Raw genomic sequence first — 70,508 nt, 5'->3', positions numbered from 1 at the left:
GCAAACAGCAACAGCATCTCCTGTTTTACTCATTCCTGGGGGAACTTTGTAAAAGGCGGTAACGGTCAGGGCATGGAGGCAGGGAGTGGCACTCACACGCCTGCTGGTAGAGCATGAATTGCTCCAAACTTTTGGGTATACAACCTGGCAGAATTTGTTATAATGTTCAATGTACACATTCTTTGGCCCTATTCCTCAGAAATGAAGGCTCCAGAATATAAGGCTATACGTACACAGACGTGCATTGCACCATTGTTTGAGGCAGAAAACCAGAAACTCTGAATATTCATCAAAGAGGAAATGTCAGGTAGATCGTAGTGCATTCAGAGGAGGGAACATTATGCAGCAATTACATAAGATGAATTAGATCTATGTATTGATTTGTGATATCCACAAAATATTTTTAAGTGAAAAAAGCAACTTACTAATAGTTTGTATAGTAGTTACATATTTTTGTATTTTATCTTCATTTATAGATCTGTACATTTTTAAGAAACATCCCAAATATGTGCATTTGTTTGAATATGTTTATATGAGCATGGAGCACTGATTCTCAATCAGGGCAATTTTGCCCTCTAGGGGACACATGGCAAGGGCGAAAGACAATTTTGGTTGTCGCCACTGGGGAGTGCTACTGGCATAGTTGCTGAACATCCTTCAAGGCACACAGGACAGCGACCCCCATTTACTGCAAAGACTCATCCAGTCCAAAACATCAACAGAGCTAAAGTTGCGAAACCTTGGCACAGAGAAAGGAAACAAGGGATAAGCACAAAATCGTTAAGTTAAATTTTCTTACACATATATGTTGTTTGACTTATTACAATGTGCATTTATTTTGACTACTACAAATTATCCTATAAAAGTAAAAAATAATGCTCAATAAAAGTTTATTGTTTTGGCAAAGACAATGATGGAGCAGGAGTGGGAGACTGTTCCCCAAGCCAAACTATTTCCCAAGGAGGCATTGGGGGCAGGGGTGTGAGCGGAGGGTGGTGGGAGGCAGAGACAGCAGGCGATGGGGCTGATACCCTGGAGCCTGGTCCTCACATTGGAGCTCTCCCATATAGTCTAAATAATCCCAGGGGTTTTTTTTTGTTTTTTTTTTAAAGATTTTATTTTCTTTTCCTTTTTCTCCCCAAAGCTCCCCAGTACATAGTTGTATATTCTTCGTTGTGCGTCCTTCTAGTTGTGGCATGTGGAACGCTGCCTCAGCATGGTTTGATGAGCAGTGCCACGTCTGCGCCTAGGATTCGAACCAACGAAACACTGGGCCGCCTGCAGCAGAGCACACGAACTTAACCACTCGGCCACGGGGCCAGCCCCAATCCCAGGGTTTTTGTGAGCTGAATGAGGACCTGCAAAAATGTCCTATGATTAGGCAAGCCTACTGTGAGAGTGAGAAACAAGCCTAAACTCTATTACCATTTTGTAGCCTGGAATAAACCATATATGGTCAGGTGGCAGGGAATTGTAACATCAGAACTGAATTTCTCACTGGTCTGCTGAGAGCTGGGTTAGTAGGTATTTCTTGGGAAAGAGTGGCCAATTAAGATGGGAAAACTCTGGCTTAAACCATAGGTAAATTAAACGGGATTCTCTGCTTCAGCCCTAATCAGAAACTTTAATATGCTAGAATGTACATTCCCAAGAGGGTGGTCATCAAATGCAGGATTTCCGTGTTGACAAATAGAAATGGCAAGCAACAGGATATATTGGAGCATGTGAGGAAGCCATTTGGTGTAAACCTAATTCGGCCTTTGCTTTTCCAAAAGGGCCTGATGTGGCCATTAAGCATGCATTGTATATCTGCTTTAATCATTTACTATGGCAAGAACAAATGCCCTTAAGATAAAAGTGCAACTTCCCCCACATTGGCATTTCCTTAAGGATAAGCACCTCTTCCTAGGCTAGGAACTGATTGCTGCACTCATCTTTGACCACCCAGTTCACCTGTGACCACCCAGCTTGAGACAGCAGACCTGCCACCTTGCGGTGTCCACCGAGACAGCAGACCTACCTACCGTGTCCATCATCACTGTGCTGACAGAGCAGTCTCACGACTATTGTAAAAGGGACATTTCAGTCCTATGTGAGACATCCTCTTTGGGGGTATATAACCACTCTGTACACCCTACTTTGGTGCCCTTTCTTCCTTTGGGAAGGAAGGCCCCGGGCCACAGTCCTCACATTTTAGCTCAGAAGAAACTCACCCAAATTTTCATTTATAGATTGGTTATGGATTATTTTCGTTGACAGTGTCTTGACCGAGTCCTTTTTACTGAGAGCATCCCCTCTCTGGATTCCATGGAATACACTTTGGGAAATACTCATCTAGACTAATCAGAGTTTTACTGATGAGGTGATGGTGGCCAAAAGAAAAGGTGACCGGCTAAGTTAGCTGGTGGGGTTCCATCCCAGAACACCTGTCTTCTGGACCAATGCTTCTTTTCCCAGCATTCAACATCTAACCACAGGTACAAATCAACTATAGATTCTTGGGGAACATTCATAGGACTTAAGGAAAATTTTTTTTTCCAATTTAATTTTGAGGGATTGCAGTGGAGGTAAGAGAGAAGGGAGTAACAGTGGAAGCCATTCAATGCCAAACCCACTTTTAAAGAGGATCAAGACAATTTTGGCCTCAAAATAAACACCATTTTTTTTCTCAGTGGACGTGGCACCCATGAAGACTAGACGTGCTCCTGTGTAGGAATGTTCCACCTGGTCCTTTTGAAAATATAACCTGCACAGGACAGGTGGGAACACCTGGGACTTCAACCCTCCCCGATTTACCTCAAATTGACCCTACAGAGCCAGGAGAAGCCCTACAAAACTGATTCTGTATATTCTGTCCAAGAAGTGAATTTACTAAAATTTACTTGATCTCTGGGCCTCTGCAAGGAACTGAGGAGTCAAAGATGAAAGAGCATAATACCCGCTCTGAAGGGATTTCCTGTCTGGTAGGGAAACAGATATTGCACACAGCCAGAGTGTGACAGGGCTATATGACAAGGTGAATACAGTCCCAGGAACCGATGGAGGGCAGTGTTTACAAAGCCTTTCGAATTTCACCTTGCTAAGAAGCTTGCATATTTTAGCTTGGGGGCAATGGGGAGCTATGGAAGATGTTTTCAGTTTTAAACAGAGAACTCTGGCCCCAGAACGCTCTGTGACTCCGTTTTCCCATTATCAATTCCCCTTCCCGCTGCCCCCTCCCTTGACCTCTTCCTTGGTTAATAACTTCCCGGTGTGTCCACCCCTTCCCCCACATCACGAAGGGCCTTCGTCCTGGGAGGGGTCCTAAATCTGGCCCTACCTGCCTCCCCATCGCGGGCTCCGCCTCAGGGCTGGACCTCACTTGTAATGACCTCATCACCTCAACACAACTGTAACAGGAAATTGATGCTAAGGCTGCGGGTAGGTCCTGCCCAAGTTCTTAAGGACTGGGGCAATGGAACAAGTTCGCGGTGGCTCACCCACTGCCAGATGAACCAGCGTAAAAATTAACACAGTGGCCTTTAGGAGCCTACTCCAAAATTTAGATCATTTGGGGTCTAGCAAGTTTCTCGACAGACGCAGGCTTACAGACTTCCATCAGCAGGCTCCACGTTTACTGAGCACAACTATCAGGCAAGGCGCACAGGAACTCCAGTGAGGTTACCCCATTCTACGGACGAGGTCACTGAGTCCTAGGGACGCAAAACGACTTACTCCACATCTCCGCACTAGTAAAGCGCTAAGCCCCAAGAACCTACAGGGGAGACCGTGACAGCTACTCTGACCTCGGAGCTGCGCGGCGGAAGTACCGAGGCAGAACTGAGCATGCGCAGCCTTTGCCGCCGCAGGCGGAGTCACGTGAGCGGGGCGGGCTCCCAGGCGGGCGGAAGCGGAAGGGTGACGCCGAAGGCAAAGAGCCCTGCCCCGGAAGTCCCGCCCGTCTTTGGAGCCCGTCCTCGGAAGTGGTGCTGTTTGTAGCGGGCGTGATGGCTTCAAGGTTACTTCGCGGAGCTGTAGCGCTGTCCGCGCAGGCCCTGAGGGCCCGCGGTCCCCGTGGAGTCGCCGCCGTGCGCTCTATGGCATCTGGAGGTACTCGGCCGGCCGGGCGCGCCAGCACCGGCGCCGTTGCCCTCACGGGGTGGGGCTAGAGGCGGCAAAGCGGGGCTGGCCGTTCAGCTCCTCGGAGCCCTGGTGACCGCTCCACGGCCCCGAGTGCCTCGGGCCCGCGGGCGTCTCTCTGTTATTCCCGGCCGCCTCTGCTCGCCCTCGGAACTGACCCTGCTGCGAAAGAATCCTAAACGGAGGTGCCGGGTCACCTTGGGGACCGGAGACTGCAACCGGGATGTGGGAGGCTAAGCCGCCCTTCAGATCTGCGCCCACCTCATGTTGGAGGATCCCCACTAGCAATCTGATTGATCTGCTTTTAGAAAAAAACGTTGTGAAAAATTGGCCTCCGTGGTTGAAGGAAGAAAGATGCCCTGTGCTGCCACTTTTGGGGATCATGACTCTGGTCCTTAGGGGACAATGTGTATGGGTAGCCTTTAGGAGTTTATGAACTGTGTGCAAAGGTTTATGTATGTGCGTGTTCCGTCGTGAGCAGTTCAGACGACATCCTAATTCAGTATCTTCCTTTAGGTGGTGTTCCTACTGATGACGAGCAGGCGACTGGGCTGGAACGGGAGGTCTTGATGGCTGCACGGAAGGGATTGGTGAGGAGAGACCTCTTTCTTTGTCTTCTTGGGAGCTCACGGATGGGATCAGAGCAGTCTCCTCTCTGGGAGCATTTGATCCAGGAAACCTGGCTTGTGGGAACAGTACCGCTAGCCTCCAGAGGGTAGAGGTCATTTGACATAACGGTTCAATTCTTGTCTTTTCAGGACCCATACAATATACTGGCCCCAAAGGCAGCTTCAGGCACCAAGGAAGACCCTAATTTAGTCCCCTCCATCACCAACAAGCGGATAGTGGGCTGCATCTGTAAGTACCTCACCACTGTTTCCCTATTCATTTATTTAATATATCCTACTATACAGGATGTCTACAAGCTGCTTCAAATCTTTTGTTTATGTGTATAAAGAGGATATGTGTGTAAATGAGTTATTCTAAGGGTCCTGGCAGTCAAGCCTCATTAGCCTGAGTAGGTCATCCTTACTGTAAAGAGACATAGACTGTCTTTAATACTGGCTCATTGGAGATGCAGCATGAAGGAGTGCTCATCCAGAAAATATTTACTGTACTTCCTCTTTGCCAGAGACCGTTTTAGGCATTAGGAATATATACCAGAATGGACTCTGCTTTGGGATTCTACATATGCAGGGGAACTGTTAGAACTATAGTGACTCTGATATGAGGTCAGTTTACTCACAGGTAAACTTAGGGCCTCAGTTTCTTTATCTGAAAAGTGGTGAGGAGAGCTTGAACTGATTCCTTAAGATGTCAGCCATAACTTTGTGTCTCAGAGGTGGCTGAGGATGAGATTAATATTGAAAGTCTCCCCTTCTAGGCTGGATGACCTTCAACCACCTTTTTCCTTTCAGGTGAAGAAGACAACAGTGCTGTCATCTGGTTCTGGCTGCACAAAGGCGAGACCCAGCGGTGCCCTAGCTGTGGAGCCCATTACAAGCTGGTGCCCCACCAGCTGGCCCACTGAATCTTTGCACTAACTTACTCAAAATGTGCTATAAAGTTTCTTCTTTCCAGTAAAGACTAGCCATTGCATTGGCTCCTTCTCCCACAGTTGGCTGATCTTCTTTCTTTCCTGTATTTTTGGGGAGGCAAGGATGATTCTTATATTGGGAATAGCTATCCGTGAATATTGGCTTGTCATCCAGTTGCGTACACTGAGATTGACAATCTTATAATACAATGATTGGGACCACCTGGAATGGGGAAGGTGTGGGTGTGGTGTCAGGTTGACTGGACTTGTAATAGTGGCTCCCTCATTTAACTTTGCCACTGGGGGCATGCTCTCTGAGGGTAGGTTACATCTACCAAAAAAAGATAAATACGTTCTGAGGTGTTAGAAGTAATAATAACACATAAAGAGCCTGGCAGATGGTAGGTCCTCACGGTATTATTATAAACACAGTGCCCTTGTGAGGAGAGTTTCAGAGACTTTAAAGTGGTTCATGGTTCATGGGGATACCATCAGCAAAATCTAGAATATGGGACAATTCCAGAAACCAATGACGAGTTTCTTCAAATAAATTGCATGGAGAAAAAAAAGGTAGAACCTATCAAGTGAAATGGACATGAGGGAGATACCAACCAAGAACAATGCAGGGACTTTGGATCTTGATGCGAAAAACCAACGGTAAAAAAAAAGAAGAAATTGAACTCTGGACGTGCAATATTTAGGGATTTATTAAATTTTAGATGTGTTAATGAAATTAGGTTTTTTTAATGCTTTAGAGATACATACTGAGGTTCTTAGAGGTGACCTATGACTGGGATTAGCTTTAAAACAGTGGGAAGAAGGGGGAGAGAGAAGTTGGTCCATTGTAGCCAGGTACAAGAGGGGTCATTGTTTCTACTTTTGTGTGTTTGAACTTGACTATAATAAAAAACAAACAAACAGAGTTGAGGGGGAAAGAGAAAAAAAATCCAATTCAGCCACTTTGTACGTGTTAACACCTTGGACAATTAACTTCTCAAAAATATTTGTAAAATGGAACTAGTACCTTTGCATTTTGTGTTGGGATTAGCCACAGAGGTGGCTTTAGTTACTGTCTCCACAAAATTGGTTCGAACTAGCTCTTTCACTTGAACTGATGATGAGAGGTGAAGAGAAAAGCCCTTTCCCCTAGTCTTGCCTTACCTGCTCTTAGAGTCAAAGCTGCTGCCTCCATTCCTTGCTGTCTGTCATTCTCTCATTTCCAGGAAATGCCCAGGCATTTATCTGCCATTCAAGGCCCTTCCCTTTGGGAGAGGAACACCCTAGATAGCCATCTATTTAATCTGCCCATACCACTCCCACCTTCAGTGCTGTTCCAGGTGAGTTTCCCAATAACTTTATCATGAAGGCTGCTCTGGTGCTCTGCTCTGAATGCCTCCTGCATTCCTTCTTTTTCACTGCTTCCCTTTCCAATCAAAACTCTGCTTAGGGTAAGCTTTTGACCCCCTACATCACTAATCTGGTCTGTCTTCTCCTCCTCCATCTCTAAGCCCCCCTTCTTTGTCTTTTTTAAAATTGTAACCAATTCTCTAAAGAAAGAAAAATCTCCAGTACATTTCCAGACTGGTAGGCAGAATAACAGCCCCCTAAAGATGTTCATGTCCTAATCCTAGAACCTAATGGTCACGGAGTAAAAGGGAATTAAGGTTGCTAATCAGCTGACCTTAAAATAGGGAGATTATCCTGAGTCATCCAGTGGGCCCAGTAATCACAAGGGCGGCTGAAGAAGTCAGAGGGAGATGTGACTGGAAGAATGGTCAGAGAGATGCCATGTTGGTTTGAAGATGGAAGAAGGGGGCCACAGGCCAAGGAATGCAGCTAGCCTCTAGAAGCTGAGAAAGGCAAGGAAATGATTCCACCCTAGTCTCCAGAAAGAACTGCAGCCCCGCTGACACCTTGATTTCAGCTCAGTGAGACCAGTGTTGGACTTGTATAGAACTATAATTGTGTTGCTTTAAGCCACTAAGTGTGCAATAATTTATTACTGCAGCAATAGATCGGCTAACTCCTGCCTCCTAAGTTAGTGGGTCTCAAATTCAGCTGCACATTAGAATCACTTGGGGATGGATTACAACTCCCAACGCCCAGATCACACCCAGACCATTAAGCAGTCTCTGGGGGTGGGACCCAGGCATCAGAACAGTAAAGCTCTCCAGGTGATTTCCACTGCAGCCAAGGCTGAGAACCTCTGTCTTGGGCTAACCACTTACTATGAGTAGCTCTTTTCCTTGCCTCTTGGTAACTGGGAGCCCCAGGGGCACAGAGGAAATGTAATGTCCCCCACTAGGAGCACCAAGCCTTTGCTTTTTGCGTAGAAGTGGGCTTCATCTGAACCTTTGGCCACTTAGCAGTTTAGAAATTGGATCCCATCTCCCCTGACTAGGGAAGAATACAGGCCTCACTCTAATGGTATTAAACAATCTGCATGTACAGAATAAGAACTTTTTTTTCTGGAACTACTTGAGTGTAAGTTGCTGATCTGATGCCCCCTCACACTTGAGTGTGTATTTCTTGCAAAGACATTGTCTTAAGTACCTACAATATGACCATCAAAATCAGGAAATTACAATTGATACATGTCTACCATTTAATCCTCATACCTTACTCAAGTTTTGCCAAATGTTCCTATAACATCCTTTATAGCAAAAGGATCCAGTTCAGAACCACGTGTTGCCTTTAGTTGTCATGTCCCTTTCATCTCCAGTCTGGAACAGTTCCTCAGTCTTTCCTTGACTCTTGAAAATTCACCAACACCTTGAGTTTGTCTGATGTTTCCCTCTTGATGGGATTCAGGTTATGCACCTTGGGTAGGAGTACCACGAGGTGGTGCTGCACCTTCTCAGAAGGCACGTCGTCAGTTTGTGCCACTGCTGATGGGGTTCACTTTGATCATTTGATTAAGCTAATGTCTGCCAGGCTCCTCCACTGTGAAGTTACTCCTTAATTATGAATAAGTGTCTTAGGGGGCAGTACTTTGAGATGCCAATACCCTATTCCTCTTTGAACTTTCAGTTTATTAATTTATATCAGTATGGACTCATGCTTTCTTATTGTATGCAGTGGATTATATTTCATAACTGCCATTATTTAGTTTTTGATGTTTAACCAAACTTGTCCAGTGGGAGCTTCTTCATGCTGGTTCCTGTGGCCTTTTGATGTGTCTCTATCATTCTTTGAGCACTTCTTTTCTGGCACAAAATGTCCCAGGCTCATCTTCCAGGCTGTCTGTAAACCCATGAGGTAGGTGCTATTATTATCACCCCATGTTAGAGATGGGCCAACCCTGGAAGAGCTCAGGATTATGCAGCTAGTTAGCTGTGGTGGCAGGATTGTAAATCCAGACCAGGTAGCTTCAGCCTGAGCTCTTTTTTCTCCCTTTTTATTGGGAAATAGTTTTAGATTTACAGAAAGTTTGCAAAAATAGCAGAGTTCCTATTTACTCTTCACCCAGTTTCCCCTGTTAATGACATGAGATGACTGAAACCAGGAGATTCATATTGATAGTGCTATTCACTAATTTTGCTGGGTTTCCCAGTGAGGTCCTTTTCCAATCCAGGATCTCGCATTGCATTGTGCTGTCATATCTCAGTCTGCAATCTGTGACAGTTGCTCAGTCTGTCTTCAAGAACTGTCCCTTTTGAACAAGAGCATCGGTCCATTAAGTTGTAGAATGCCCACAGTCTGAGTTTGCCTGTCTGTTCCTGGCTACAGTGAGGCTACGCAGGAAAAAAACAGGTGACATTGGGCCCTCTCAGTGCATTGTATCAAGAGATAGTGACTTACTACTGGGGATGTAAACTTGGATCATGGGGTTAAAGTAGTATCCACTAGGTTTATCCACCAGAAAGTTATTGTTTTTCCTTTTGTAGTTAGTAAGTATTGTGGGGAGATAGTTTGAGGCAATGCAAATGTCCTTATTTTTGCTTGCTAATTTTTGCCTGCAACAATCACTACTATGGTGTTTGCCTAATGGTGATTTTCTTTTTCCATTATTCCTTCTACATTTATTAATTGGAATTCGATTCTAAGGAAGAACTGTCCCTTCTACCCCATGTACATATTTATTCAATTATTTATATCAGAAGGGACTATGGATATTTTATTCTATGGCTTATAATCCATTACAGATTTGGCCACTGGGCCCTCCTTCAAGTTGGTTCCTGGGTCCTTTAGAGAAGCCCCCCTCTTTTTTGAGCACTTACTTACTTTGTGGTACCATAAGATATTCCAGGCTCATCTTGTTCTTTCTCTGCCCTAGATCTGGAATTTCTCCAAGGAGCTCTGGTTCCTTTTATTGAAGAACGGTATTTAGAAACCAAGATCTGGACACTATATGTGCTCATTGCTACCGAGGTGTCACTGCCTCTGGGCCCTCCCAGCAGACAGGGCTAGCAAATATACACATATATTTCTAACCCTAGCACTCATACACAGATGCATATTTATTTCACTATCTATCTGTATTTATATGAAAAACCATGAGTCCATACCTCCCATCCCAGTCCAATACCACAAGGTTCATTCTAACCTTACCACCTTCTCATCTGTGGCTTTTCTCCAACAGTGAGAAACCTGGCAGGGCCAGAGTTCTGTAACCATACCATCCCTGCTGGAAGAGAGAGGAGTAGGGAGTATGTTGCATCATGCTTGGCGTTAAAGGATGGGATTTTGACACTCATTTCCAGCAGAGAGAACAGCATGCATAGAGGCCGGCAGGCAAAGCAGGCCATGACGATACATAAGCCTAAAACAGAAGGAACAGACCCCAAAGGGCCAGAATTAAATGCACCAACATGTAGTTCATGAAGGTGATTTCACCAGCATCACATCATTCAGTTTTATTTCACCAGGCAGTGGAGAACCGCTTGATGGTTTGGATTAGGAAGTGGCAGAACCAAAGCTACCTGGGCTTTAGATCCAAGAGCAAATGGAGTGGGTGGGGAGAATGGAGCTGTGGTCATGAGCTGGGATATAGTGGCCACCGTGAAAAGAAATGACAGGCAGGAAAAGTACAGGCAGAGGAACCAACAGGACTGGGTAACCGACAGAATGTGGAGAAGGTAAGCAAGAGGGAGGAGTCACAGCAACAAGGCTCCAAACCTGTGTGGTTGGGAGAAGGTGGTACCATGAACAGAACCCCTAACAAAGGGTTCTCTATAAATTGTTTCCCCTGTTGAGGGCAGGTACATGCCTAACTGCTCTATGACCACAAAGCCTCACAAAATGCCCTCAAAGTCAGGCCTGACTCAGTCATCTCTCCCTTCCTACCTGGTCTCCTCAGTTCTGGGCTGTTCCTCAGCCCCACCAACTCCAACTGCCTTTGACACACAGCTATAACCATCCTCCCATGGCTGGCTGGCCATCACCCAGGACACAGTTAAAAACCCTTTCAAGGCCCTCCACATGCTGGTCCCAATCTACCTTTCTGGTTTATCTTGCCTCATAGCCAGGGGAGACCACTTACCTTTCCATGCTAACTTGGCATCACACAGGTCCATGCCCTTCTCTCCAGTCCCAAGGGACCCCCTGCCTGGAAGACCCTCCTCTACCTGGCTAACCTCTCCGGGCCCCGGGCAAATTAGCCTGCCTCCCTGGCTGGGTTAAATACCCCTTCTCTTGGCCCCCCAACCTTTGTACCAAAATGACCCGTTTATCTTCCTCCCTTGACCTGTACATTTTTGGAGACAGATATGTCTTGTTTACCATTGGCCCCAAACACATAGCACCCTCCTGGACATACTGCAGGTGTTCAAATGATTGACAAAGAAGGAAAGGGCAGACACTCTCCCAACTCCCATTTCTCCCTGCTCCCTCTGCATCCACTGCCCTTCCTCTCCTTGCTGCTCCACCCCTTCCTTCAGCCCAGCTCATCAACAGCCTTGTCCATCTCCCCATCACTCTCCTTCCTGACCTGTCTGAACTCTGAGCCTACATCACTGTTGGTCTGTCGGCCTTAGGCACGTCTGAGCCGGGCAGAAGTACTCAAAAGCACAGGTGAGGATGTGGATGCCCGCCTGCCACAAGGCTCTGTCCAGGGATAAGGGAGAGGAAAGCAGCTTTGTTCTTTGTTTCCAAGTTCTCTGCTCCCAGTGGATTTCAGGAAGCAGATAATGAGGCTGGGGAATTCTGCCACCAGGTTGAGAGCCCAGCCTCCTGGGGCCTCCTGTGCCACTTTACCCTGCCAAGCACTGAAACCTTCAGGCTTCTGAGCTGGAGCCAGTGCCAGGTGCGTCCTTGCTGGTCCTTTCTCTCAAAGTCTCCAAGGATGGATGAGCAAACAACAGCAGGAGAAACCATGAAAAAATAGCCACACACCAGGCCTTGTCCATAATTATTACTATAATGATTTACAAAAAGTTTTTTTCAGGCAACTGTGTTAAATTATTGTACATATCTGGGTGAGGGAGGTGAGGGTCCTGGCCACAGGCTAAGTGAAGACCTCTTTTGTGGGAGAGCTGGGAGAAGGAATGTGTCCCCCTCCCAGCCTCTAGGTCTGACTCCTGATGAAGTGGCTTCTCCTTCACAAATGAAGCCATTGACCCTTTCCCATCCAGGGTACTGTGGTAAAGGAGAGGGAGCGGCAAGTCCATGAAGTGCTTTGAAGGGGAGAGCACAACAAACTGAGGCTGCCTGAACCCCGTGCATCCTCTGCCCTGGCTCCAAGGGGTCTGACCCTGGGTTAGACCCCCTCACTGGGGATGGAAGACTGCCCAGCCCTCAGTTTACACCAAGGCATCCACCCAGGAAGACAGAAGGACAGTGTGAAAGGTCAGGGATGCCTAGGTGTCACCCTCTGGGCTACCCCGTCGGGTCAGGCAGAGGAGGTGGCATAAGAGGCAATGGTGTACCAGGGGAGCTGTTGGCTGCCCCTCCTCCACCCCACGCCGCAAGGCTAGTTACACAGGCATCCAGGCACTCTGGCCCTGAGAGGGATCCTGTGGGAGGAAATGGGGGCCTTTGGGCGTCTGGCCTTCACCCTTGGAGAAGCAGCCCTGAGAGCCAGAGCAAGGAACCATAGGCCTAATGGCACTGCCAAGGGGGACCCCAGAACAACCCAAAGCTGGGCTCTTCAATTCCTATATTCTAGCTCAAGACTCCCATCCATGCAGCTAAATGTTTTCGTGTGTGTGTGAGTGTGGAGGGGAGGGCTGCAGGGAAGCACCACTGCACCACCTGCCCAGGGTTCAGGGCATGCAGGGGACCCTAAGGCCTAGCAGGTGAGCCCAAACCAGAATGGTTAAGGACTCTGGCTCCCCTCTTCTCCCATTCTCCCAAGATGCTACATGCTCCTCCTTGGGCACTAGAAGGTTTTACGATGAATAGCTCGGGAGCCATCCTCTTCATACTCCTTTTTGGATACCCACATCTTCTTAAAAGTGTCCAGGGAGGCCAGGATGGAGCCACTGTGAGGAGGGAGGGATAGCATTCTTGTGGACCTGAGGCCTGAGCCAACCGCCCTCTCTGGGCAGTCAGAGCTCCATTTCCCTTACCTGGGAGGGAAATCCACCCACCTCCACCTGTCCTGGGCCAACCCTGGGAGAAGTGTCCAGGGCAAAATGGTCTCCTCCCAGAGCCCTCCCCGTGAACCCTGCCTCACCCGATCCACGTGGAGTACAGCCGTTCCTGAGGGGCGGAGATCTAGAGGAGCAAGTGGCAATGTAACTGTCCCGTCCCCACACAGCAGCCCCTGTCCCAGCCTTGGGGGCCTTTCTGCCAGGGCCTGAGGCCAGACAGCAAGTGCATCAGCTGGGAGCAGTGGGAACAGCTGAATGGGGAGAAGCAGGCTGCGCTGTGAGTGAGAGGGCGTCTAGAGGCAGCACTTGCCCTTTCCTCCCAGGGTCAAGGTTGCCCAGCACCCCCAGGACACACAGGGACTCCTCGTAACCTCACCTTGATTTTGACATCTTTTGGGGCAAGCTTCTTCACTTCACTTAGTAATCGGTCGCCGAAACCTGTGAACACAAGCTAGCTGAACCCAGGGTCCACATCTGATCCTCTTCCCACTATTCTCCCGTATCCGACCTCAGGTGCCCCAGCTGCTACGGCCCTTCTTCAGCAATTCTCCCCGGGATTATAGGCGGGCACAAGCCACTCCAAGGGCAGAAAAGATCAGCACTGTGCCTGCAGGGCCCAGCTTCCTCGGAGGCAACGTGAGATGGAACCCAAGGCCCACAGCTCTGCCTGACCCCTACCCTCCGCCTCACCCAACACTCCAAAGGCAAACAGCAAATCCAGAGAAAATGCTTGCCATTTCACCCCACCAGATGGGCAAAGATCACACAGCGGTGGGAGGCGTGGGGGACTCACATCCCTAACTGGTAGGGTGTAAGAGGCACAACTTCTCAGGCAGGATCTACCAAATACCAAAAGCACACGCCCACCCTCTGAGTCAGCAATTCTACCCCTAGACTTATCTTTTAGGTGTATTCCCATCATGCGAAATGACAATGAATGAGGTCATCGATTGCAGCATCTTTGTGATTGGAAATGATTAAAACCGTCCCAAAGGCCATCAGCAGGGCAATGGTTAAATGACACATACATTCAGTGAAATACCACTCAGCCATATCAAAGAATTCACACTGATAGGGAAAGAGCTCCCAGATATGGGGCTAAGGGAGAAATACACGAACCTGTATAAAACACTACAATCTGTGTAAAAAAGGAAGGGGGGAAATGCACATTTGCTTATATGCACAGAGACGCTGCTGAGAACACACCAGAGACACTGATAGTCCTGTGACAACGAGGGGACCAGGTGCCTAGGATGGTGGAGAAGACTCCATCTAATACATTTTAGACCTCATGTAAATGTATCACCTATTTACAAAGTAAATAAAATTTAATTTTAAATCTCTCTTAAAAGAAAAAAATGCTCACTGACCACCAAAAAGCCAATAGAAAATGGGCCATGTCCCAGGCTGCAGGGAGTGGGGTGCAGTCTGAGGGTCCAGCTGCCCTTGGCCTCTGAAGTCTTACCACCATCTTCCAAACCACGGTACCTTTGAAAAGTGTGGAGCCACCCGAAAGCACGATGTTGGCAAACAGCGTCCGGCGAAGGTCCATGTCGGACTTGTGGATGGCGAAGGCCAGCACCTCATGGAGTCCCTCACTCTCATCCCCTATCAGGTCCGGCTGGAAGAGCAGCTCGGGGGCCCGGAATCGCGCTGGCCCCACCTTTGGAACACAAGATTGAGGCAGACAGGCCTCTTCCTCCTCCAGGTCCCAGCATCACCGCTGCCACCCAGCGCCACGCCTGGCAACTTACATCCAGGGTGCTGCCGTCCGGCAAGGTGTACTGCACCTTCTCTGTCTCCAGAGCCTCATCCTTCTGCGGGTTGATGGACAGGTAGCAGGCTCGCTGCAATGGGCAGGGACACAGCCCTCAGAAGGCTGCAACCAAGACACCCGCACCCCAGGCTCAACCTCATGCCTTGGTCCCGCCACCCCCTATCCCCAACCCACATCATCTCCACGCCTTCCTGCCCTTTGTCACCTCTTTGATGGTCCGGACAACCTCAAACTCAGCTGAGGTGTGAAAGTCAACTCCCTCTTTGCGTAGCAGTAGCCGGAGATAGCGGGAGACGTCGCGGCCGGCAATGTCCACCCGCATGATGGAGTGTGGCATGGCAAAGCCCTCGTAGATGGGGACAGCGTGAGTGACCCCGTCCCCCGAGTCTAAAACCACTCCTGTCGTGCGTCCTGTTGCGTACCTGTTACCAGGTCAGCATCCCTTCACCTCAGCCATCAAGGCACGGGGACCTCCTCACCCCTGGAAGGGACCCTGGGACATTTGCATTATCTGGTCTGAAAAAGGGACACGAGAAGTCCCTAAAGGAAAAGTCATCAGGGGGCTTTTTCTACAGACAAGTTGGACAGCTGGTCACTTCAAGCAGGAGCATGGCCATGGGGAGGATGGGGACTCAGGGGACCCCAGGGCTTAGGGACCACTCACAGGCTGAGCACGGCCTGCATGGAGATAAACAGGGCAGGCACATTGAAGGTCTCAAAAAACACCTCTGCTGCCTTCTCCCGGTTCTTGCTTGGGTTGAGCGGAGCTTCCGTTAGAAGAACAGGATGCTATGAGAGATGCCAGAGTTGTGGGAATGTGCAAAGGCAACATGCTAGGCCCTAAAAAGATCTTTTCAGAGAGCCAAAACCCCGCTGGGAGCACACATAGTTGTAGCCCGCTATCCTTCCCGAGGGCACTATCCTGTTATCTGCCAGCAGGGACTCTTCCAAAGATCCAGCTCTCTCTGGAAAACTCTGCTTGGCAGTACCCACGTGCACACAATGAAGAGGCAGCAGGCCCTAACGAAACACAGAGGAAACATGGAAGCCTGACCAGGAAGGAAGCGGAGCAGGGAGAGGATGCGGCTGGGAACTGAGAACCGGCGGGAGGGGCCGCCGCCACACCTCCTCCGAGAAGGTCTGCAGCTGATCCTTGGAGTAGACGTACTGCCAGATGCGCTCCATGTCGTTCCAGTCTCGCACCACACCGTGCTCCATGGGGTAGCGGATGGCCAGCAGACCCCGGTGCTCCTGGGGAGGAGGGGGGAAGGCCAGCTGTAGCACCAGGCCCCTCACTCAGCAACTGCTTTCTGCCTTCCTGGAAGCTGCCCCTTCATCTGCCCTGAAGAGAACCACTGCTGCTTACTGGGTGTCCCCATGCCTATGGCAGGTCCTGAACTCAGTCAGCACTAGCTCACCGGTCCAACAGCTTCTCAGGCTCTGAGCCCAGCCAGCTTCAACAGGCCAGGGACCAGAGAGGGTGGCGATGTGCTCCCTCCCATCCTACAGTCCTCCCCCTCCTCCCCTGGCCAGGCTTCCTGGGCTTCTCTATCCTCACTGCCAGCATATGCTCCCCCTTCTCTCCTCACACACTGCCCAGCTTCCATCTCCACTTCACGGTTACTGCTGTCAGCACCAGCCTCCTCGTGGCTGACCCAATACAGTCTCCTCCTGCGGTCACTTGTGCCTACCGCTCCTCCCAATTCTTCAGCCAGTGCTCAGGTCTCTCGCAGGGAGCTGCCCTTTGATGTCCCCCCATAGCATGCCCCTTCTCACCAAACGCCTGGGCCTCTCACCCATAGCTGTGGATCCCACTCACCCCATCTCCAAGGAGCCCCATGCCTGCACCTCCAGCTCAGGCCTGCCAGACCCCAGCACCCCACACTGTGTTCCCCAGGTGCCTAAACTGCACTTGTATGTTATTTCCTGGCCTCCCAACATTTGCTCCTCCTCTGAGGGCCTCATCTGGCCATGCAGCCCCCTGGCAAGTCACCCCAGCTAGAACACAAGAGGTGGCCCCCACAGCTCTCATTTGGATCAGTCATCAAATCCAGGTGATTCAGACTCGTAAGTCACTTTTTAATCAGTTCTTTCCCTGTAGCTTCCAAGTAGCTTCTAAAAGATAGGGCATGAAGTGGTCTGTTTCCATCCAGGAACCACGGCTCCATCTCACAGAGCCAAGGTTCCACGGCACAGTACTTCAGAGCTGGAGCCTAGAGAGCCCAGGAGGGCACCCAGCAGACGGCCCCAGAGAACAGCGGTACTGCTCTGACCACCAGCCAATGCTCCCGGGACTATGAGGACCCCAAACCCAGGCAAAGGTAGGCTCCACAGGTATTACCTCTGCTTTTGGTCCGATGAAGAGGTCCCCCTCCAGGGCTCCAGCCATCACCCGCATGTGCTTAGGGCGCCCGACACTGTGAGGACAGGTAAAGTCAGCGAGGTGGGCAGGGGGCATGGCTGAGCCCAGTCGAGGAAAACTGAAGTCCAACCCCAGTGGTCAGGAGGGTAACTGGACTCCAAAGCATCGGGATGTGGCCACGGAGCAAAGGTCAGAACCCAGGCCTATGGGACATGGGACCACAGAGCGGGCCTTGGCGGGACGGAAAGCTCAGGGTCAGAAGAAAAGGTGTCCCTTCCATTCCCTACCCTCCCTCCCAGAGAGGGCAGAGGGCTCTGGAATGTTACCCCTCACGGCCCAGCCCTGGCAGTCAGCTTCTGCAGCCACAATGACTCAGCCCACACTCTCGATTTCAGGAGGGCAGGGCTGCCGCCACCGCCTGCAGACCAAGGGAGGATGGCCCCAGGAAGTCAGGTCGTGGATCCCTTGTGCACCCCTGTCATTCCTGCGTCTTCCCACTGCCAGGGCTTCCAGAATAGAGACTCACTTCTTGGAAGACTGGCCGAGCTACTATTCCAAAATTTGACCCAAGTTCCCTGCACATCAACAGGAACTTTTAATTACACCCAAGTGGAGCTCAGAAGAAAGCTGAAGCCCTACTGGATGCTCCATGCTGGTTCTGTCCCCAGACCAGGCCTGAGGTTCTTGGTATAGCCAGCCACTTCAGGGGCCTTAGGACGCCCCACCCCAGCTGAGGCCAGTAACTCCAAAGCTTCCAGATTTGGGAAGTGGCACTGCCAAGGGAAAGCTTCCCAATGGGCTTGAGTGGCCGAAGGAGCCCTCCAGCTTTCTCCGGGTTTGCCCCTCCCTCTTACTCCTGCCACCACTGGCACCATTCAGGGAAAGTCACCCCTGACTGAAACAAAATATTTTCTAGAGTCTGAAAAGACAAGCCCTGAAGAAAACCTTTCCTGGAGGAAGCAGTGGCTGTGCATTAACTCCCTACTCTTTCTCCTTCTCTCGGAGATGTCTCCCTTTTATCCTTGCTGCTACTACCACGCCCTGTCCCCAGGGGCATGCTGGAAGCTTCTCCTTCTCCCTGACTCAAGGAGGGACCAAAATCAGAGCCTCCAAAGAGGAAGCGGAGGCCTTGTCTTATCCTTCCTGAGCCCTCGGCAGCTTCAGCCTCACAAATCTGGTGTTTTGCCTTACAGGTGGGGACCAGAGTTGTCCTCAAAGGGAACTGTGACACAAGGCCAATGTTCTCCCAGGAAGCAACGAAAGAGTCAGGACCACAGCCTGAGCAACACTTACTAGTTTGGGAAACAGTATTTGGGAATCTGGTCTCCTGCAAAGCCAGCCTTGATCACCCCCGAGCCCTGCAAGGAAACACAATGTTCAGCTCCCAACACTCCCCTCCAGATGAAAGAGTGCCCTGCAGCAGAGGGCTGGCTGCCCGACCACGCAGCCCCACCACCCCCACCACGCAGCCTGAGGTCCTGCTAAGTGGGCAAGATCACCTACAGGTACATCAGTGGCTCAAAACTGGAGGCGATTCCCTCCCACTCCCCCAAATTTGACAATGTCTGGAGACTGAGGAGGGGAGTGGGAAAACGGATGCTACTGGCATTTGTGGGTAGAGGCTAGGGATGTTGCTAAACATCCTGCCAGGCACAGGCCAGCCCCTCACAACCAAGAACTACCCAGCCCAGAATGGTACTGGTGTGGAGACGGAGAAACCATGAAGTACATCCTCCTCTGCACACTCCAGGGTCAGCTCCAGGCAGGAGAAATCGGCCGCACAAGCTACTCCCAAAAGCCAGCTAGAAGGGAGCCCTAAGCATAGCCGCCTTTCAACAGCTCCTGCCTCCCTCCCAAGCAGACATGGACTACATACAGGACACGCGGGGAAGATCTCTGGGTGCATGGGCCAGCTGGCACTTCTCCTCACGTGGCTTCCCCAAAGACTACAGGCCAAGGAGAACTTGGTCCTCCACTGCTCCAGCCTGGAAGCTGGACTCAGGATCTTAAAGGGAACCTGGCATCTAGAAACCTCCCACCCAAGGAAGGAATCAGTGTCTCAACTCCTCCTCCCACAGACCTTCATCACAACCCTTCCAGTCTGCAGTGCAGAAATAAACACCTCCCAGTTATACAGGAGGGCCTGGAAGCCCAGAGGGACCAAGCAGGTTGCCCTCTGAACTCATAAACTTGTTGATTACCGTAAGCGAATTATTTGCTCAGCAGGAAAGGAAGTGGCCTGGTCCTTCCTGCAGCTGCTGGAGAGCATCCCAAGCCCAGTTTCAGCCTTCTTATTAAACATTCCCTGCTGTAACTCAGGGAGCCCACATGGGCACTCCAAAAGACAGCCATGCAGGGATTACATGGGGGTCATGTGGGAGGGAGATGGATCCCAGAAACAGAAGTGAGTCATTATCAAAAACTCCAAGGCTCACACATCAGAGGCAAACACCCAGCCAGGGGCAGACTTAGATCCCTACCCTTCATTTTCTTCTCAAGGACCAGAAATTTCTGAGAGCAGAAATCCTTGAAGAGCAGCTGAAAGCATGCTGAGCCCAGAGCCGAAGGACAAAGCCACAAGGAAGCCAGACAACTTCCCTCTGGTTTCCAAACAACTATCCCAAACTGCTTATGGATCCTGGGAACCAAGCAGTCCTGAACTCTCTCCACTGCCCTGCCGGCTGTGGAATTTCTGCTCGGCACAGGAAGCACTTAAGGAAAGGGTCAAAGGAGCCAAGTGGCCCACCAGGTGGTGGTGGATATGTGGTTGACAGAGCTCAACCTGCATTTTCCCCCAGTCCTAGGAAAAAAATGCAGTAGGGCCTGTATACTCTGGAGGTCCTGCCGAGGGCGCAGCCCCTTGGGAAGCACTGTTGTACAAATCACTAGGCCAACCCTCTTCAAAGGATAAGGCCAGCAGTGTGCAAAAGGGCAAGCGCCATCCCTCCTCCACTAGGAGGGGCAGCCAGAGCCCGAGGCCGCGGAGGGGAAAAAGGGGCTGGGGTGGAAACCTGTCCATGGCTTCCCTCTTAACCCAGAAGGGTCCGGGATGCGTCCCCGGGCCTGACACACAGCTGCACCCGCTGGGACGCCCGGTTGTACTCCAGCTCTCCCGATGCTGACCAAGGGCCGCCAGACGGATGGGATCCCTGCCTCTCCCTTTCCTCCCCGCCCGCCTCGGGGAAGGCTCAGGCAGTGGCTCCACGGCGCCGGCGAGGGGCTGGCCCCAAGGCCCGGGCTATAGGGCCGGGTGGCACGCGGGCCCTCGGCGGGGTTGGCGGGCGGGCAGTGAGCGGAGGGCCAGCGAGACGGGCGGGGGTCCCTCGAGGCGCCGCCGCGTGTGTCCCCAGGGACGAGGAGCCCGCCCAACCCCCGGCTGCCGGGCCTCACGTTGTCGACGACCACGGGCTGGTTGGCGATGATGTCGTAGGACTCCATGGCCGGGCCGGGCCGGCCCTGCCCAGCAGGGGGGCTGCAGGAGGGACCGGCGGGAGAGCGGGCGGGCGGAGGGGCACAGGGGCGGCTCCCGGCGCGATGCCGCGCCCCTCCCACCCCCAACGCGCAGCCTACGCAAGCCCGGCGGGGCTGTCTAGAGGGCGGGCCCCTGGCCAATCACCGCTCCCACCTGGGCAGATTGACGGCCGGCGCCCCCGGGCAGGATGCGGGCAAAGGGGCGGGGCCTCAGGGTTCAGGCAAGCCAATTGAGGCCGCCCGGAAGAACTGCTGCGCGGCTTCCAAGGTAGGCTGCGCCGTGTGCGTGTGGGGCGCAGGGGTGGCGGGCGGATGATGTCTCTGCTGTTAAAGGGGACGCGGTCAGAGTCAGGTGGCTTGCGGATTCGCCTGTGCTGAAGATGGCTTTCCCGAGCCCTGGGACCTCCGACCACGCTCCTCTATGAGCGCGCAGTCCCCGAGGAGGCCGGTGCAGGGTATTTCACCCAAAACACTTCCTCACTGAACACTGAGGATTTTTCCTTGTAAAAATCAGTTTCGTGGTAACTTGGTAGCTGGCCTTAATGGAGCACCTGCTGTGTGCTTGCGGAGCACTTCTACCCACTTTACATAGACTATGTTAAATCCTTGCAAATACTCTACTGGGTAGTTGTGTTATGATTCCCGTTTTACAGATGTGGGAATTGAGGGGTTACTTATGTAACTTGCCCAAAATTATCCAGCCGGCAACAGTTGGGACTAGCATGCGAGCAGCCTCCAGCGCGCTGGGGTCAACTGCTGCAACGGTTCAAGATCCCGAGTCCGAAGTTCATTCACCACACAGCCATAGTTACTTGCCTCTATATATACCTTTCCCACTAGATTGTGAGATTAAATTTCGTAAAACTGAAGCACAACATCATACAGAAAAGTACAGAAATCATAAGTGTACTCTGCAGTTGTTACAATGTGGACGCTCTTGTACAACCATCACTGAGTTTAAGAAACAGAGCATGCTCAGCATCCCAGAAGCGCCCCCATCACTCTCAGTCACTGCCCTGTTCCTTCTCTGAAGTGACCACTACCCTGAATTCTAACACTACGGGTTAGTTTTGCCTATTTCAGAACTTTACGCAAGTGGAATCATAGGTGTGTATTCATTTGGATCTGGTGTCTATGCATTCGTAAAATGGGTCAGTGTGCAACCGTTAAGGATAACGAGGGAGTTCTATATAATCTGATATGAAACACAGCAGGACATACCGCTCAATCAAAGCGGAGAAGCCAGGCCCCGTGTCCAGCATGTTATATGTATGAATGTCTCTGAAGAGTGTATGAGGCACCTTCAGCACTCTGTAATATGGGAAAAGGACCGTTGGTAAATGTGCGTGAATGAAGGGAGAATTCTTTTTATAGAATAAACTTTTGTATTGTTTTTAACATGTTCATGTATATTACTTTTTTTTTCATTTTTTTAATAAAGATTTTATTTTTCCTTTTTTCTCCCCAAAGCCCCCCGGTACATAGTTGTATATTCTTCGTTGTGGGTCCTTCTAGTTGTGGCATGTGGGATGCTGCCTCAGCGTGGTTTGATGAGCAGTGCCATGTCCGCGCCCAGGATTCAAACCAACAAAACAATGGGCCGCCTGCAGTGGAGCACGCGGACTTAACCACTCGGCCATGGGGCCAGCCCCTTTGTCTCATTTTTTTAATTCTAAAAAATACATAACATAAAATTTACCATCTGAACCATTTTTATTTGTTTATTTTTATTTATTTTATTGCAGTTACATTGGTTTATAACATTATTTCACATTTTTGTTTTTTAAAATTGAGATATAATTGACATATAACATTATATTAGTTTCAATTGTACAATGTAATGATTTGATATTTGTATATATTGTGAAATGATCACCACAATAAGTCTAGGTAACATCCATCACCATACATAATTACAAATTCTTTTTCTTGTGATGAGAACTTTTATGATTTACTATCTTCGCAACTTTCAAATATGCGATACAGTGTTATTAAGTATAGTCACCATGCTGTATATTACATCCCATGACTTACTATTTTAAAACTGGAAATTTGCATCTTTTGATCCCCTTCACTCCCCAACTTCTCCACAACTACCAAACTGTTCTCTTATCTGTGAGTTCAGGGTTTTGTTTTGTCTTTGTTTTTTTAGATTCCACATAAAAGTGAAATTATATGGCGGTACCTGTCTTTCTCTGTCTATGCTATTTCACCCAGCACAATGCCCTCAGGGTCCATCCATGTTGTCACAAATGGCAAGATTTCCTTCTTTGATGGCGAAATAATATTCCATTATATTTACCACATTTTCTTTATTCATTCAACCATCAGTGGACACTTAGGCGCTTTCCATGTCTTAGCTATCGTCAATAATGCTGCAATGAACATGGGGGTACAGATACCTTTTTGAGTTAGTGTTTTTGTTTTCTTTGGATAAATATCAGAAGTGGGATTGCTGCATCATATGATAGTTCTATTTTTAGTTTTTTGAGGAATCTGCATACTGTTTTCCATAGTGGTTGCACCAGTTTGCATTCCCATCAGCAGTATATGAGGGTTCCCTTTTCTCCACACCCTCTCCAACATTTACTGTTTTTAGTCTTAGTTATTATAGCCATCTTAACAGGGTTAAGGTGGTATCTTAGTGTAGTTTTGATTTGCATTTCCCTGATGATTAGTGATGTTGAACATCTTTTCATGTGCCTACTGGCCATCTGTATATCTTCTTTGGAAAAATGTCTGTTTATATCTCCTGCCCATTTTTTGATCAGGCTGTTTGTTTTTTTGTTGTTCAGTTGTGTGAGTTCCTCATACATTATGGAGATTAACTCCTTATCAGATATATAATTTATAAATATTTTCTCCCAATAGATGAGATCTGAGGTCCCCTACTATTATTGTTTTGCTGTTAATTTCTCCCTTTAAGTCTGTTTTAGTTGCTTTATATACTTTGGTGCTCCTGTGTTAGGTGCATATATATTCCTAAGTGTTATGTCCTCTTAGTGGAAAGTCCCTTTTGTCATTATATACTGCCCCTCTTTATCTCTGATTGTCTTTTTTATCTTGAAGTCTGCTTTGTCTGATGTACATATGGCAACACCTGCTTTCTTTTGCTTGCATTTGCTTCAGTATTGTCTTCTATCCCTTCACTCTGAGCCTATGTTTGTCTTTAGAGCTGAGATGTGTTTCCTGGAGGCAGTGTATTGTTGGGTCTTGTTTTTTAATCCATTCAGCCACTCTGTGTCTTTTGATTGAATTCTCCAGTCCCTTTACATTGAGTCATTATTGATAAATGAGGGCTTAATACTTCCATTTTATCTCTTGTATTCCAGTTGTTCTATATTTCCATTGTTTCCCTTCCCTTGTATTTCTGACTGCCATTTCAGTTTCGTAGTTTTCTGTGATGGTTTTCTCAGTTTTTTCTTTATTTACAAATTGTGGCTCTGCTCTGATTTTTTGTTTAGTAATTACCATGAGGTTTGCATAAAAGATCTCATAGATGAGATAGTCCACTTTCTGATGGCTTCTTATTTCCATTAGCCTAAGCAGGCTCCATCCCATACTTCTTCCCCTTCTGAGTTACTGTTGTCTCAGATTATTCTGTTTTGTGTTATGAGTTTGTGACTAAATTGAAGTGTTTGTAGTTATTTTTGATGCTTTCCTTCTCTTTGCCTTTTATGTTATAATTATGTGTTTGCTAACTTGTTTTGATAGAGAGCTGCAGTTTTCTGATTTTGTCTGTCTATTTATCTTCTTGCTCAAAGCTTTGTAGACCATTGTCTTTTTGTTTTAGGTATGAGGGCTTCCTTCATCATTTCTGGTGGGGGAGGGGTCCTGTGGTGATGAACTCCCTCAGCATTTGTATACCTGGAAAAGCTTTTATTTCTCCATTGTATCTGAAGGATAGTTTCACTGCATAGAGTATTCTTGGCTGAAAGTTTTTGTCCTTCAGTATTTTGAATATATCATTCCATTCTCTCCTAGCCTGTAAGGTTTCTGCTGAGAAATCCACTGAAAACCTGATAGGGGTTCCTTTGTAGATTGTTTTCTTCTGTCTTGCTGTCCTTAGTATTTTTTCGTTGTTGTTAACTTTTGCCTATTTTACTATTATATGCCTTGGACAAGGTTTTTTTGCATTGAGGTAATTAGGAGTCTATCGTCTTCAAGTATTTGTAAGTCCAGTTCTTTCCCCAGGTTTGGGAAGTTCTCAGCTATTATTTCTTTGAACAAGCTCTCTGCTCCTTTCTCCCTCTCGAATACCTATAATACTTATGTTGCTTTTCCTAAGTCAGTCGGATATTTCTTGAAGAACTCCTTCATTTTTAAAAAATCTTGGTTCTCTCTCCTCCTCTACCTGAAGCATTTCTATCTTTCTATCCTCTATATCACTAATTCTGTCCTCCATAACATCAACTCTATTTTTTTAGGATTCTAGGTTATTTTTTCTCATTGATTGTGTTCTTCATCTCCAGAATTTCTGTTTGGTTTTTTTTTTAGAGTTTTAATCTCTTTGGTGAAGTATTCCCTCTGCTCATTAATTTTATTCCTGAGCTCATTGAACTGTGTTTCTGAGTTTTCTCGTAACTCGCTGAGTTTCTCTATGACAGCTATTTTGAATTCTCTGTCATTTAGAATGTAAATTTCTGTGACTTCAGGATTGGTTTCTTGAGACTTGTAATTTTCTTCCTGCTCTGTATTGTTACTGTAGTTTTTCACGCTGGTTGATGAACTAATCCTTTGCTGGCGCATCTGTGGTAGTATCAGGTTGCAGATTCCACCTGCTACAGCTTGGGGGAAGCAGGAATTGTGTTTCTGACCCCACCCTGTCTGCTGGAAGTTGTGTGGGTATGGTGGGTGCTCCTGTAGGCTTGGATAGCATTTGCGCATGCACCAGATTGCCTCCACCTCCGCTTACGTTGCGCTGGCTCCTGTACTTGGTAGACAGGGCTTCTTTGCAGGGTCTGAGCTGGGGCCACTTGTTAGGGCTGCTGTGGCATGCTGGGAGCTCCTGCTGGCTGGGAAAGCATTCATACGTGTGCACGGGACCACCACCACCTCTTCTTACAGTCACACTGAGGTACATTCCCCCTGGTGGGGTCATGGCAGCACAGTGGGCACTCCTGCCAGCAGGGAAAGCATTTGCACATGTGTGCAGGGCTGCTGTCACCTCTTCTTACATTTGTGCCAAGGTGCATTCCCACTGGCAGGGCCATGGTGCCATGGTGGACACTCCTGTTGGCCAGGATAGTGTTCACCCACAGTCTGGGCTGTGTCTGCCTCCTCTGGGAGTAGTGTTGGTCACTGTGTGAAGACCTGTGACCTGGCTTACTGCTGCCTGGAAGGGGTAAGGGGTGCTTACCTATCACCGCTGCTTCCTGGAGACCCGGGCCACCCACTTTCAGATGTATAGCTGTGTGGGTCTCTCACGAGTCCTGTTGTGCTGGGTGGGTATCTTCCATTAGTCAATGAATGTCTGCTTACTTGTAATTCAGAGGAGGAGAGATAAAGGGAACAGCTCACTCTGCCATGTTGCTGATGTCACTCCTCTGTTTTGCCCATTTTTTAATTGGGTTGTTTGTTTTCTTGTTGAGTTTTAAGAATTCTTTGTATATTTTAGATACAAATCCTTTATTACATATATATTTTGCAAATATTTTCTCCCAGTCTCTGGCTTGTCTTTTCATTCTCTTAATACAATTACTTTTTAAAATATTGACCTTGTATCCTACAGCCTTGCTAAACTCATTTATTTGTTCTTAGGATTTCTTAGAATTTTCTACACAGATAATCAAGTCGACTGAGCATAAAGACAGTTTGACTTCTTCCTCTCTAATCTGTATGTGTTTTACTTCTTTTTATTGCCTTATTGCATGGGTAAATCCTTTAGACCAGTGGTGAATGACAGTTGTGAGAGTGGTCATCCTTGCTCTGATCCTGAGATTAGGGAGAAAGCATTCAAACTTTTACCATTATATAATGATGTTACTTTAGGTTTTTTATAAATGCCCTTTATCAAATTTAGAAAGTTCACTTTATTTTCTAGTCAATGGGAGTTTTATTCTGAATGGTTGTTAGGTTGTGTCAAGTGCTTTTTCTGCATCTATTGTGAGAATCACATGAGTTTTCTATTAATATTGTAAGTTACATGGATTTATTTTTGAATGTTCAACCAGCCTTGCATTCCTAGGATAAACCCTGCTTGGTTATGATATATTTTCCTTTCAAAAATATGTTGGATGACATTTGCTAAAATTTTATTAAGAATTTTTGCATCTATGTTTATGAAAGATATTGGCTTATAGTTTTCTTTTCTTGTGATATCTTTGTCTGGTTTGGTATCAGGATAATGCTGGTCTCATAGAATGAGTTGGGAAGTAGCCCCTCAATTTCAGTTTTTCAGAAGAGTTTGCGTAGAACTGGTGATATTCCTTAAATATTGATAGAGTTAACTAGTGAAGCCATCTGGGCTTTGAGTTTTCTTTCTGGGAAGGTTTTTACCCACAAATTCAATTTCTTTAATATAGAGCTTTATTCTTTTTCTTTTCTTTTTTTTATTAAACATTCTCTTTATTTTTTTTAAAGATTTTTTTTTTCCTTTTTCTCCCCAAAGCCCCCTGGTACATAGTTGTATATATTTTAGTTGTGGGTCCTTCTAGTTGTGGCATGTGGGACGCTGCCTCAGCGTGGTTTGATGAGCAGTGCCATGTCCGTGCCCAGGATTCAAACCAACGAAACACTGGGCCGCCTGCAGCGGAGCACGCAAACTTAACCACTTGGCCACGGGACCAGCCCTGAGCTTTTTTCTTTTTTAAAAAGAAAAGCAATTTATCTTCTACAGAGCTGTTCAGGTTATTTGTTTCTTCTTGAGTAAGAATGTCAATTTGTGTCTTTCAAGGAATCTGTCTATTTTATCTAGCTTGTCAAATCTATTGGCAAAAAGTTGTTCATAATATACCTTTATTTTTCTTTTAATGTCTGTAGTATCTGTAGTGTCTACTCTCTCATTCCTGATATTGGTAATGTGTCTTATATCTTTTTCCCTGATCAGTATAGCTAGAGGTTTATATATTTTATTGATTTTCTCAAAGAACCAGCTTTTGGTTTCATTGATGTTTTTCAATGGTTTTTACATTTCTATTTGTAATAACAACAAACAAAGAAGATTTTGCAGCAGAGACATAGATGACTTGCAAAGCCTAAAATACTTTCTGTCTGGCTCTTTACAGAAGAAGTTTATTGACTCCTGCTCTAGACCTGAATGACTACATAAATATAGATGTTTTTCTTTCATCCCTAGATACTCAACGAATCTGCCTGGAGATAAGAGAACTCAAGCAAAGAAAGTCTGATGATCCCTCAAAGGTAATTGGTAGATTACACAGGAGCCCTACTGTGCACTCAGGTTGCAAAGCAGCTCATATTCTCTTCCTCTGGTGATGTGAGGAGATAGAAGGGAAAGGAAGAGCTAAGAGGGAGAGGAGGTGCTGGAGATTTTGGTAATGGGACTCGTTTGGGTTCAATAGAATGTTAAGGGGACTTTGTTGGCCTCTTATGTCATCAGCAGTAAAATGAAGGTGATGCTGGTCTGGTCTCCACTGGGGCAGTGGAGGCAGGCAAGGTGTGTGAAAATTGAACTGAGAGGATTGGATGTGTGGTGGGAGAGAAAGAGAAGCTTCTGGAACAAACACTGGATTTTGGCTTGAGCAAATGGAAGGATTGATTTTTTGTTGAGATAAGGAAGATGCGGGAAAGTAGCAGGAGTGGGCAGTGGGGATCGAAAGTTAGGTGGTCGTGGGACCAGCCTGGTGGCATAGTAGTTACATTTGCGTGCTCCACTTCAGTGGCCCGAGGTTCATGGGTTCGGATCCTGAGTGTGGACCTACACACCACTCATTAAGCCATCCTGTGGTGGCATCCCACTTACAAAATAGAGGAAGATTGGCCCAGATGTTACCTCAGTGACAATCTTCCTCAAGCAAAAAGAGGAAGATTTGCAACAGATGTTAGCTCAGAGCCAATCTTCCTCACCAAAAAAAAAAAAAAAGTTAGGTGGTTGTGCATCTTGAGTTTGCAGTTAGTCTATTTCCCATTTCTTTAGTTTCTACTTAACCCTCAGTGAAATCTCCCAGGGAAAAGTCCCCTAAAGGATTCCATCTCCACCCCATGCCCAGCCCACACTCAGCCTCTTCTAGGGTCTTTCTTGATTGAAGCCTCACCAATCTCCTTGCCCAGGTCTAGGGGTTAATGTTGATCCACTAGGACACATTTGCAGCATTTCCACACACACAGTGGGTTTTCTCTTTCTGGAGGAGATTTTAGACCTTTTCAGGCCACTGCGTTCCCTCTCGGCAGAGGCAAGTAGCAGAAGCCAGAGAGTTAGTGCCTGGGGTTAGGGTTTATTTTTCTATTTACTGGTAATTTGAAATTGGATATTTTCTTTCTTCTGCTTATGCTGAGGGTGTGAGTTTTGTGTTGTTTTATATGTTCTTTTTGTTCTGTTTTTTTTAAGATATTTCAGAGAAATAAGATTTTTGCTGCTGCCATTACCTAATGTTATGGTTTGACTTGTGTCCCCACCCCTTGAATTTATTTGTTGATGTCCTAACCCCAAGTGCCTCAGAATGTGGCTTTATTTTGAGTGTCTGTCTTTACGGAGGTCATCAAGTTAAAATGAGGTCATTAGGGTGGGCCCTTATGACTAGTATCCTTATAAGAAGAGAAACTTTGGATGCAGATGCACGTGGAGGGAAGACGACGTGAAGGTTCAAGGAGTAGATGGCCACTGACAAGCCAAGGAGAGAGGCCTCAGCTCTGCTGACCTTGATCTTGTACTTCTAGCCTCCAGAACTGTGAGACAACAGATTTCGGTTGTTTAAGCCCTGCATGTTGTGGTACTTGGTTATGGCAGCCGCAACAAACTAATATGCCGGAGCTACTCAGATTTATAACTGTATAACTTTTTGCGTTCTTTTTGTCTCCCAAAGATCTCTTCCATCCCCTGCCTGCATACTGTGTGTGAACACAAGGACTAAAGGGCAGGGCCGGCTACCTGATTTGTGGGATCCAATACAAAGTGAAAATGCAGGAAGAAAAGTGCAGTTAAAGGTGCTGACATATAAAGATATTTCCTTTGAAAATAGTTTAATACTTACAAAATGTCACAGGGGAAATCGTGACGCACGAGTGACAACGTCAACTCACTTCTGTTTATAATATTTTTGGTGTTATACTTTTATGTAATACGATAAAAAACAATACTTAATGTGATATCTTGATTTATTATAAGGTTTTTCTGGCTGCTCCAGCTATTCCAGTTTGCTTATGCTGGTTTAGTTGTTTCTGTCACTTGTACCTTAGGAGTCCTGGTTAGCAGCCTCCTGCCTGCAGGCTGCAGTGCACGCGGTATGGCGGACAGCTCTGTAGAGCCGAAGGGAGTGAGCGTGGAGGCAATTACCTCAGGGCTGCCAGTGTCCCCCTCCCGTGTCCCTGTCCACAGACACTGGGCCCTCCCCACTTCCCACTGTAGAACTGCGCCCCACCTTGCTTCTGGGAGTGACTTCACAGACAGTCGTGTTCCGCAGTAGCCTGGAGTCCAAGGCTGTGTCTGAGGACTTCAGGAAACTTCTTCTCTCTCATGGCGTACAGACTATGGCACAGGAGAGAGGAGCAGACACCCTCTTCTTTGTTCTTTTCCTGAGCTGTTGGCAAGGCGCTGAGCCCCGCCCTTTCCACCTGATCAAAGGTACTGTCCCACGTACGTTGATGGAGAAGGGTGAGACTCACGTGAGCCTGGCTCAGGCGGGTGGTGGTGCTGTCCTCCACGGATCCCAGAGCGGTCAGCACGGGGCCTGGCCCACCCCATCTGCTTTCCCTCCCTGAATCTACCGTAGCGAGCTCTTGCTCAGAAGGGAGTAACTTTTACCTTTTTCCTAACTTGGAAGCTTTCTCAAAATCCAGAACTCCACAGGAGTGTGGCATACATGTACATTTGAACTTTTCATTATAAAAATTTTCAAACACACACAAAGTAGAAAAAATTAGTATAATGAACATCCATGTGGTAATCATACCAATCTTGTTTCATCTATCCCCTCATATATATAAACACATGATATTTTAAATAATAGCTTGAGATGTAATTCATGTAACATAAAATTTACCCTTTTAAAGTATATAATTCAGTGGTTCTTAGTGTATTTATGGAATTGTGAATAACCACTATCTAATTTTAGAACATTTTCATCACCCCTAAAAGTAATGTGACCCTCACTAGCTGTCACTCATAATTCCCCCTTTCTCACAGCCCCTGGCAACCATTAATCTACTATCTGCTCTATAGATTTGTCTATTCTGGATATTTCACATATGGAATCATACGATACATGGTCTTTTGTGGCTGGATTCTTTCATTTAATGTTTTTAAGTTTCATCCACATTGTAGCATGCATCCGTACTTCATACATTTTTATGGCTGAATAATATTCTGTTGTACGGCTGTATCACATTTTATTAATCCATGCATCAGTTGATGGATATTTGGGTTCCACATTTTGGATATCTGAATACCCACGTTATAGATGTTTTAGGAACGTAGCTTTTTCAAAGTGCACTTTAGATTTCCATGCTCTCTATTTAGGGTCTTAGGGCATTTGCAACCATATTTGCTATTTACTAAACTAACTGACTGACCATATTCTGGGAAATTCTCTCACTGTAAAGATATTGGGTCTGTGGAGAAAAGCAAAAGCAGCAGACACAATCCTTGTGATGTAGAAAGCTACAATATTGTTCTCCAAAAACTAACTAGACATAGATCCAAAAACAGTGTCATGCGTCATGAAAGTACATTATGCAAACTGTCAGTCAGGGGCGACAGCAGGAAAAGGGGAGACGGTAACTACTCTTGTCAGGGCTCTTTAAAAACCAGAGGGTTTTTGTGAACAAATGTTTCGCTGCATGGCCTTACACTTCCTTTGTATTGATTCTTAGTGATTCACTGATATCTCAGCAAGAAAGAACTTTTTGTTTCTTTCATTTGCCAAAAGCCATTATATCTGGAAGGAATGTCCGTGCACCATTAATGACCTGATTACCAATCTTCCTGTAGAGTTGAAAGCCACCATGGGCACAAATTACTCAATGGCCGTGCAGATTGTCTGTCAGGAAGCTAGGTGAAAATCTGCATTGCCACTGGTTTTGAGTTAAAAGTTCAGATTCCGCAGACACTTCATGAATGCTCTGTGGCGCTCAGAATAGGTGGGTGCTGTGGCCCTGACAACCCCTTCATTAGGGGAAAGGTTTCTCCTCCTTGGTGGTTTTCTCCCTCCCCTCAGGCTGGAACAAAGGGCTGGCCTTGACCTTGAATGAAGAAAATGTGCCCAGACAGAGACAGCACAACCTCCTTAAAGAAAAGCCTGAAAATACAGCTCAGAATCTCCACAGGTTGCTACAATCTTTTAGCACAATTAATCCGTATCCACGCTATAGCCATGTGAGCATCAGCAGGTCTTGAAATCAGTCCGTGACGTCCGAGGGCAGATGGTTGACGCAGTCCGTTTCCATTTGCACCTTCATTTTCATTCGTCAATGACAGCATCAGGAGTTCCTCGTGCTCTTCCAACAGGTCAAGTCGGGGCGGCTGCAGGCCCTCCGAGCCCCTCCCTGACACAGACCATAGTGTGGATTAGTGCAGAGTGAGGTGTTGTTCCTTCCCCTCCAAAACGAGAAAGCTTCACATTTCCAGAACGGCCAAAGTCACTGCTCGTTGGCATCATTTCCTATGGAAGGGAAAGTTTTCCTTGAAAAGACCCTGAGATGTGTGTCCATCCGTCTTTGTTCCCCCCAAAACTGGGCACTGAGCATAACCATGCTTGGAACTAGCGTCATGTATTGCAGAGTTCAAATTTTATCTCCCCCATCCTCACAGGCCTCCTGTCATTGGCACCTTCTCGTCAGTCTTCAGATGAGAATACCAAATCCTGCAGAACTTTACTGCCCAAGATCTCAAGGCACAAAAGGGTGGACTAGAACCCGCGTCAGTGCCCTTTCCCCTAGAGCAGGCCGACTGCATGATGCTCCTCTCACGATACCACACAAGAGAGTATTGAGTTAAAAAGATCGCATGCAGATCCAGTGAAAGATTTACAGCTAAGGTTTATTTTCCCCACAGGTTCAAATACTGAATTTTCCTCGAGTTCAAAAAATTTGGACGAAGGTTTGGCTAAAATATTTGGTAAGTACTCTCATGTGAAACTATCAGGCTGTATTTGAAGAGTCTCGTGCTTGTCTGTGGTGGTCTCCCAGATAACCTATGCCTGCTACTCTGATGGAAAGGAAAGTACTTTGCCTTGAGGCTAGAACCAGTTCCTATAAGTGTCAGAGTCCTAGGAAATTATTAAAAACATGGAAGATAAACACTTGGAAAGGATTCTGCTCCTCAAAGAGGGGTCCGTGCAATAGCTGCAGGGCCACCATCCTGGAGCTATAGGAAGTGCGGCATCAGACCCCAGCGAAGACCAGCTGCAGTGCATCTGCCTGGCCCAGGTGCCCAGGAGCTGTCTGCATGTGCTAGAGATGGTGAGGCCCTGAGGCTGAGATAGACCTTCTCCCCAGCAGCACAGCCTTAACTGAGCTTGAAAATCCCCTGCGGAGATTGTTAAAAAGAGACACCCAGATCCACCCCACGATCAGGTTCCTTGGTGTGTGGTGAAGCCCTTGCGTGAATAGTTTTTAAAGTCTTCCAGGTGATTCTAGGCTGGGACTCATTGATTTACTCTAAGGCTCTCATTTAATATTTGAGAGTAACCAAAGAAGTCTTCTTCAGCAGAGAGCACCAACAGTGCACAAGGGTTCCCTTTTCTCCATATCCTCACCAGCCCTTGGTATTTCTTGTCTTTTTGATGGTAGCCATTCTAACAGGTGTGAGGTGATATCTCATTGTGGTTTTGATTTGCATTTCCTTGATGATTAGTGATGTCAAACTCTGTTTCATGTATCTGTTGGCCATTTGCATGTCTTCTTTGGAAAAATGTCTATCCAATTCCTCTGCCCATTTTAAAATCAGATTTTCTTTTTTGCTATTGATTTCTATGAGTTTTTCATATATTTTGGACTATATTTATTAACCCCTTATCAGATATATGATTGCAAATATTTTCTCCCATTCTGTAGGTTGCCTTTTCATTTCATTGATGTCTCTTTTGCTGTGCAGAAACTTTTTAGTTTGATGTAGTCTCACTTATTAATTTTTGCTTTTGTTGCCTGTGCCTTTGACATCATATCCAAAGAATCATTGTCAAGACCAAAGTCAAGGAGCTTTTTTCCCTATGATTTCTCCTAGGAGTTTTATGGTTTCAGTTCTTATATTTAAGTCTTTAATCCATTCTGAGTCAATTTTTGAGAGTGGTATAAGATAGTGGTCAATTTCATTCTTTTACATGTGGTTATCCAGTTTTTTCAACACCATTTTTTGACAGACTATCTTTCCCCCCAGTGAGTATTCTTGGCCTCCTTGTCAAATGAGTTGACTGTACATGTAAGGGTTTATTTCTGGGCTCTCAATTCTGTTCCATTGGTCTATGTGTCTATTTTTATGCCAGTACCATGCTCCTTTAATTGCTATAGCTTTGTAGTATAGTTTGAAATCAGGAAGTGTGATGCCTTCAGCTTTGTTCTTTCCCAGGATTGCTTTGGCTATTTGGGGTCTTCTGTGGTTCCAAATGGATTTTAATATTGTTTTTTCTATTTCTGTGAAAAATACCATTGGAATTTTGATAGGGATTGCGCTGAATCTATAAATGGCTTTGGGTAATATGGACATTTTAACAATATTGATTCTTCTGATCCATGCATATAGGATATCTTTCCATTTGTCTGTGTCTTTGTCAATTTTTTTCATCAATTTCTTATAGTTTTCAGTGTACAGATCTTTTATCTCCTTGGTTAATTTATTCCTATTTTATTCTTTTTGGTGCTATTGTGAATAAGATTATTTTCTTTTTCAGATGTTTCATTGTTAGTGTATAGCATTGCAACTAATTTCTGTATGTTGATTTTGTATCCTGCAACTTTACTGAATTTGTAGATTAGTTCTAACAGGTTTTTGGTGGAATCTTTAGGATTTTCTCTATATAAGATCATATCATCTGCAAAGACAATATTACTTCTTCCTTTCTGATTTGGATGCCTTTTATTTCTTTTTCTTGCCTAATTTCCTGGCTAGGACTTCCAGTTCTATGTTGAATAGGAGCACTGAGAATAGGCACCCTTGTCTTTTTCCTGATCTTAGAGGAAAGGCTTTCAACCTTCCACTGTTGAGTATAGTGTTAGCTGTGGGCTTGTCATATATGGCCTTTATTATGTTGAGATAGGTTCTTTCCATAGCAAATTTACTGAGCATTTTTATCATGAAAGGATGTTGCATTTTGTCAAATGCTCTTTCTGAGTCTGTTGGGATGATCAGATTTTTATCTTTCATTCTATTAATGTAATGTATCATATTTATTGATTTTCATATGTTGAGCCGTCCTTGCATTCCAGGAATAAATACAACTTGATCTTGGTGTATGATTTTTTAAAATATGCTGTTGAATTCAATTTGCTAATATTTTGTTGAGAATTTTGCATTTGTGTTCATTAGGGATATTGATCTGTAGTTTTCTTTTCTTTAGGAGTCCTTATCTGACTTTGGTATCAGGGTAATGCTGGCCTCATAAAATGAGCTTGGGGGTGTTCCCTCCTCTTCTATTTTTCAGAAGGGTTCGAGGAGGATTGGTATTAATTCTTCTTTAAGTGTTTGGTATAGTTCACCAGTGAAGCCATCTAGTCCTTGGCTTTTCTTTGTTAGGAAGTTTTTGATTGCTGATTCAATCTCCTTACTCATTTTTGGTCTGTTCAGATTTTGTTTCTTAATGATTCAGTCTTGGTGAGTTGTATGTTTCCAGGAAGTTATCCATTTCTTCTAGGTTATCCAATTTGTTGGTGTTTAATTGTTCATAGTAGTCTCTTATGATCCATTGTATTTCTGTGGTGTCAGTTGTAATGTCTCCTCTTTCATTTATAATTTTGAGTCTTCTCTCTGTTTTTCTTGGTTTAGCTAAAGGTTTGTCAATTTTGTTTATGTTTTCAACAAACCAACTCTTAGTTTTATTAATCTTCTCTATTATTTTTCTGGTGTCTATTTCATTGATTTCTTCTCTGATCTTTGTTACTTCCTCCCTTCTGCTAACTTTGTGTTTAGTTTGCTCTTCTTTTTCTAGTTCTTTGAAGTATAAAGTTAGGTTGTTTATTTGAGATATTTTGTTTTTAAATTTATTTTATTATTATTATTATTTAAAGGTATACTTTTTCTTTTTTTGGTAAGGAAGATTGGCCCTGAGCTAATGTCTGTTGCCAGTCTTCCTCTTTTTTTTTTTCTCCCTGAAGCCCCAGTAAATAGTTGTATATCCTAATTATAGGTCCTTCTAGTTCTTCTATGTGGGATGCCACCTCAGCATGGCTTGATGAGTTGTGTGCATGTCTGCACCCAGGATCTGAACTGGCGAACCCTGGGCTGCTGAAGTAGAGCATGCGAACTTAACCACTACACCACCGGGCCGGCCCCTCTTTTTTCTTAATGTGGGTATTTTATTGCTATAAACTTCCCTTTTATAACTGCTTTTGCAGCATCCCATAGGTTTTGGTGTTATTTCCATTTTGGTTTGTTTCAAGATATTTTTTGATTTCCCTTTTGATTTATTCTTTGATCCATTAGTTGTTCAGGAGTGTGTTATTTAATTTCCACATATTTGTGAATTTTCCAGCTTTTCTCCTGTTATTGATTTCTAGTTTCATACCACTGTGGCCAGAAAAGATACTTGGTATGACTTCAGTCTTCTTAAATTTGCTAAGACTTGTTTTGTGACCTTTAGTATGATCTATCCTGGAGAATATTCTGTGTGCACTTGAGGAAAATGTGTATTCTGCTGCTGTTGGATGGAATATTCTATATATGTCTGTTAGGTCCACTTGGTCTTAAATATGGTTCAAGTCCAATGTTTCCTTGTTGCTTTTTCTGTCTGGATGATCTATCCATTGTTGAAACTGGTTGGGGGAGGCTGGTTGCTCATCCTGCTCTTCCTTTCCTGGAGAGGGAAAGTCTTTCTAGCTGGGAAGTCCCCTCTTGGCACTAAGCAATGCCAGCTTGGGGGATGGGATGATGCCAGCACAATGAAGCTGTCTTCCTTCTCATCTTGTACTGTTATTCTCAGGTTTGTTGTTCCACTGTATGGCTGAGGTTTCTTAAGTGGACCCAGAGCTCTCCCAGGGCTGTTTTTGTTTGTGAATAGCTGTCTAATTGTTGCTCTTTGTCGGGAGATGGAGGCTGGGATCTCCTATGTCACTATTCTGGTGATATCACTTTCTCCATCCTCTTTGAACCCCCAGCACCTTGTGCAGTTTCTGAGCAGAGCCAGGGCTTGGTAAAAGCTTGTTGTCCAAATGATCCACAGTCTTCTGCTCTGTCCCAACCTAGATGGGCATTATGATTTTTAGGAACTTATGCTTGGTTCCTCCATATAATATTGGGTCATCAAAACTGAGTGGCCAGGATCCTCTAAGTGAAGGATGTCCAGGTATTGCCTTAGTCACTATGCCAATAAAGAAAGCACTTGGCTGCAATTACTAGAAGACCTGGGTTTAGTCACTTAAACAAGGAGTGGTTTATTTTCCTTCTGTTTCAAGTAGTCCAAGAGAGACAACTATAGCTTTGGTGCAATGCTGAGTGACTTCAGGTCAGGACCTGTTTCTCTGAGATCATCAGGGCCTTCCCTGGTGCTTATGCCTCTTGGTCATCAGATGGCTTCTGCAGCTCCAGACGTCACATCCACTTTCACAGCAGGAGGTAAAGGGGATGGGAAGGTGTAGCCCCAGCACTACTTTCTCTTCCATCCAGAGGAGCAAGCTTCTTCCAGGGTCTCAGGAGTCTTCAGAAGAACTTTGTGTGTCCTGTAGCCCTCCTCTGGGTACCAAGGAGGGTGGAAGGAAGTGCCTCTCTGAGGGCTGGCTCCTGAGGCTCCAATCACCCTTAGGCACAGAAGGAGGCAAAAATGGCTGGTGATGGAATGCCACAGAATCTGTTGCAGATCTTTTTTTTTCCTGCCGTGTTTTCTTGACATCTTTGCTTCCTTTGTGTTTTCTGTCTTTTTCTTCCTTATCTATGTATTCTTCCACTTGTGCAGGGTTCCAATGAGCAGAAAACAAGCAATATTTACTAACTGATCGGGGTTATTGTTATAAATAAGATGGTGATTAGCAGTTTTAAAATATTTAGCCTTTAGCATGGTCCTCACACTGGCACTATGTTCAGTGCTTTTACATGCATAGTTTTATTCAGTTATTGCAAAAGTTCTATCAGTTAAATAATTGTATCCCCATCCTACCAGTGAGGGAACCAAAGATCACAGAGGTGGAGCTGTTTGCCCAAGATCACGTTTCAGGAAACAGCAAACTCAGGATTTGGGTCTAGGTCTGGTGCCACAAAAGCTGGACTCTCACCGTGAGAAACTTCCTAGGAGAGGCAATAGGTCTTAATGGAAGAAAACGATGCGCATCTTGTAGAAACAGGAAAGAGGTTTGTTCATCCAGAGGGACAGCTTGGGGACAGTCTCAGAGGTGGGGAGAATGACAACAGGAGCAAGAAGAAAAATTATGACATTAAATATCATGAGATTCAGAGAAAAAATTTCTAGCACATGTCTCTAGTGGGTAATGTTTCCTATCTGGGATATCTAGTGAAATCATAATTTTTCGGAAATGATTTAGATAGACCAAGTTCCCTTTCCCAAGACAAGGCATTCAGAGCATAACATATATCCATTGCGTTTGTATCATTTATTCTCTGTGTTCATAGACTACTTTAGGTGCTCACAGAGCAGACTCTATTAATTCTGGATTGCTGGTATTAACATGCCTGTCTTTGCTTCACTTGAGATGAAATTCTCCTGCAAGTGTTTTCCAACGTTCCCTTTGATGAAACGAGAAGAACAGCAGGCCAATCAATTACAACGAGTGACATGAAAGAAAGTAAGTATATGTCTTTAAAACTGTAAGTGCACATATTTCTAAAGGCCTATGTATTGTATTATTTGTACTACCCTATCATTTTGGCATTCTTTAAATCAGGTATGTATGAGGCAAATGCAAATTGAGATGTGGAGGAAAGAATTGTCTGAAATACTCTATAACCTCCTCCCAAGCCTATGGTCTAAAGTGTGAATATTCCTGTACTTGGGGTGATCTCTGAAGTTCTTGTGTCAGGCAGGGTCTCTCACTCTGGGGGCTGTTCACAGGACAGGAACCGGATTTGCAAGTGGCATTTACTGTTCCTGGTCACACTTGCTAGGTATAATAATACCTTTCTATTCAACGCTTTATAGTTCAATGTGCTTGAGTGCCCGAGGGACTAGTTGGGGGAGTGAACCCTTCTCATATCCCTCGGCATCACCTCCCCTATGCCAGCCTCTGGAAAGTATTTGCACTGGGGAGCAGAGCCCATCTCTCCCTTTGCACTGATGCTTGTATGCCAAAGCTGAAGGGAAGAAGCTGGTCACATATGCAAAAACTATGTCTATTAGTGCAAATCATGCAAGTGACAGAGAAATCCTTTAAGGTGGACACTAGTTGCACTAGGAGAAAATGAAAATTGGGTAATTAGTTATCAGGCATGTGTGTCATGTTGAAATTATGAAACTATTAGCAAACCAATGTCATAACTAACGACCCTGCCAATGCATTTCATAAACCACATGATTAAAACAGTGAATATTTTACTGTGTAATTGTGATGGTGCGCCCTGCACAGTGTTTTTTTATGCTCCCTTGGCTGACACAATGTGATGAACATGTTTTTAGCTAAGTGCTTGCATGATTGAGTGTATCTATTCCTAATGATTCACCAATGTCTCATTAACAGAGAACTGTTTGTTTTTTGTTTTTGGATCAAAGTAGTGATACATGAAGTCATTTGGCATACACTGTGGAGACTGTCCTACCAATTTTTTTGTATAGTTGAAACCTGTCACATGCACAAATTACTCAGTGGCTATGAAGATTATCTGTGAGGAAACCATGTGAAAACTGGTATTGTCGCTGATTTTGTATTAAAAGTTCAGATTCCACAGGCACTTCATGAATGCTCTGTGGCGCTCAGAATAGGTGGGTGCTGTGGCCCTGACAACCCCTTCATTAGGGGAAAGGTTTCTCCTCCTTGGTGGTTTTCTTCCTCCCCTCGGGCCAGAACAAAGGGCTGGCCTTGACCTTGAATGAAGAAAATGTGTCCAGACAGAGACATCACAACCTTCTTAAGGAAAAGCCTGAAAATACAGCTCAGAATCTCCACAGGTTGCTACAATCTTTTAGCGCAATTAATCCGTATCCACGCTATAGCCACGTGAGCACCAGCAGGTCTTGAAATCAGTCCGTGACGTCCGAGGGCAGATGGTTGACGCAGTCCGTTTCCATTTGCACCTTCATTTTCATTCGTCAATGACAACATCAGGAGTTCCTCGTGCTCTTCCAACAGGTCAAGTCGGGGCGGCCGCAGGCCCTCCGAGCCCCTCCCTGACACAGACCATAGTGTGGATTAGTGCAGAGTGAGGTGTTGTTCCTTCCCCTCCAAAACGAGAAAGCTTCACGTTTCCAGAACGGCCAAAGTCACTGCTCGTTGGCATCATTTCCTATGGAAGGGAAAGTTTTCCTTGAAAAGACCCTGAGATGTGTGTCCATCCGTCTTTGTTCCCCCCAAAACTGGGCACTGAGCATAACCATGCTTGGAACTAGCGTCATTTATTGCAGTTCATAATAGATAATAACCCTGAGATGTGATAAGGGGAGGGCACTTTTCAGTCTACAGACGACACCAGCACATTTTATCTCTCCCATCCTCACAGGCCTCCTGTTGTTGGCACCTTTCCCACCAGTCTCAGATGAGGATACCAAATCCCACAGAATTTACTGCCTAAAGTCACAAGGCGTTCAAAGCGGGGACTAGAACCCGCGTCCAGTGCTCTTTCCCCTAGAGCAGGCCAACTGCATGATGCTCCTCTCACGATACCACGCAAGAGAGTATCGTGTTAAAAAGATCACATGCAGATCCAATAAAAGATTTACTCACAGCTAAGGTTTATTTTCCTATAGCTTATCCTCAACAAAAGAGCTTGGAAAATACTGAATTTGCGTCAAGTTCAAATAAGCAGGAAGAACATTTGGCTAAACTATTTGGTAAGTACCCTCTTCATGTGAAACCATCAGGCTGTATTTGAAGAGTCTCGTGCTTGTCTGTGGTGGTCTCCCAGATAACCTGCTCCTACTGCTCTGATAGGAAGAAAAGTGCTTTTCCTTGAGTTTAGAGCCAGTTCTCTAAGTGTCAGAGTCCCAAGAAATGAAGCAAAACATAGAAGACAAACACTTGGAAAGGATTCTGCTCCTCAAAGAAGGGTCCATGTAACAGCTGCAGGGCCACCATCTTGGAGCTATAGGAAGTGCAGCATCAGACCCAAGCGCAGATCAGCTGCAGAACATCTCCCTGGCCCAGGTGCAGCACATCTGCCTGACCCAGGTGCATCACATCTACCTGGCCCAGGCGCATCACATCTGCCTGGCCCAGGTGCATCACATCTCCCTAGCCCAGGTGCATCACATCTCCCTAACCCAGGTGCATCACATCTGCCTGGCCCAGGTGCATCACATCTGCCTGGCCCAGCTGCATCACATCTGCCTGGCCCAGGTGCATCACATCTCCCTGGCCCAGCTGCATCACATCTCCCTGACCCAGGTGCATCACATCTGCCTGGCCCAGGTGCATCACATCTGCCTGACCCAGGTGCATCACATCTGCCTGGCCCAGGTGCATCACATCTGCCTGACCCAGGTGCATCACATCTGCCTGGACCAGGTGCCCAGGAGCTTTCTGCATATGCTAGCAATGATGAGGCCCTGAGATTGAGACAGACCTTCTCCCCAGGTCTTCAGCCCTAATTGAGCGTGAGAATCCCCTGGGGAGGTTGTTAAAGAGACATCTGATCAGATTCCCTATGTGGGATGAGACCTTTGCATCAGTAGTTGTTAAAGCTCTCTAGGTGCTTCTAGGCTGGGACTCACTGGTCTAGTCTAAGCCCCTCATGTAACATTTGAGGGAAACCAAGGCCTAGATGGAAGACGGTGGGGTAGGAGGCGCCAGAAATACATCCTCTCACCACATCTACAATTGAGCTGGCAAGAATTATCTTAAGCAACTATTTTGGAACATTGGATTCTAGTTGAATACTGGCATCATCCAGGGGAGAGGTTGGTGAAGAGACTGGTGAATTTTGGTGAATTTCAGTGTTCATGTAGATCCTATCAATCTTCATTCCCCAGCCTGTGGCGGGTAGCCAGGTGGTCAGCAGCCTACATTTTCAGTGTGACCTGCTGGTGCCAGAATGGACGACAGGGACCTTGTCCTCCAAAAATTTGGATGTGTGTTGATCACTGCGGGCTGGCTGTTGTTTCAACCCCATGGTCTGAAGAGGCTTCCAAGCAACTCTGTCAAGGGGATTACAAAGACCGTATTTTTTGTTTTTCTTCTTTTTGGAGACAGACACTTAAGGGAACCTTTGTCAGGTCACTGAGTGATTGCAAAGATAACAAACTGGAATTTCAGCACCAACACACAACAAGGAATACATATTTTGCCAAAATAGTTTGGAAAATCCACAAAAATATCACTCCAGCCCCCAACAAGCAGAAATCAGCAATCCCTGGGGAGTGGGAGAATTTGATTTCCAAAGTTACCAAAATATAATACTCAGAATGTTCAGCTCTCAACAAATAAATTACAAAACATACAAAGAAGCAGGAAAATATGGCCCATTCACAGGAAAAAAAAAAAAAGAATTTGACAGAACCCATCCCTCAGAAGCCTAGAAATTGGAATCAACTGTCCTCAAAATGTTCGATGAGTAAAGGAAATGATGGACAAAGAACTTAAGGAAATCATGAAACAGTGTTTGAACAAAGTGAGAATATCAATAAAGAAATAGAAATTATAGGGGCCAGCCCAGTGGCATAGTGGTTAAGTTCATGCACTCCACTTTGGCAACCTGGGGTTCACAGGTTCAGTTCCCGGGTATGGACCTATACACTGCTTATCAAGCCCTGCCACGGTGGTGTCCCACATACAAAATAGAGGAAGACTGGCACAGAAGATTAGCACAGATCTTCCTCAAAAAAACGAAAAGGGGAAGATTGGCAATGAATGTTAGCTCAGGGCCAATCTTCTTCACCAATTAAAAAAAAAAGAAATAGAAATTATAAAAAAGAGCTAAAGAGACATTCTAGAATTGAAAAGTACAATAACTGAAATGGAAAACTCATTAGAGGGATTCGACAGCAGATGTGAGCAGGCAGAAGTAAGGATCAATAAATTTTAACTTGGACAATTGAAATCATCTAGTCTGAGGAGCAGAAAGAAAACAATGAAGAAAATAAACAGAACATGAGGGACCTGCAAGATACCATCAAGCATACCAACATATACATTATAGAAGACCCAGAAAGAAAAGAGAGAGAAAGGGGCAGAGAAAAAATTTGAGGAAATAATGGCCTCGAACTTCCCAAATCTGATGATTATACATATCCTAGAAGCTCTGTGAACTCCAGGAAGAAAAAATGCTATAGAGCCACACTGAAACACATGATAGTCAAATTGTTGAACCCAAGGGCAAAGAGAGAATTTCGAAAGCAGCAAGAGAAAAGCTACTCGTCATGTACAAGGGATACTCAATAAGATTAATGGCTGATTTCTCGTCAAAAATCATGGAAGCCAGAAGCAGTGATATGACATATTTAAAGTCCTGAAAGAAAAGTACTGTCAACCAAGAATTCTATATCTGAAAAAAATATTCTTGAGCATAAAGGAGAAATTAAGACATTTATGGATAAGCAAAAGCTAAGAGATCTGCCCTGTAAAACATGCTAAAGAGAGTCCTTCAGGCTAAAGGAAAGGACACGAGACAGTACCTCAAAGCCATAAGAAAAAAATAAAAAACACTGGTAAAGGTGACTACATGGGTAAATACAAAAGCCAATAGTACCATAATTTTTGTTTGTAACTTTTCTTTTTTTTCCAATATGATTTAAAAGGCAAATGCATAAAACAATAATTGTAAATCTATGTTAATGGGCATAAAATGTCTAAAGATATAACCTGTGACAATAACAATTTAAAAGGGGAGGAATGGAACTATATATGAGCAGAGTATTTGCATACGCTTGAAACTAAGTTGATACTATTCAAACTAGGTTGTTATAAGTTTAAGATGTTAATTGTAATCCCCAACGTAACCACAAAGAAAATAATTTAAAAATATACAGAAAAGCAATGAAAAAGGCAATGAAAATGTAACATTACAAAAAAACAACTAACTCCCAAAGAAAAGTAGTAATGGAACAAACTGAAGAACAAAAAATTTATAAGACACAGAAAACAAATAGCTAAATGGTAGAAGCAAATTCTTCTTTATCAGTAAACACATTAAATGTAAATAGATTAAAGTCTTCTTAAGGGCAGAGATTAGCAGGTTGGATAGAAAAAATAGGATTCATTTATATGCTGTCTACAAGAGACTCACTTAGGGTAAAAAGACACAAAGAAGTTGCAAGTAAAAAGATGGAAAAAGGCATTCCACACAAATAGTAACCAAAAGAGAGCTGGAGTGGGTATATTATTTTCCAACAAAATAGATTTCAAATAAAATAAGTTTATGAGAGACAAAGAAGGACATTATATATTGATAAGAGATTGAATACAGAAAGAGGATGTAACAATTATAAACACATATGCACATAGCAACAAAGCCCCCAAAATATGAACTACTAGTAGACAAAATTGAAGGGAGAAATAGTTATACAATAGTTGGAGACTTTGGTACCCCACTTTCAATAATAGATAGGACTAGAAAGACAATTAATAAGGAAATAGAAGTGAACAACACTGTAAACCAGTTAGACCTAACAAACTGATACAGAACGCTCCACTGAATAACAACAGAATATATGTTCTTATCGAGTGCACATAGAACATTCTCCAGGATAGACCATATGTTGGCCATAAAACAAGTCTCAATAAATTTAAAAAGATTGAAATCATGCACAGTGTCTTTCCTGATCACAATGGAATGAAACTAGAAATCTACAATGGAGGGAAAACTGGAAAATCCACAAATCTGTGGAAATTAAGCGACACATTCTTAAATAACCAATAGGAAATTACAAATTACCTTGACATGATTGTAAATCAAACACAGCATACCAAAACTTATACAGCAAAAGCCACGCTAAGGGGAAATTCATAAATATAAATGCACATATTAAAAAAAGATGAAAGATTTCAAATAAATACCCAACTGTATACTTTAAGGAACTAGAAAAAGAGTAGCAAACTAAATTTAAAGCTAGCAACAGGAAGGAAATAATAGAGAATAGAGCAAAAAATAAATGAAATAAAGAATAGAAAAACAATAGAGAAAATCAATAAAACCAAAAATTGGTTCCTTGAAAAGATAACAAATTTGAAAGACAGAAAATGAGAGAAGACTCAAATTATTTATTCAGAAATGAGAGTGGGGACATTACTACTAATTATGGAAATAAAAATGATTATAAGAGAATACTATGAACAATTGTATATCAACAAATTGGACAACTTAGAAGAAATAAAGACATTCCTAGAAACACACAAACTACCAAAACTGATTCAAGAAGAAATAGAAAATTGGAATAGACCTATAATGGGTAAGGAGATTGAATTAGTAATCAAAACTTCTGAATACAGAAAAGTAAGGATCAGTTGGCTTCACTGGTGAATTCTACCAAACAAATAAATAAGAGAAAACACTAATGCTTCTCCAACCCTTCCAAAAAATTGAAGAGAAGGGAACACTTCCTAACTCATTCTAAGAAGCCAGTATTACCTTGATACCAAAGCTAGACAAAGACACTATATGAAAACTGCAGAGCAATATCACTTATAAATATAAATGCGAAATTCCTCAACAAAATAACTAGAAAACTGAATCCAACATTGTATTAAAAAGATCATATACCAGACCAAGCAGGACTTATTCCTGGAATTCAGGCATTGTTCAACATATGAAAATCAACCATTGTAATATGCTACCTTAATAGGATGAAGTAAAAAACCACGTGACCATCTCAATTGGTGTAGAAAAAGCATTTCACAAAATTCAACACTCTTTCATGATAAAAACACTCAACAAACTAGGAATAGAAGGAAACTATCTCAACATAATAAAAGCCATATATGAAAATCCGACAGCTAACATCATACTCAGTTATGAAAGAGTGAAAACTTTTCCTTTGAGATCAGGAACAAGACAAAGATGCTTGTCACTACTTCTGTTCAACAAAGTACTGGAAGTTCTAGCCAGAGCAATTAAGCAAGAAAAAGAAGCAAAAGGTATTCAAATTGCAAAGGAAGAAGTAAAGTTATCTCTGTTCAAGGATGATATGATCTTATATGTAGAAAATCCTATAGACTACACACACCCACAATGTTAGAACTAGGAAAAGGATTCAACAAAGTTTCAGGATACAAAGTCAACACACAAAAGTCAGTTGCATTTCTAGACATTAGCAATGAACAATAAAAAAAGGAAATTAAGAAAATTTCATTTACAATAGTATCAAAAAGAAAAATATACTTAGGAATAAACTTAATGAAGAAAGCAACAGCCGGCCCCGAGGCTGAGTGGTTAAGTTCGTGTGCTCTGCTTTGGCAGCCCAGGGTTTCGCCAGTTTGAATCCTGGGTGCGGACATGGCACCACTCATCAGGCCATGCTGAGGCAGTGTCCCACATGCCACAACTAGAAGGACCCACAACTGAAAATACACAACTATGTACTGGGGGGCTTTGGGGAGAAAAAGGAAAAATAAAATCTTAAAAAAAAAAAGAAGAAGAAGAAAGCAAAAGATTGTACACTGAAAACTATAAAACATCACTGATGGGGCTGGCCTGGTGGCGCAGCGCTTAAGTGCTCACATTCCACTTCAGCAGCTTGGGGTTCCCCAGTTCAGATCCTGGGCGTGGACATGGCACTGCTTGGCAAGCCATGCTGTGGTAGGCATCCCACATAAAGTAGAGGAAGATGGGTACGGATGTTAGCTCAGGGCAAGTCTTCCACAGCAAAAAGAGGAGGATTGGCGGCAGATGTTAGCTCAGGGCTAATCTTCCTCAAAAAAAAAAAATCACTGAAAGAAATTTGAAAATGACACAAGTAAATGGAAAGACATCCCATGTTCATGGATTAGAAGACTTAATTTGTTAAGATGTCAATACTATCCAAAGTGATCTATAGGTTTAATGCAATCTCTATCAGAATCTGAAAGGCAATTTTCTTTGCAGAAAGAGAAAAATCCATCCTAAAATTCATATGGAATCTTGAGAGACCCCAAAAGCGAAAACAGTCTTAAAAAACAAGAATGAAGCTGGAGGCATTATATTTCCTGGTTTCAAAACATATTACACAGCTACAGTAATCAAAGCAGTGTGGTACTGGCATAAAGACAGACATATAGACCAATGGAAAAGAATAGAGACCCCAGAAATAAACTTTCATGGATACGGTCAAATGATCTTCAACAAGGGTGTGAAGACCACTGAATAAGGAAAAGACAGTCTTTTCAATAAATGGTGTTGGGAAAACCGGATATCCACATGCAAAAGAATGAATTTGGACCCTTAACTAACACCATAAACAAAAATTACTTAAAAAGGATTAAAGACCTAAATGTAAGACCTAAAACTATAAACTCCTACAAGAAAACATAAAGGAAAAGCTTCATGACCTTGGATTTCACATTGATTTCTTGGATATGATACCCAAAGCACAGGCAACACAAAGCAAAAATAGACAAATGGGACTACGTCAAACTTAAAAACTTTTGTGCATCAAAGGACACAATAAACAGAGTAAAAAGGCAACCTTTGGAAAATATTTGCAAATTGTATATCAGATAAGAGGTTACTATCCAGAATTTATAACAAATTCTTTCAAACTCAACAACAAAACCCGAAATAACCTGATTAAAAAATGGATAAAGGACTTGAATAGACACTTCACCAAAGATGATACACAAATGACTGACAAGTATGTGAAAAGATGTTCAGCATCAATGATCGTTAGAAATGCAAATCAAAACCATAATGAAATATCACCTCATACCCGTTAGGATGGATATTAATCAAAAAGCAGAAAATAACAAATGCTGGCAAGGATATGCAGAAATTAGAAGCCTTGTGTGCTGTTCTTGGGAATATAAAATGGTGCATCTTCTATGGAAAACAGTAGAGCTGTTCCTCAAAAAATTAAAAATAGAATTACTCTATGATCCAGGAATCCCATATTTGCTTATATAGCCCAAAGAATTGAAAGAAGAGTCTCAAACAGATGTTTGTACACCCATGTTCATAGCAGCATTATTCACAATAGCCAAGAGGTGGAAGCAACCCAAGTGTCCATCAACAGATGAACAGACAAACAAAATGTGGTATCTACATACAGTGGACTATTATTCAGCCTTAAAAAGGAAGGAAATTCTGTCACATGCAACGTGGATGAACCTTGAGGACATTATGCTAAGTGAAATGAGCTAGTCACAGGAAAACAAATACTGAATGATTCTACTTATATGAGGTACGTAGAGTAGTCAAATTCATAGAAACAGAAAGTAGAGTGGCGGTTTCCAGGGGCTGGGGGTGGAGGAAGGAAACAGGACCTTGTTGACTAATGAGTACAAGTTTCAGTTTTGCATGATGACGAAGTTCTGGAGATCTGTTTTACAACAATGTGAATAAACTTAACACTCCTGAACTGTACACTTAAAAATGATTAGCATGGTAAATTTTGTGTTATGTGTTTTTTACCACTGTTAAAAACAAAACATTTAAAAATTCAACATCCTTTTGTGATAAAAACACTCAATAAACTAGGACCAGAAGGGAACTCCCTCAACGTGGGAAAGGCCATATGTGAAAAATACATGGCTAACATCTTACCCAGTGGTGAAAGAATGGAAGTTTTTCCTCTAAGATCAGGAATAACACAAGGATGCCCACTCTTGCCAATTCTATTCAACACAGTACTGGAAGTCTTAGCAGAGCAATTAGACAAGAAAAGAAATGAAATTGGAAAATGAGAGTACAATTCTCTCCTTGTAGATAACATGACCTTATGTATATAAAATCCTAAAAAGTTATATTTCTATACTCTGCTGTGAATAGTCTAAAAAGCAAATTGAGAAAACAATGCCATTTACAGTAGCATCAAAAAGAATAAAATACTTAGGAATACGTTTAGCAAAGGAGGCAAAAGACTTGTACAGTGAAAGGTATAAAACATTGCTGAAAGAAATTAAAGAAGGCCTAAATGAGTGGAAAGACAGCCTGTGTTCATGGATTGGGAGACTTACTCTCGTAAAGACGGCAGTAGTCCCCAAAGTGATCTACATACTTGAAGCAACCTTATCAAAATCCCAACTGTGTTTTTTGCAAAAATAGAAAAATCCAACCTGAAATTCATATGAAATCTCAATGGACCCCAAGTAGTCAAGATAATCTTGAAAAAGAAGAACAAAGTTGGAGGAATCCTACTTCTTCATGTCAAAACTTACTACAAAGCTACAATTATGAAAACAATGTGGCACTGGCATAAGGCTAGACCTATAGATCAACGGACCAGAATAGAGAGTCCAGAAACAAATGCATACATCCATGGTCAATTGATTTTCAACAAGGGTGCCAAGGGGACAGAACAGTCTCTTCAACAAGTTGTCCTATGAAAACTGGATATTCACCTGCAAAAGAATGAAATTGGATCTTTACCTTACACCATATACAAAAATTAAAACTAAAGTGGGTCAAAGACTTAAATTTATGAGCTAAAATGATTAAACACCTAGAAGAAAACATAGGGGGAAAGTCTTCATGACCTTGGATTAGGCAGTGGTATCTTAATTTTGACACCAAAATCACAGGCAACAAAAGAAGAAATACATAAACTGGACTTATCAAAATGAAAAGCTTTTGTGCATCAAAGGATACTATCAAGAGAGTGAAAAGACAACCCACAGGATGGAAGAAAATATTTGCAAATCATATATCTGATAAGGGATTAATATATAGAATATAGAGAGATTTCTCCTCTCTGGGGCCCATGTGTGGGTCAGGAGTAGACCCTGAGCATCCCCTTTGGTCTGAGAAGGAGCTCCCGGGAGTGTGAGTGCTGACGCTCCCCTCTGGGTCAGGAGATGTTGGATGTTCTGATCACAGAGCGAGCCCTCTCAGTCCTCCTTGGAAGGGGCCGTCTCTCTCCAGGGGATGTGGACCTTTTTTCTAGGGGCTGTCCCATATCAAGAATTCTGGGTTTGCCCTTCTTCCAGGTGTGCCATTAAAGAAGCTCCACTAATTCTGCACTGACTGTATGGCTGATTGAGTGATGGGCAGGTGACCATGACTGAATGAGTGGCTGGATGTAGATGGCTCTTGCAGTCCCGCTATCCGTGCTCTCAGGAATTCCCATCCAGGAATCAGAAGACTTTTCTCCTCCATGCAGGTGCCCTGTGTCTCTGAATCCAGCCCCACATGTATGGAAGGGGAGTGAGTGCATCTGAGGATGGGGTTCTGGTTCAGGGTTTGGGAGGGTCCCATCACCCCCGAAGGCCTTCTGACATGCCCAGTGCCATGCCAGTGTCGGCCTTGGCATTGGTGGGCCGCTGATAAACTTGCCAAGTTCTCTCTGAGCAACAATCCAAGAAGGTCAAGACATTCATCAAAGAAAGGGCTGGTGACAAGACCTCATCGTTTTGAATGGGTGAATGTGATAATTAATTTTTTTGTGTCCTTATCGTAAGCAACTATTCCATCAGGTGAGTAGACCATCCACCAATGTACCAACAGCCCTTGAAAAAGGACTCAGAATATATACAGGTGAATGAAATTTGGGTTGATTGTTTTCTGTGGCTTAGCAAAGTAAACGTAAAAGGAAAAATGAACTGCTGTCCCTAGGGAAAAGTAGTAGCCTGAAAACTTTAAACAGGAAGGAGAAATTAATATTAAAAAAAAATTAATCATGAAAAATTAGGAATAGTTTTATAAATAAAGAGCTTTCTGACTTTTAGAAATCTGTCCTGCTTTATTTTTACTCCCGCAGCCTTCACCCATATTTGTGGGCCATCTTGGGGAAAATCTCAAAGGCAGGTCAGAATGACAACAGGAGCCAGAAGAAAAATTATGACACTAAATCTCATGAGATTTGGGGCAAAATTTCTAGCTGTATATCTTTACTGCTCAGGACATCCGGTGCAATCACTTTCTTCCTTAGGAGTTAGGATTCCCCTTCCCAAGGCAAAGTATTTTAGAGTATAATTTCACGTATCCATTGGGCTTGTATCATTTATGCACTGTATTTATGGACTGCTTTAGGTATCACAGAGAAAACTATGTCAGTTCTGATCTACTCGTATTAACACACCTTTATTTATTTCACCTGAGATGAAATTCTACTGCAAGTGTTTTCCAAAGTCCCGTATGAGGCACCATTTGATGAAACAGGAACAGCAGGCAAATCAATTACGAAGAGAGCCATGAAAGAAAGCAAGTATATGTGTTTAAAACTACAAGCGTACATATTTCTATAGGCCTAGGGATTGTACTTATGTACCATGCTATCATTTTATCATTCTTTAAAACAGCTACTTGTGCGGCAGAGACAAATTGAGATATGAACGAAAGAATTGTCTGAAATACTTTCTATGACTTCCAAGTCTATGGTCTGAAGTGTGACTATCCCTCTATTTTGGCGTGATCCCTGAAGTTCGTGTGTCAGACAGGCTCTTGCTTTCTGGAGGCTGTTCAAAGGACAGGAACCAGAATTGCAAGTGGCGTTCATGGTTCCTGACAACAGAACCCCTGCAGAGTGTTATCACTTTGTGCCGGGCACGCTTTATACCCGCACGTGCATGACCTGGTTTGATGCTTAGCTCAGCCCTTGGTGAGAGCTGGTGCAGTCACAGTACCTCATTCCATGGATAAGACCAAGGCAAAAAAAAATCACTTGCTTTAGGCACATCCATAGAAATAAAACTGAAGAATATCCTCTTCTAAAAAGTAGCCTCATATTCTTATTTTTTAAAAGTAGCACTTTGAGAATTAAGAAAGGTATTTGATCACAGGTCCTGAGGATGGAATTGTGTATCAGAAATTGCCAGCAGTGGACGGAAGTGCCCTGGGCAGCAGCGGGATGAACACAGTGTTGGAATTTTGCATACAGATGTGAATTCCAGTTCCTGGGGTTCATTTCCCACAGCATCATCCTGGGCCCCACCTCTGCCATCAGCAGTCAGCTGGTGCCTCTCTCTACACTGACACATAAACTTTCAAACACATATTTCCAAGTTGACTTCTATATTAACATTTCAACACTTAAAGCAAAATACGGGCCTAAGGTGCTTGTAAGTGGGTACTGATAAAAACTTCTCTCTTTCAATTTTTTTCATGTGTTTCATCAAAGGAGCCAGTGTTGCTGCTGGGAATTCTGCTGAACCAGAATTTTTCCTTGGCAGCATGGACAGAATTTCCAGTAATGGTAAATGCAGATGGATAAAATTGGAGTTTGGGATCAATAAGTAATACCTCTTCTTCCTCTTGCCTGAGTTCAGAACTAAATGTGAGACTGAGCTAAAGGTCCGGCAGATGGAGTTCAAACTGTCTTCTCGAGAAATATTTGGCTGAATAATCTGGGTGCTTTGCCCTGAGCCAGGCAGAAGGCCCTAATCTCTGGTAATGTTTAGGATACCCATGACCTCCCCAAACCCCAACCATGAGAGTTTGCTTCTGTAAAATTCCCAGCGTCGAGGGCAGATTGGGAGGTTTGCTCTCTGCAGGCAGACGGATGCCAAAAAAGAGAGAAACGAGCTAGCTACGGCCACCCAATTCCTTCTCCCAAACTTACCAGTGAAGTCCCATTCTCCCCCTGGGCCGCAGCTAGTGAGGTGTGAGCACATTCCTGAGCGATACCCTGAAGACCTCTCTCCATCCTCAGGAGGAATGTGGGAAGGCACCCCCTTCCGCTGATGAGCAAAGGCTCCTCTTACAGATGCAGCTGTGGTGAAGGCAGATCGGCTCTGAAGACAGGCTGAGGAACTAGAATCCCATGAAGCATTTCTTCCCTCAAAAGATTTAAAGATTTAAAAGGAAAAACAGACCAATATGTCACTGTCTGGGCTCGCAAATCTGTGGTCTTTCCTGGGCATGGGAATATGAACTAGGTCAGTGGTATGTTGCATTATCATTATGCCCCCATTTTACATACGTGGCTCCTGAAGTTAAGTAAGTTGTCGCAGGTCAAGCAGTCGGGGAGGAGACAGTGCTGGTGTTTGAACTCAGGATGCTTGTAAGAGACGCCAGTTATGCCTGCATAGTGTGCCCATTTTAAAACACCTGGAAGAACTGTTAGGCAGAAAGAGTTTCACAGACATCACGTAGAGCAATGATGTGATGACGTAGATTTCCTAACTAGACCAGATGCCCAGTGTCCCCAAGGCAAGACCTTCAGCCCTTCTGTCTTCTGCTGAGCGGGTTCCGCCTGTGCTGCTGGTGTGCTTGAAACAGTGCCGGTGGAGAACAATGAGGGTAACATTTTCCTTTCACGTGGTCACTATGTGAAATAATTTTCAAATACAGAAGCTGACTGTGGGCACTTCCTGCCCCCCTGTTGTGACACTGGAAGGGGCCGGGAGTTCCTGGCGCCCCACTGAGCTTGAGCTCCCTGGAAAAAGTGTGGCATCCCCTCTTAGACCTCTGTAGCATGTCCCAACTTGCCATGTTGATAGATTTCTCTAGAACTTTTGCTTGTTACCAAAAATGACATCAACTTTTCTAAAACTGTCTTTCCATAATCAGCTGTATTGATTTTTCTCCCTGTAGGAGCTTGACTCAGTGCTTGAGCACTTTCTAAGTACAAAATGGACTCACTTTCCTCTGTCTTCCCAGACCCCCAATGTGTGCAGTGATCAATATACACTGGATTTGAGCTCAATTCCATATATGTTTTTAAACAAAGGATCACAATACAAACTGATCGTTACACTCATCTTGATAATCCATGGTGTTGGGTTTCTAGGAGCCTCAAGATTAGCAGAAATATGTAGATTAGAAAACTTCTCTTGGGACTATAAGTTAGGTTGAATCATTTGAACTTACTGTTCTTGTAGATCAAAAGTAGTCAAATATCTCCAATTTCATATGGCTCAACCTAATATCTTGGAAATCATTCAGGGATCTCTGCTTAATGGTGCAGGTCATATACTCAAGTCAAGTCTTTCTGCAGAGTGTAGATGCCTCTGTAAGGGTGTCACTTTTCTCTATCCATAATTCTTGCATAAAACTAGAGATAGCTGATTGAAGTCCTTATGCTCATATAGACACAAGCAAATGTTTCCTTTGTTCAACCGTCTTTCTTTGAATTTCATTCCTACTGTGGTTCTAAAATATGTCCACAATTCTTTGATACCCTCCCTTCAAAGGGTGGAGCTTAATCTCCCTCCACTTGAGTGTGGGCTGGACTTAGTGACTTAGTTCTAATGAACGAAACATCTTTCAAACTCTCCAAAGAACCTTAGGTAAATGAAAACTTAGGATCATATTGATGATAAGTATAAACAGTGTCTCCTAATTCTATTTTTTTTGTTTCTGTGGTACAGAGACAAGGAAAGTAAAAATTTGTGTGCAAGTGACAAGTCTATCTTTTTTACAACTTTACGAAAGAGCAAGGCAAACACAGCCCCTTAGTGTTATAACCCTCTATGTTATCCAGAGATTTCTGTCTGTGGCTGTTACTCAGTTGACTCTGATTTGACAAGCTGGCATTTCCAAAGTTGAGTAATTATGAGTCACATTAACTTGGGAGTTTCCTCTCTTTTCTAAGCCAAAGTGAATAAGGAACACATTTCTTTCTTTCCCCAGAAATAATTAAGATCTCATGAGGCTGTTATCACATACTCCATGACAGTCTTAACCACATTGTCTCATTGTCACCCCTTTAAGAACTAGGCCAAGGAAGATTCGCCAGACTCACCCCAAAACTGCCCCTCAGCTCTTGGAGGTCTCCCCTCTGGGACTGGGGCTCCAGCCTTGAAGTCTTCTGAGGTCACACAATTAATTAGTCCTCACTTTCCACGTTCCCTTTTTGATAGCCCTACTTTCTAACTGCTAAACAGTTAATCCAAACAGATTTCTCTGGAGCTCCTTCTCATTGGTTCCAGTTTGCTCCCTGGAGCTACTCAGAACATCTCCCAGCCCCTCTGCAGGGCCATTCCTGTGTTGGGCACAGACAGCTCTCCTGGCTCCCCAGTTTTCTACAAGCTAAACTCACTCAGGCCTTTTGACAGGTCTCATAAAAATGAGTCAAAGATAGCCAGTGGTAGAGTTAGGATGCAAATCTTTCTGATTTTCAACCCTGTTTGTTTATACTAAACCATTCTGCAGTCCCTCTACCCATAAGTGAATATTTCAGTGTAATTAATTTTTCTGTCTTGCCTTTGCAATTCAAGAAATGTTTTTTATAGTACTTTGTGGTTTATAAATTATCATGAATGTTACTCCATCTGTGAGGTCGGTCTTATTATCTCTATTTTATACTAGTGGAGATTGGGGTCAGAGAGGCTCAGAGACCGACTGAAAGGTCCTGGGTAGGGTCCCTGGCCAGCAGCATCAGTGTCACTCAGGGTTTGTGAGAAATGCACATTCTCAGGCCCTTCAAGACCTACTGAATCAGAAACTCTGGTGGTGGGCCCAGGGATCTAGCTTTTAACAAGGCATCTTGGTGATTCTGATATACACTCAAGTGTGAGAACCACAGCCTCAGTCTACGGGTGGGTCATCTGTAGAAATTTGTTAGATTAAAAAAATAAACAGAAACAAAACACTGATGTACACTTGGACGCTTCTCCAAAATCCTCCCTAACTCCTCACTTTGACTCTAGAGGAAGTTGCTTTCATCATAAACCCAGACAATTACTTAGATTCCCTGAAATAAGACTGTACTGAACGCTTCATGCAAACAGCTTGTAGAAGCATCTTTATGTGTCTTTAAACACTTCGCTACTTTCATTATAGAGTGCGTATTACTTAGATTCACCCAAATAAGACTGTAACGAAAGCATCTTTCAAAAGAAAAAAAAATTAAACAAAACAGAACTAATCACAGGCCAATGGGTGTTTTTGTACAAACACATTTTGTCTTTTGTCTTTTGTAGATCACATTTCAGAGGCGGAAAGAGATGACGAACCCCCTCTCTTCAACAGGGCTGTGAGTGAGCAGTTAACTACTGCAGATAAAAAAACACTTCAGGAAGCAGTTAGTCCAGGTAATCTACATAGCAGGAGCTAAATAAGATACTTAAATACAGGGGCTGGCCTGGTGGCACACTGGTTAATTTCAGCACGCTCTACTTCAGCAGCCCCGGGGTTCATGGGTTCGGATCCCGGGAAGAGACCTACACCATTTGTCAAAGCCATGCTGTGGCAGCAGCCCCAAAACAGAGGACGATGGGCACAGATGTTAGCTCAAGGCCAATCTTTCTCACCAAAAAAAGCCCACAAAAAAACAGATGACTTCAGAACGTGTCTGTTTGCCTTTCATGGTATTTTAACAGAATAGATGTCGGCATACCTTCAATTCACCCTCAAAAGCATATGAACTGCAGTTAAAATTATAAATTAAACTAACTCCAGGAATTTGACCCCCTTTCACAAAGATACTACTTTTACGTTGTTTCTACACAGCCATGGTCACTCAAAACATGTGCATCGTCTTCTGAGTCCCTGCCATGACTGGGCACCGAAGCTTGCTGACAGGCAGGAGACATTAAGTGCCCGGTGTTAACCTAATCCCTGATCTTCAACCTTGGATCACTTGAGCCTGGGCCCGTTCAGAGTGCGAAGAAACTTGCCCATTATGTCAATGTGCTGGGACCAAGCCCAGTTCACTCCCTCCATGTAACCACCTGCTGTCACAATTATACCTGGTTGTCACTTCCTAACCCCCCAAAATTGAATGCTGAATCATTCCAACAGAGCCCTTAGAGTGGCTTGATGCTGCTGCCTCTTGACGTGGCACAGATGAAGGCAAAAATTGGACATGCACAATTTTTTCCCCATAGCCTAAGAAGGCCCTTGGCCAGGGTTCTCCAGCCTCTATCACTAAGCTCCCCTCAGCAGCTCTCCACACTAAACCATCTGATTCCTGTCATTGTACCTCTGTGCTCTCTTTCCTTGAGTCCATTTGCTTTTTTGGTCACAATACAAATGGGGTGATAGAAGCTCTAGGAGTCCCCGATGTCAAGTAGGGTCTAGCTAAGATTGCCTTGCGCTCCAAAGCCCACATTCAGCAGCATTCCAAATCTACCTTCAAGATTTCTGCAAGTCCCCGGAGGGCTGTAAGAGCTTGGGGTCATCTCTGGCATTATGTTTGCCTTATGTCATGAAATTCTCCCAAACCTACACACATCAGGCAGATCATGTGCCCGGGAGAATTTCTAGAAGCTGGAGGAGCGGAGGTTGGGGGGCTGGGGAGTGGGAGAGAAAAGGTTGTATCAGTGCCTGTGAAAAGCTTTAAACCAAATATTTGACTCTAGTCTTCTTAAAAAGCCATCACAGCAGGACTTTCTGCCACGTCTAATGCCCCTGCCTCCTCCCATCTGAGCTCTCCCCTCCTCTTCCCTCACCTCCTACAAACCGTGGTTTTTTCAACCTTCTTTTGGCTGCTTTACTGCTCTCCAGCTCATACCCTCAGCATCTCACCTCCACCACCAACCAGCATCTCCTCTCACCTCTGAATGCTTTCCTAAATGAAGCTGGTTCCTTTCCCAAGAGGTTTTCGGGAGCCAGCAGCTCAGATGCTAAGGTTTTCATTTCTGCTAGAGGCAGAGCTCACAGGTCATCCCTGCAGATCTGTATGGGGTCCTCTCCCTCTGTTTACTCTGCCACGTGTCTTCTCATTTAGGTATTCGAAACGGGAATTTGCCGTGTGCGCAGCTTCTGCACTTCCTGCAGAGGAACATCATCATCGCTGCTGTCTCGGTGGCGGGAATCCTCGTGGTCACAGTGGTGGTGCTCCTTGGGCTGACCGCATGCATGAGGAGGAAACAGTGTTTGTGAGTGGCTCTTAGCTCCCACCTTCCTTCCAGGAACTCATAGGTGACTGTACCAACGTTGCCCCAGAGCTTCCTGCTGATCCCGGATTTAGGAGGCAGGCAGGAATCTCGAAGCCTGGCTGTGCATCAACCTTACCCAGCATCCTTCGTAAAAGTATAGGTGACCCGGACTGCTGGGTTTTAGGCACTGCTTTGGTGGTTCTCATGCACAGCTGGCTTGGGCCATGCTTGTCTCTAAAGCCCACTGCAGATTAGGTCACACCTATTCCCATACTGAGGGCTACTGAAAGAGGAGATGGTACAGCCTCTGGCTGAAAGACTGGAGAATAGGAGTATGGATGTAGAAGAGAAAGGAGGGGTCCAGCTCTGCAGGGGCGGGGAGGGATGAGGCTGTGGAGGAGACGAGAGCAGGGCTGGTACTCGGCCTGTTCACCTTGGCATAGCAGCACTGGTTAGAATATTGAAAGATGCTCTACTGGTTGGCGAACAGCCCTTTTGCAGAACCTCCCACCGATGTCCCAGTCTTCCTCATGCCTGCAAATGAGGCCTGGCTCAGCAGTGGCCCTCAAGGGCTCTGCTCCATCAGTGGCCATTTGACTAGTCAGTGCCTGTCTGTACCAGTTGTTAAATATTTTGATTATCCCCTGGTGAGAGGACTCACGCATAGTGACTTTATCCGAGTAGGCACTTAGAAAGCAAATTGTTCACAAGACTGTGCATTTGCAGTAATTGCGCCTTGAAAGTATGTGCCTTGATCTGCATCCCTTGGGACACACATTCCTGATGAGGAGGAAGAGCAGCTCCCCACGGCCCCTCAGGTCCTGCCCGACATTGTGTTGGGTGCTCAGCTTGTCCGCAGAGAAAGGGGGCTGTGGTGTATGATGAGGGGTGAAGTGTCCATCCTCTGTCCACCCACCCAACTCTGAGGCTGCAGTATTTAAATTTCCCCACACGTGTGGCATTGCTAGGTGTCCTTTAAAATGCCAAGGCTCCTGGGACTGGTAACACATTCCCAGCCACTACCACCTCACATCTAACTTCTTCCTCTGAGACAGGAATGGGTCTCCTGAAGCCAGGGGGAGCCCCAAAGGGCCAGAGAGAAAAGATTTTAACAGTTCCTGGAAATAAGCTTGACTCACTTCACAATTCTGACTGAGACTTACCCCATAGGATTCCCCACTTCCCTTCCATGCCTGTTGGAGGTATCAAAAGAAGCGGTCAAGACTGTGGCTCCATCCCACAGAGACGGATCAAAGCTGTGGAGAGCCTGAGTCATGAGAAAGTGGGGGGAAAGGAGTTCCCCGGGGGCTCTGTGCTGCCCAGAAGCAAAATGAATTTCACAACCGCCAGACCTTCCTGGTGGGAAATTAGCAGCCTCAGCCCTCAGAAACATCAGCCTCTAGCGCCACCCAGCGAGCGGACAGTAGGAATTTCTGTACGTTTCGTTGTGCAATATGGTGTCTGTGTGTTTTATTTTAGATCCCCTCCGGCCAATATGACATATAATATTTTTATAATGAATGGAAAGAGTTTGTGGCAAAAGTCTCAAGAAAAGAGCCCCACAAAACATGCAGGAAAACAGAAACAGTTGAAGTGCAATTCCTGTGTCTAAGCCAGGTGGTGGGGCCAGCCAAACCACGAGCCAAGCCAGGACTAAAGCTATGATGCAAGGCGATTCTCCATCCCAACACCACGGAGAGACAACTGGATTTCTGGCTGGGAGGTGTGCTTACAAAATGCCGACCTTCTCCTCTCAGTCTGGAATGGACCGAGAAAAAAATGTGTTACCATAGGATCCTTACAGTGGTATGGCATGAACGACTAGAATAGGAGACTCCGCACATCCGCCCGAAGACAAAACTGACAAACACTGGATTTTTTTTATTTATTAAAGCATTGATTCATTTATTCAGCCATTCATTGAACGGATATTAATTGAACCCCTAATATGTACACAGTAGCACAATAGGAGGCAACCAAAGTTATCAGAAGCAGGCATGGCCTTCGCTGGCGTCTGAGGAGATGCCGACAGCTGGCTGAAGCTCTTTGGTAATCGATTTACGCCTTTTGTCCCGATTGCTAGAGGGGCTAAGGATAGCCAGAGGGGAAAGGAGGGGTGTGGGAAGGCACACCCGTGTTGCAGGAGCAAGCGGCCCTTGTAGCTCAGACAACACCAGCCTCTACCTTGGAAGGCGGGGTCAGGAGAGAAGGGGCGGTGCTGCCACCGCACGTGCAGCGGCAGTCGCCTCTCGGATCCACAAGCTCCAGGTCCCATCCACGCTTTCCCGCCGCAACTCGAAGGAGACGCGCACCCTCTGGTGGCACCAGAGGGGAGTTGCGGATGGGGCGGCGCGGAGAGTCCGGCTCCGCGCACACCCGCGGGCTGGGCGGCCCGCCCCTCGGCCCCGCGGGGGTCTCAGCCCCTCTGGGATGCGGCGGAAAGGTGAGGACAGGAGCCACATCTGAAGTCCTAGTGAGGCAGTGGTCAAGGGTGTGGCCTAGGCAAAGGGCCACCACCAAGGAGGGGGGGAACTGTCCCAAGGCACGCATGAGGGGCGTGGCCTGAGGGCCGAAGCACAGGGTCACAGCTGGAAGGGGTTCGGGGTGGGGTGTGTTAGTCGCGGAGGGAAGGGGGTTCTAGGGCGGGGGTGGCCTCAGAAGGGAGGGGACACACTGGGGCGGGAGCTGCGGACACAGGGCGAGACCAGAGCAGAGAAGAACCCGGGCGTGGTCCAAGGGCCAGAGGCTTGGCCTAAGGGCCAGAGGCGTGGCCTGAGTATAAGGGCGTGGCCTGCGCGCGCCCTCTTGGATACTCCGTCCGCGTGCTTTCGGCTGCTGGGATGGTGCCGGCGAGGCACTGGTTGGTTTTGCTCAGACATCCACAGTTTTCCCAGCTGCAGACCTCCTGCAGGCAAGGCGCCCGCCCAGGCTCACCTGCCCTCCGGCTGGAGAGGACTCAGGGCTCCCACTAGCTGCTGGTCTCGCTCCTTTCCTAGGTCTCAACAAGTCTCTTGGGTCACCTTGCAGGCTTCAGCCTGAGACCCTTCCTCCGCCTTAATAAACTGCACTTACTGAGAATCTGCTGTGTAGGTAAACGCCTTTAGGCGTGATTATCTTATTTCCAGTGAGAAGGAAGGCTCAGACAGGTAAGGTCATTTGCTAGAGGTTACAGAGCCAAGAGGTCAGCCTGGGCTCTAACCCAGATCCGGGGGCTGTGCTGTAACCATTGCACAGCCCAGTCCCTGCCACCTCCTGAGTCTCCAGAAGGACCCTTGGGACCTACTGAGAAGGAATGAGTAGGAAAGATTCTGGTCTCCTTTTTTGGCAGATGGAGTGGGTGAAACAGCCCTAGGGAGATAGAGATGGTTCTGAAAAATCCAGGCTGGTGGGTGGCTCAGATCAAGAGCTCCATCTCTAGTTTTCCCTGCTGCATGGTTCTCCTTGTTTGTGCTCCCAAACTAGGGAAGCTCCCCAAACTTTAAGCTATGTAGAATTGGGGGAGGGGGCAAGGCCAGGCTGGGTCTGAGTGGGACGTTTCTCTGCACTCCTCGCCCCCCAGTGAAGAATCAGCCTCATTTTTTCTTGTCTGAATCCTACTGGCCTGGAGAATGGGCCAGCTCCAGAGTGATTGTGACCCTTTAGGTCCAGGTTAATATCCATGGACAAGCCCCACTGGTTTCAGCTCGGGGCAAACACCTTGGACCCTCCAGCCTACATTCCACTTCAATTCCAAGGGTCTTCCCTTTGAGAAGTGGGATGCTCTGTCCTCTTAAAAAAAAGTGTAGGTGCCGGCCTGGTGGTGCAGTGGTTAAGTTCGCACGTTCTGCTTTGGCAGCCTGGGGTTCGCCGGTTTGGATCCCGGGTGTGGACCTTTGCACTGCTTGTCAAGCCATGCTGTGGCAGGCGTCCCACAAGTAAAGTGGAGGAAGATGGGGCATGGATGTTAGCTCAGGGCCAGTCTTCCTCAGCAAAAAGAGGAGGATTGGCAGCGGATGTTAGCCCAGGGCTAATCTTCTTCTTCAAAAAAAAAATTTAAAAAAAGAAGTGTAATGCTCTCTTTGCACCTAATCCTTAGAAGCTTTGAGAACTTGGAATTGGGACTAATGGCTGTAGGAAGGGACCCTTCCAAAGACAGCCCCTGAGAGATACCTACTCAAGGCAAGTTTGTTGTGGCTTCCTCACACCTGTTCCAAAGGGTCCCTGCCTTCTTCCCCGTCACAGAAGGCATTTCCCAGCTAAAATCTCAGCCTAGTTTTCTGACGTCATTTGGCTGGTGTCCTGGCCATTTCTAAAAATGTTATCCACCCTCAATCCCACTTCCGACACCTCTTTAAGACACCTGCTTCATCCCAGGCCTGCCTTGGGCCTCCTCCCCACAGAGAGGCACTGTATATAACTAGCTGAGCCTCAGGGCACTCTGGGAGACCGCAGCCCCTCTCCCCTCTGTGGGCCTCAGTTTTCTCTGCTACAAGATGGGCAATCTGACATCTGTGAGAGCTTGCATGAGATGCCCCATCACTGGGCAACAATGACCACATCTCTGTGGACCAGGCACGAGGCCCACACTTTACATATGTTATCCAGTTTAAACAGTAAATCATTTCTCCCTTTGCCTTGAGGGACAGAAGATGTTTCTTCAGAAAATAAAAGACTGAATTCAATATAAAGCGGTGCCGACTGCATGTGCCAAGCTTCCTGTGCTTGGGGTTCCTGTCCCCACCTGAAAGCTCCCTTCTTTTTCTGGGTACCCTAACAACATCATCATTGTTAGGGTAATCCGGACTCAGTACATCTTGGGACGTAGCTTCAGAATTCTTTAGAAATTCATTACAGGGCTCCATAGTTACCAGCCACGTTAGGGTCAGGGACAAGAGTAGAATGGAAATCAAATATAAATTATTCCAGAGTTTGTCTCCTTTTCCCCCCACTGTGCACAAAGAAAGTGAAGTGAGGGAGATTTTTAACAGCTGCTCCATCCCTTTTAGAGTTAACACGCCTCTATCTTGGATATTGTCTGAGTAGGTTGAATGGTGGCCGCTCTGTCCATGTCCGAATGCCTAGACCCTGGGAATGTGACCTTCTTAGGAAAAAGGGTCTTTGTAGATGTAATTAAGGGAAGGATCTTGAGATGAAATCATCCTGGGTCACCAGGGTGGGTTCTAAATCCAATGACAAGTGTCTTTATAAGAGACAGAAGAGGAAAAGACAGACACACAGAGAAGACCGAGGCAGAAGTTGGAGTGATGTGGCCACACACCAAGGAAGCCAAGGATTGCTGAGAGCCGCCGGGACCTGGGGGATGCGAGGACGGGTTCTCCCCTGGAGCCTCCAGCTGGACTGCGGCCCTGCTGACGCCTTGCTTTCAGACTTGTGGCCTCCAGGATGTGACAATACATTTCTGAGATTTTAAGCCACGCAGTGTGTGGTGATGTATTACGGCAGGAAACAAATGCGTGTCCCTGTGAACTTGCTCTGATGCTTTGAGTCTCGATGGCCTGTAGGATTGGGCTGGGTGGGGGCCACTAGGGGCTGAGGCTGTGAGGAATAGGGGAGTGTGTTTAGGGAACTGAGGGAGGCGCACAGTGGTGGGGCAGACCTGGGTTGAGTGGTGGGCCCCTGTGGTGGCGGCCAGCAGGTTTGCAGCCTCCTGGGGGCAGCTGATGAGGCTGTCTGAGGGCAGTTGTAGCCTGCTGGCTGGCAGTCCCAGGCAGGCAGGGAGCCCTGGAGCCCTGGGTCCGTCTTGTGCTGGCCCAGGCAGCATGCCCCCCCAGTCCCCCAACAGTGTCACTGCTGAGCAGGGAGGGAGGGACCACAGAAGGAGTGGAGGGGAAGGCACTTCCTGAGAACCTGAGCCTGCCAGGGTTATAAAGCCCCACCTGCCAGGACCAAAGGCTGGACCCACCCAGGCCTAGTGCCCAGGGGGTGGGAGAGCTGGGAGGCTAAGTTGGGGAGGGGGAGGCGGTGGAATAAGGTGGAGGGTGAGGAAGGGACATCAGGGATAATGGTGCTGGGGAGGACGAGGGCTGGGGTGGGAGGAAGGAGAGAAAAATAAAGTGGGGGATGGGGTGGGGGAGGAGGAAGGAAGAACTGGATGCAGGTAGGAGAGAGAAGAGAAATGCAGCGGGAAGAGAATGGAGGAAGAGGGAAATGGTGCAGTGGGGGAGGATTGAATGGGGGAGGGATGGAGGTGGAAGAATTGTGTGGGGACGGGGTGAATGTGGGAGGGGGCGGGGAGCCCTCTCCCTAGTCAGCATCAGCAGCATCAACGACAGCTGTGATTTATTGAGCACTGGTCCCCACTCAAGCAAGCATTTTTGGGCCCCTCCCTGCACCAGGCACAGTGCCCTGGTGGTGAATACCTCCCGACTCACCCGCCCTCCCAGGAAGTTGACCTGCCTGGGCCTGCCCTCTGATCTCACCCCTTCATCGTGAGTGGGCATGACCGTTCCCATTTCACGGACGAGGAGACTGAGGCCAGAGAGAGGAAGAGAGCAGGGCCCTGTTACTCCAGATGGGTGGCTGCCCCACAGGTCTCAGGGCAGATGCTCTAAGAGGGGGTAGGAGGGGACTGGGGTGTGGCCAGTCCCACCAGAGATCTGCCTGCCCCAGACCTCATAACCCCAGGCTTTTCCCAGGTGCGGCTCCCTGTGAAGCTGGGCCCAGCTGCACTCCAATCCTGTTGCCCTGACCTTCTCTGAGCCTCAGTTTCCTCGTCTTGGCAATGGGGGTAGGAATTTACCCCCTTTAGAGGGCCGTTGGGTGGTTCATTCGGCAGCAAACATTTATTGAGCACCTACTGTGTGCCAGGCACTGTGCGGGCTGGGTGCTGGGGACACTGTGGGGAGCAGGTAGAGCAGCCTTCCTGACAGCAGGTTGCTGGCGTCCTCCTGAGCCTGGAGGAGATGCGGCTGCCGGGGCTGGGTATACAGCAGGCACACCGTGAACACTTGATTGTTCCTTGAGCTCCTGACAGGTTGCACCCCCGCCCTCATCCCGACCTCTCCGGACCCCAGGCCTGAGAGGCACCCTCCTGTTCGCCTCCCACCCCCACCTCAGACTTCCATTTGAGGAGCGCATCAGGGTCAGCCACCTCCCACCTCTGCCAGCCGTCTCCCCATTGCCTGTGGCCCGCGGGCAGCCTGCCCTGAGCTGCCTTGCATGTCCCTCTTTCTTGTCAAGGAGGTGGCTCCCTTTGCGTTCTTGGGCTAACGGCTTCCACCTTCAGCTCCGCAGGTGGTTCCGCCTGGTTTGTTGAGGGGCAGCACCAGATGGCGCCAGGAATTTCAGGGTTGAGCCCTGTGGAGGCTCTGGGCTCCCAGGAGATCCCAGGCTCTGCCACTTACTAGCTGACATCTCAAGCCTCAGTTTCCTCTTGGCCTCAGTTCCTGTAACTGTTAAATGGGGCTAACCTACTTTGTGTGTCTGTCGTGAGCAGTGAATGCACCTTAGCTGAGCCAGCACACAGAGTGCTCAATATAAATGGAGAAGTCAATCTTTTTAATTTATTTTTTATTGTGGTCATAAGAGCTTATAATGTAGTGAAATTTCAGTTGTACGCTATTATTTGTCATGTACCATATAAGCGTGCCCCTTTACCCTTTGTGCCCACCCTCCATCAGCCTTCCCCTGGTAACCACTAATTTGTTCTCTTTGTCCATAAGTCATATATTCCACATATGAGTGAAATCATACAGTGTTTGTCTTTCTCTATCTGCTTATTTTGCTTAATATGATGCCCTCAACGTCCATTCTTGTGGTTGCAAATGAGACTATTCCATCTTTTTTTTAGGGCTGAGTAGTATTCCATTGTATATGTATACCACATCTTCTTTATCCATTCATCAGTCAATGGGCACTTGGGTTGCTTCCATGTCTTGGCTATTGTGAATAGTGCTGCAATGAACATAGGGGTGCATAAGTCTCTTTGAATTGTTGATTTCAAGCTCATTGGATAAGTACCCAGTAGTGGGATGGCTGGGTCGTATGGTATTTCTATTTTTAATTTCTTGAGAAATTTCCATATTGTGTTCCACAGTGCCTGCACCAGTTTGCCTTCCCACCAGCAGTGGACGAGGGTTCCCTTTTCTCCACAACCTCTCCCACATTTGTTGTTTTTTGTCTTGGTGATTATAGCCATGCTAACGGGTGTAAGATGATATCTTAGTGTAGTTTTGATTTGCATTTCCATGATGATTAGTGATGTTGAGCATCTTTTCATGTGTCTACTGGCCATCTGTATGTCTTCTTTGGAAAAATGTCTGTTCATGTCTTCTGCCCACTTTTTGATTGGGCTGTTTGTTTTTTTGCAGTTCATTTGTCTGAGTTCTTTACATATTATGGAGATTAACCCCTTATCAGATATATGATTTGCAAATATTTTCTCCCACTTGGTAGGTTGTTTTTTCATTTTGATCTTGGTTTCCGTTGCCGTCCAGAAGCTCTTTAGTCTTATGAAGTCCCACTTGTTTATTTTTTCTTTTGTTTCCCTTGTCTGAGTGGACATGGTATTCGGAAAGATCCTTTTAAGTCTGATGTCAGAGTGTACTGCCTATATTCTCTTCCAGAAGTTTTATGGTTTCAGGCCTTACCTTCAAGTCTTTGGTCCACTTTGAGTCTATTTCTGTGCATGGGAAAAGATAATGATCTGCTTTTGTTCTTTTGTGTGTGGCTGTCCAGTTTCCCAGCACCATTTCTTGAGGAGGCTTTCCTTTCCCCATTATATGTTCTTGGCCCCTTTGTCGAAGATTAGCTGTTCATAGATGTGTGGTTTTATTTCTGGGCTTTCAATTCTGTTCCATTGATCTGTGTGTCTGTTCTTGTACCAGTACCATACTGTTTTGATTACTATAGCTTTGGCACCTGAGCTGACAACTGTTGCCGATGTTCTTTTTTTTTCTCTCTGCTTTTTCTCCCCCAATCCTCCTAGTACATAGTTGCATATTTTAGTTGTGGGTCCTTCTAGTTGTGGCATGTGGGATGCTGCCTCAGCATGGCCTGATGAACGGTGCCATGTCCGCGCCCAGGATCCGAACCAGCGAAGCCCTGAGCCGCCGAAGTGGAGTGCACGATCTTAACCACTCAGCCATGGGCCGGCCCTCTGTAATATATTTTGAAGTCAGGGATTGCGATGCCACCAGCATTGTTCTTGTTTCTCAGGATTGCTTTGGCTATTCAGGGTCTTTTGTTGCCCCATAGTAATTTTCAAATTCTTTGTTCTATTTCTGTGAACAATGTCATTGGGATTCTGATTGGGATTGCTTTGGATCTGTAGATTGCTTTAGGTGGTATGAACATTTTAGATATGTTTATTCTTCCAGTCCATGTGCATGGTATCTCTTTCCATTTCTTTGTGTCATTATCGATTTCTTTCAGTAATGTCTTATAGTTTTCTTTGTATAGGTCTTTCACCTCCTTGGTTAAATTTATTTCTAGATATTTTATTCTTTTTGTTGTGATTGTAAATAGGATTGAACTCTTGAGTTCTCTTTCTGTTAGTTCATTATTAGAGTATAGAAATGCTACTGTCTTTTGTAAGTTGATTTTGCACTCTGCAACTTTGCTGTAGTTGTTAATTATTTCTAATAGTATTCTGATGGAGTCTTTAGGGTTTTCTACATATAAAATCATGTCATCTGCATGCAGCAAGAGTTTCACTTCTTCAGTGCCTATTTGGATTCCTTTTGTTTCTTTTTCTTGCCTAATTGCTCTGGCCAAAACCATGAGTACTATGTTGAAGAAGAGTGGCAAGAGTGGGCACCCTTCTCTTGTTCCTGTTCTCAGAGGGATGAGAACATCTTGGCTTTCAGCTTTTCCCCACTGAGTATGATGTTGGCTGTGGGTTTGTCATATATGGCCTTTATCATGTTGAGGTACTTTCCTTCTATATCCATTTTATTGAGAATTTATGTCATGAATGGACATTGGATCCTGTCAAATGCTTTCTCTGCATCTATAGAAATTATCATGTGGTTTTTCTTCCTCATTTTATTAATGTGGTGTATCACATTGATTGATTTGCAGATGTTGAACCATCCTTGTGTCCCTGATATGAATCCCTCTTGATCATGGTGTATGATCTTTTTGATGTATTGCCGTATTCGGTTTGCGAATATTTTGTTCGGGATTTTTGCATCTATGTTCATCAGCAATATTGGCCCGTAGTTTTCCTTCTTTGTGCTGTCCTTCTCTGGCTTTGGTATCAGGGTGATGTTGGTCTCGTAGAATGTGTTAGGAATATTTCCGTCTTCCTCAATTTTTTGGAATGGTTTGAGAAGAATAGGTAATAAATCTTCTTTGAATGTTTGCTAGAATTCTCCAGAGAAGCCGTCTGGTCCTGGACTTTTATTTTTGGGGAGGTTTTTGATAACTGTTTCAATCTCTTTACTTGTGATTGGTCTATTCAGATTCTCTATTTCTTCTTGCTTCAGTTTTGGGAGGTTGTAAGAGTCTAAGAATTTACCCATTTCTTCTAGATTTTCCAGTTTGTTGCCATATAGTTTTTCATAATAGTCTCTTATAATCTTTTGTATTTCTGTGGTATCCATTGTAATTTCTCCTCTTTTGTTTCTAATTTTATTTATTTGAGCCTTCTCTCTTTTTTTCTTAGTGAGTCTAGCTAAGAGTTTGTCATTTTTGTTTATCTTCTCAAAGAACCACCTCCTTGTTTCACTGATCCTTTCTACAGTCTTTTTTGTTTCAATTTCATTTATTTCTGCTCTACTTTTTATTATTTCCCTCCTTCTGCTGAATTTGGTCTTTGTTTGTTCTTCTTTTTCTAGTTCTGTTAGGTGTAGTTTAAAATTGTTTATTTGAGCTTTTCCTTATTTGTTAATGTGGGCCTGTATTGCCATAAATTTCCCTCTTAGGACCACTTTTGCTGCATCTCATCTGAGTTGGTATGGTGAGTTTTCCTTCTCATTTGTCTCCAAATATTTTTTGTTTTCTCCTTTTATTTCTTTGACAACCCACTGGCTGTTCAGTAGTGTGTTGTTTAGTCTCCACATTTTCGTTCCTTCCCCTGCTTTTTTCTTGTGGTTGATTTCTAGTTTCACAGCATTATGGTCAGAGAAGATAGCAGATATGATTTCAATCTTAAATTTATTGAGGTTTGCCTTGTTTCCTAATATGTGATCTATCCTTCAGAATGTTCCATGTGCACTTGAGGAGAATGTATACTCTGCTGTTTTTGGATGGAGTGTTCTATGTATGTCTATCAAGTCCATCTGGTCTAGTTTTTCATTTAATTCCACTATCTCCTTGTTGACTTTTTGTCTAGATGATCTATCCATTGATGTAAGTGGGGTGTTGAGGTCCCCTACTATTCTTGTGTTGTGGGTAATATCTCCTTTTAGGTTTGTTAATAGTTGCTTTACGGATAAATCAACCTTAGCTGTTATGATTATTCTGCAAAACTTTGGCCCTCTTTCTGCCTGGCATCCTTTTCCCCTCCTTCCAGCCATGGCCTCTGACTTCTCTTGGGGTTCTTCTCTGTGGTCTCAGTGTGGTGGGGTGGGGCATGTGACCTGGTCCTCAGTCACTCTCACGTCCCTCCACTGGCTTCAGCAACTGGTTGGGGGATCCACATGCGATCCATTCGGCCCAGTGAGCTGTGCTGGGGCTTTTGCTGGGAATACTGAGAGATAGACTCTTGCTCCTCGAGAAGGATTTGAAACTATCTTGGACCACAGGAAGAAAAGTTGTCTGAGAATTAAGACAACAGGTGGAGGAGGTAACAATTCTGGGGCCATCATTTGAGCCCTGAGCAAGTTTTTCCTAAAGCCTATACCTGGAGTTTTCATCCATCCATGCTGTATTTATTGAACAATATTATGTTCCAAGTGCCATTCACATTGCTGGGGATGAAGCCAGGAACGAGACAATCCCATCTCACAGAGGTCACAGTCCTGTCCCAGGGCCTTTGCACTTGCTGTTCCCTCTGCCTGGAATGATCTTCCTCCAACATCTTTATGGCTTCCTCCTGTACCTCCTTCAAGTCTTGCCTCACAGGCTGTGCCCTAAGTGAGGCTGGCCCTGATCCCTCTGTTCAAGTCACACACCCACACACCTCTTCTACTGTTTCCTGATTTATTTTATCCTTGCACTTGAAACCACCTGATACACTCCATAGAATTCTTACTTGTTTTGTTACTTCTCTATCTCCCTGACTAGAACATCAGCTCCCTGAGGGAAGGGATCTCCATCTATGTTGTTCACAGCAGGTCCACAGCACCTGGAACTGACTCTGGCATAGGGTAGGTGCTCAGTGTTGAATAAATAGGGAGCCCCAAAAGGGCTATGTGAAGAGGTGACACTGTCATTGTGGTTTGAATGTTTAAGGAGCCAGCCATTTGATGACCCCTGGGAGAGGGCACAGCATGTGGCTACTGTGACCAGTTGATTCTCTTCTGACTTAAACCAGTTTGGATTAAACTTATTTTTTGAGGGAAGCGGGGTCACTTTCAACCT

At 45.3% G+C, this 70,508-nt stretch overlaps 3 protein-coding genes across 4 annotated transcripts; 2 read left to right on the top strand and 1 right to left on the bottom strand.

Annotated features, from left to right (window-relative positions):
* Nucleotides 1-3,932: 3,932 nt before the first annotated feature.
* On the top strand, nucleotides 3,933-5,736 carry LOC124239018 (cytochrome c oxidase subunit 5B, mitochondrial). The gene is made up of 4 exons (XM_046660340.1): nucleotides 3,933-4,089; nucleotides 4,636-4,709; nucleotides 4,878-4,977; nucleotides 5,538-5,736. Exons 1-4 carry the CDS (start codon nucleotides 3,987-3,989, stop codon nucleotides 5,648-5,650), a joined length of 390 nt encoding a protein of 129 aa, XP_046516296.1. The 5' UTR covers nucleotides 3,933-3,986; the 3' UTR covers nucleotides 5,651-5,736.
* Nucleotides 5,737-11,993: 6,257 nt separating this feature from the next.
* On the bottom strand, nucleotides 11,994-20,897 carry ACTR1B (actin related protein 1B). The gene is made up of 11 exons (XM_046662479.1): nucleotides 20,718-20,897; nucleotides 18,621-18,685; nucleotides 17,307-17,382; nucleotides 16,091-16,216; nucleotides 15,630-15,754; nucleotides 15,171-15,387; nucleotides 14,943-15,035; nucleotides 14,677-14,851; nucleotides 13,565-13,626; nucleotides 13,272-13,312; nucleotides 11,994-13,077 (listed from the first exon to the last, which is right to left on the bottom strand). Exons 1-11 carry the CDS (start codon nucleotides 20,763-20,765, stop codon nucleotides 12,975-12,977), a joined length of 1,131 nt encoding a protein of 376 aa, XP_046518435.1. The 5' UTR covers nucleotides 20,766-20,897; the 3' UTR covers nucleotides 11,994-12,974.
* A 12,065-nt stretch (nucleotides 20,898-32,962) lies between these two features.
* Nucleotides 32,963-59,911, top strand: C5H2orf92 (chromosome 5 C2orf92 homolog). Of its 2 annotated transcripts, XM_046662480.1 has the most exons (7): nucleotides 32,969-33,030; nucleotides 38,766-38,858; nucleotides 40,970-41,053; nucleotides 52,400-52,474; nucleotides 56,145-56,255; nucleotides 57,893-58,043; nucleotides 59,523-59,911. In XM_046662480.1, exons 2-7 carry the CDS (start codon nucleotides 38,849-38,851, stop codon nucleotides 59,653-59,655), a joined length of 564 nt encoding a protein of 187 aa, XP_046518436.1. In that variant the 5' UTR covers nucleotides 32,969-33,030; nucleotides 38,766-38,848; the 3' UTR covers nucleotides 59,656-59,911. The 2 variants fall into 2 exon arrangements, 1 of the variants encoding a protein (XP_046518436.1); XR_006888741.1 differs by lacking the exon at nucleotides 52,400-52,474 and having other exon boundaries at nucleotides 32,963-33,030.
* Nucleotides 59,912-70,508: the final 10,597 nt, after the last annotated feature.

Source organism: Equus quagga, chromosome 5, assembly GCF_021613505.1.
Source record: "Equus quagga isolate Etosha38 chromosome 5, UCLA_HA_Equagga_1.0, whole genome shotgun sequence".
Lineage (NCBI taxonomy): Eukaryota > Metazoa > Chordata > Mammalia > Perissodactyla > Equidae > Equus > Equus quagga.
Note: the sequence above shows the minus strand (reverse complement) of the source record. Positions and strands in the feature narration are given on the sequence as shown.

Excerpts from the sequence above, each read along its gene's own strand:
- ACTR1B (XM_046662479.1), bottom strand. The coding sequence starts at position 20,765 with ATGGAGTCCTACGACATCATCGCCAACCAGCCCGTGGTCGTCGACAAC. Across the intron at positions 17,383-18,620 it reads AAATACTGTTTCCCAAACTA|TGTCGGGCGCCCTAAGCACA; the intron begins GTAAGTGTTGCT and ends CTGTCCTCACAG. Across the intron at positions 16,217-17,306 it reads TCATCGGACCAAAAGCAGAG|GAGCACCGGGGTCTGCTGGC; the intron begins GTAATACCTGTG and ends CCTCCTCCCCAG.
- C5H2orf92 (XM_046662480.1), top strand. Across the intron at positions 52,475-56,144 it reads GGACAGAATTTCCAGTAATG|ATCACATTTCAGAGGCGGAA; the intron begins GTAAATGCAGAT and ends TGTCTTTTGTAG. Across the intron at positions 58,044-59,522 it reads ATGAGGAGGAAACAGTGTTT|ATCCCCTCCGGCCAATATGA; the intron begins GTGAGTGGCTCT and ends GTTTTATTTTAG.
- LOC124239018 (XM_046660340.1), top strand. The coding sequence starts at position 3,987 with ATGGCTTCAAGGTTACTTCGCGGAGCTGTAGCGCTGTCCGCGCAGGCC. Across the intron at positions 4,090-4,635 it reads GCGCTCTATGGCATCTGGAG|GTGGTGTTCCTACTGATGAC; the intron begins GTACTCGGCCGG and ends ATCTTCCTTTAG. Across the intron at positions 4,710-4,877 it reads TGGCTGCACGGAAGGGATTG|GACCCATACAATATACTGGC; the intron begins GTGAGGAGAGAC and ends TTGTCTTTTCAG.